The 60948-nt window shown below is 45.0% G+C and overlaps 1 protein-coding gene across 1 annotated transcript; it reads right to left on the reverse strand.

Moving 5' to 3' along the window:
- Positions 1-18022: 18022 nt before the first annotated feature.
- On the reverse strand, positions 18023-51247 carry ALDH2 (aldehyde dehydrogenase 2 family member). The gene is made up of 13 exons (XM_007528953.3): positions 51047-51247; positions 37287-37391; positions 35135-35275; positions 32955-33034; positions 31455-31566; positions 30428-30556; positions 29884-29997; positions 27018-27120; positions 26751-26935; positions 24283-24447; positions 22157-22314; positions 21603-21717; positions 18023-18475 (listed from the first exon to the last, which is right to left on the reverse strand). The coding sequence occupies exons 1-13, from the start codon at positions 51170-51172 to the stop codon at positions 18443-18445; spliced, it is 1566 nt and encodes a 521-aa protein (XP_007529015.1). The 5' UTR covers positions 51173-51247; the 3' UTR covers positions 18023-18442.
- Between the last annotated feature and the right edge of the window lie 9701 nt (positions 51248-60948).

Below are 60948 nucleotides of genomic sequence, written 5' to 3' on the forward strand. Positions count from 1 at the left end.
AATAAATAAAGAAAAGCGCGGGGGGGGGGGGGGCGAGGCAAAAGTGAAGAAGAAACAAGTCAAAAATAAGTTTGAAGGGCCAGCACAGAAGTTCACCTGGATAGTGCACCTGCTTTTCTACCACCACACTGGGATATTTGGTGCTGAAGTATCTTTCCCTCTCTGTCTCTGCTTCTGTCTACAAAAGCTGATCTGGAGTTAGTCCTAGCAAGGACAAGACAAAATAAATGAGTAGCTTTGACCTGTCTGACTTAAGCACATGGATAGATGGCATTGCCAGTCTCTGAATGATTTGTTCGAAGGGGAGATGGAGAGACCATATTTCTGTCTAGACTACTTTGATGTTCTTATACAGTATGTCAAAAGATAAGTAAATAACTGGATATTGTGATGGAACCTCATTTGTCAACCAAAATTATTGTTCTCTTTGCTGGCTGTGCACCTGCAGTACATTCCTCATCCCCTTTGAAGTAGGTTTGGCCTTGTACCTATGATCTCCGCAATGGAAAGTGAACACTAGAGAGATACCCAGTCTCAGACTTGGCCTAGTAAGTCTGTCAACCATTGTTCCTCTGTGCTTTTGCTTATCCTGCCAGTTGGAAGATGAGGACATGTTTTATAGAAGAAAGGCCTCAAGATGGAATATTTCTGGATGGAGGGGAACTCTACTCCATTGACCTAAATTCTACATAGGACTGTCAGGTGATAAAAAATAAACTTCTAGGTAGCCGGGCGGTAGCGCAAAAGATTAAGCGCACATGGCAGAAAGCACACAGACTGGCATCAGGATCCCGGCTCGAGCCCCCAGCTCGCCACCTGCAGGGGGTCGCTTCACAGGCAGTGAAGCAGGTCTGCAGGTATCTATCTTTCTCTTCCCCTCTCTGTCTTCCCCTCCTCTCTCCATTTCTCTCTGTCCTACCCAACAACAACAGCAATAACAACAATAACAGCAACAACGACGATAAACAAGGGCAACAAAAGGGGAAAAAAAAGTTTCTTAAAAAAATAAAATGAAAAAATAAATAAACTTCTGCTTTTACGTGTTTGAGTCTTTTTGCTATAGCAACTTTGCCTATGCTTCCCAATATAAGAAAAAGCAGTGCTCCATTCCTCAACTTAAGGAGAAAAAAATTGATTGACTTGAATTGACAGTATTCATAACAGTTTGGAAATATCAGTGCCTTGGGTTCATTGATTCAGTAAGAATTTATCAAATGCCTCTCTGTGCCCGGTACTATGATTCATAATAGAGATAAATAAGAGGCAAGGCACCTTACCCTCAGGTGCTTTCAGTCTGACAGCTCACCTTTGGTGAGGAATATGTAGTAGAACGTATGTTTCATATACTGAGGTCTTAGACTTGATCCCCAGCATAAATAAAGAAATAAATAGCTGCTATCTGCACATGCATTTCCTCTACCTAGCAACTTACTTTCCCCTCAGCATACACATTCTACAATACCATTTTATCAGGAATCTGATGGCTAACCCTTGTACCCAACCGAAATCAGATATTTCTGATGCCTCAACTTACTCCCCTTTACCACAGGTTTTATTTGTATATTCATTAGGATTTTATACTTTTGAGTTCTTCTCTCCCATTACGATGTATATTTGACCCTTGAGCAGCAGGGGTGGGTGTATGTAAGTTAAGAGTTGACCTTCCATATCCACAGTTCAAAATCTAAGCTAAGATCTACTGTTTTATCCACTAGATAAAACTAAACCAAAACAAACCTTTGGATTCTGACTACAGAACTGAAATTACCAGAGGGGAAGGCGGGGTGTGGGGAGGGCGCTATGGAGAAGGGTAGAGATCATTATTAGTTTTTTGGTGGTGGGCGTGATGTAATATGTATCTGAAGAGCCATGAACCTATACTCCTGAAAGCTATACAGCATTGTAAACCAACATTACCTCAACAAAAGATGTATTTTGTATTCTGGAACTGAGGAAGAGACATAACAAATTAAGAGAGTTCTTGACCAGCTGGGAGATGGCTCACCAAGTAAAATGCACATTTGACCATGCACAAGGACCCAGGTTCAAATCTTGGCACCACATAAGAGCATCATATACAATGAAGTGGTACTGTGGTCTTCTCTCTCCTCTCTTTTCCTCTCTCTCTCAAATAAGAGTAATGAATTGGCCTAGGCGCAGTGGAGTCACACATGCATGAAGCCCAGGCTCTGACAAAAGAAAATGAAAGTGAGGGGTCTGGGTGGTGGTGCATCCAGTTAAGCACACATAGTACTAAGTGCTAGGACCCATGCAAGGATCCAGATTCTAGCCCGCATCTCCCCACCTGCAGGAGAAATGATTCACAAGCATTGAAACAGGTCTGCAGGTGTCTGTCTCTCTCCCTCTCTGTCTCCTCCTCCCCTCTCAATACCTCTGTCCCATTCAATGAGATGGAAAAAATGGCCCCCAGGAGCAGTGGATTTATAGTGTTATAACCCTGGAGGCAAAAAAAAAAAAGGGGAAAAAATGAAGGTGTATTGCATCAAAACAAAGGACTTGGGGGAAACGGAGAGGAAGGGGTTCTGGTGCATAATGAAATTTTACTCATTAAAAAAAAAAGAAATTTTACTCATAATGTCAGTGATTGCACTGTAAAGCATTAACCCCTCAATTAAAAAAAAAAAAAAAGCGCAAGGACTGGCATAAGGATCCCAGTTCGAGCCCCTAGCTCCCCACCTGCAGGGAAGTCACTTCACAGATAGTGAAGCAGGTCTGCAGGTGTCTATCTTTCTCTCCCCCTCTCTGTCTTCCCCTCCTCTCTCCATTTTTCTCTTGCCTTATCTAGCAATGACAATATCAGTAACAACAATAATAACTACAATAAAAAACAAGGGCAACAAAAGGAAATAAATATTTTTAAGAAATGGGAGGGTCATTAGACTACAAGAATTGTGCTAGCATAAAGCAGTGTGAGAGAACTGCTCAGCTGCAAGCAGTCTAAAAGGAAAGTTCTGGGCCATTGAAATAGCACAACTGGTTAGTGAGTTGCTTTGTCATGTACAAGACCCAGGTTTGAGCCCAGCCTCACACTGAAGGAAACTTCAGTGCTGTGATTTCTTTCACTCTGCCTCTGGCTCTACCTAAAAATTATAAAATAAAATCTTTTTTTTTTTTTTTTAACCAGAGCACTTCAGCTCTGACTTACGGTGGTGCAGGGGAGCCTCAGGCATGAGAGTCTGTTTGCATAACCATTATGCTATCTACCCTCCGCCCATAAAATAAAATCTAAAAGGAAAGTTCCGTTGAGAGTAAGAGATTAATCATTTTATCGTTTTTTAAATTTTTTTAAATATCCCTTTTTGTTGCCCTTATTGTTTTATTGTAGTTATTGTTGTTGTTAGTGATGTCATCATTGTTGGATAGGACAGAGAGAAATGGAGAGAGGAGGGGAAGACAGAAAGGGGGAAAGACAGACACCTACAGACCTGCTTCACTGCCTGTGAAGCAACTCCCCTGCAGATCGGGAGCCGGGGGCTCAAACCAGGATCCTTATGCCAGTCCATGTGCCTTGCACCACCTGCGCTTAACCCACTGCGCTACCGCCTGACTCCCCGTTTTTTTTTTTTAATTTAAAGATTTGATTTATTCATGAAGAAGATAGGTCAAGAGAGAGCTAGAACCCGCACATTTTAAACCTTTTCTCCCCAGAATGTTTGGACTTAGTGAAGGCTCTACTGCACACTGAGTCCTGCTACTGCACACTGAGTCCTTGCTACTGCCTCCCCCTTTACCGCACATGTAAGTCATTATCAAGTGCTGCTGATTCCACGTGCAAAAACGCATCTCATTCCTACTCCTTCTCCCAGAGTTCTGCTGCAGTTGTCCCAGTCGAGGCCACCATGACCTCTCACCTACAAATGCTTCTTATTTAAAATAATTTTTTTGAGGCCTGCAAGATTGTCCACTTGGGTAGTACATTGGCTTTGCCATGTGAACAACCCAGGTTCAAGTCTGGTCCTTACCACACTAAAGAAAAAAAAGTTGTTGTCCTGGAGAAGTAAAGCCGCAGTGACCATATATAATCATTTAAGCCATTATTCACTACCACTACACAAATGATTAGAAATGCAGCAGTCTGGAAAACTTGCCATTTGTTATGTCTTGAGTTCTGTGTGCGGGCAGATCCAGGCTGGCTTTCCTAGGTGCTCATGGTTTCTAACAAATTTAAATCAAGGGGTGGGCCAGGGCTGTAATCATCTCAAGGTCCAAATGGGAGAGATCTACTTCTTGGTTTCACTCACATGCCTGCTGGATTCAGCTGACGGCCTAGCAAGCTGATGCTGGACATACTAGTTCTTTGCCACCTGGACTCCCTGACATGGCAGTTTCCCACACGAGAGTGGTTTTCTTCAGAGCAAGTAATCAAGAAAGGTGAAGAAAGCCAAAGTAGATGTCATAGTCTCTAACCTAATCCCAGAAACGCTACTCCCTCAATTTGCTCTATTCTGTTTGTTTTTATTTTTTAAGACAGAGAGAGGGAAGGAGAGAGAAACAGAGAGAGGAAAGACGTCACAGTATCTGTTGTATCATTATGCTTTCACGTGATACCAGTGGCTCAAATCTGGATCCTTGCATGTGGCAAAGTGTGCACCCTACTTGGTGAGCTATCTCCCAGCCTAGTTCTATTAATTTTTCCTAGTGCTGGTCAAAACCAGAACCTTATACATTTAATACACAAGTGTTACATGAGCTCCATCTCTAGCCCAATATTAATTAGAAACAAATTGCGCCAGTCAGGCAGTAGCGCAGTGCAAGGACGGGCGTAAGGATCCGGGCTTGAGCCCCCAGCTCCCCACCTGCAGGGGTTCATTTCACAAGCGGTGAAGCAGGTCTGCAAGTGTCTATCTCTCTCTCCCCCTCTCTGTCTTCCTCTCCTCTCTCCATTTCTCTGTTCTATCCAACAACAATAATAACTACAACAATAAAACAACAAGGGCAACAAAAGGGAATAAATAAATAAAACAAACTGTATCTAGGCTGTGGCACATCTGGTAGAGTGCACACATCACCATGCACAAGGACCCAGGTTTAAGCTCCATGTCCCCACTTGTGGAGGAAACTTCAGGAATGGTGAAGTGGTGCTGCAGGTGTCTTTCTTTTTTTAAATTTATTCCCTTTTGTTGCCCTTGCTGTTTTATTGTTGTAGTCATTATTGATGTTGTTGTTGTTGGATAGGACAGAGAGAAATGGAGAGAGGAGGGGAAGACAGAGAGGGGGAGAGAAAGACAGACACCTGCAGACCTGCTTCACCGCCTGTGAAGGCTTCCCTGTAGGTGGGGAGCCCAGGGTTCGAACCAGGATTCTTGTGCTGGTGCTTGCGCTTCATGGCACGTGCACTTAACCCGCTGCGCTACCGCCCGACTCCCTTCCATGTTCTTACTACACAGCCTGTCGTCTCACAGCCACTCCTGTTCTTTTCAAATTGTTAGGGCGGAGGAGATAGTATAATGGTTATGCAAACAGACTAATTCCTGAGGCTTCAAGGTCCCAGGTTCAATCCCCCACACCACCATAACCCAGAGATGAGCAGTGCTCTGGAAAAAAATATATATATAAAGATTCACTTATTTACTTTGGATAGAGACAGCTGAGAGAAGGGGGAGGTAAAGATGGAGAGAGACCCCTGCAGCACTGTTTCAACACTTGTGAAGCTCCCTCTCTGTATGAGGGGATCAGGGCCTAGAACCCAGGTCCTTGCCCATAACATGCCTTCAGCCAGATGTACCACCACCCAGTGCCTGAATTCTGTTTTTTTTTTATATTTATTCTCTTTTGTTGCCCTTGTTTTATTGTTGTAGTTATTGTTGATGTCATTGTTGGATAGGACAAAGAGAAATGGAGAGAGGAGGGGAAGACAAAGGGGGAGAAAAAGATAGACACCTGCAGACCTGCTTCAGCACTTGTGAAGCAACTAACTTTTTTTCATATGCTTAAGAGTCTATTTAAAGTGTTAACAGGGTCAGGCAGTGGTGCACCGGGTTAAGCACAAGGATCCTGGTTCAAGCCCCTGACTCCCCATCTGCAGAGGGTGGGGGAGGTGTCATTTCAACAAGTAGTGAAGCAGGTCTGCAGGTGTCTATCTTTCTCATCCCTTCTCTGTCTTCCCCTCCCCTCTCAATTTCTCTCTGTCCTATCCAGTAAAACGGAAATTATAATAATAATGATTAAGTCTTAACAGAGGATGGACAGGCTCTGCATACCAGCTTGGCTAGATAATAGCGCCCAGTGATTCAGTCAAATACAATAATCTGGGGCAGAGCTGGTGTTCTGTAGGTGAGACTGAAGTCCATAATTAGTTAAAAAGGGACAGAGGTTATCCTAGATAACCTGAGCAGCTGACTCACTCAGCTCAAAGGTCTGAAGAACAGAACTGAGGCTTGCTGAGAAAGAGATTCCTCCTGTGGCCTGCAGCCTCGCCTAGTGACAACCCCCAGTCCTGACAGCCTGCCCTAAGCATTGCCAGGAAACCCTGCAATGGCAGAAGTTCCTTTACAGAAATGTACACACATCTTGTGTAGACACATTTTCTCTGCTTCAGCTCTACATGACCTTCCAATTCCAAGCCCACCATCCACCTCACACAGCTCACTAATGTTCAGTCCCATAGTCCTGGGGAACCCCAGTGGTCCCCCTTTGGCAGGCACCCGTCCTTCTTTTTACTGGACTGGGACAGGGAACAGGGCCTTCCCATGTGCTCCCTTCTGTAGGGACTGGAGAAGGAAGACAGTTTTGGAGAGGGGCTTACACTAGGTGGAACCCCCAAAACTCAAGAGTCTCCAAGGAGGCAGAATAGGACCAGGAAGTGTTATCTGCTGCCCCATGAAGAACCTGGTCCTTCAGATGGTCCCGGTGTTGTCAGAAGCTCTCTCCAGTATTGTATCTATGTATACCTAATTTCCTGCACTTAGTAACTGACCTGCTTATGTAAGAGCATTGCCAAGATAAATATTCAAATATAATAAAGTTTGAAGAGCTAAATGGGCATGGTGCCTGCAACTCATAAATAGTCCAGGAGAAAAAAAATGTTTATGGGAGGGATGGGGAGACAGCATAATGGTTCTGCGAAAAGACTTGTGTGCCTGAAGTGCTGAGGCCCCAAGTTCAATCCCCAGCACCACCATGAGCTACAGCTGAGAAATGCTGTGGTCTTTCTTTCTGTATCTCTCTCATTAAAAAATAAATAAAAATAAGGGAGTTGGGCAGTAGTGCGGTGGGTTAGGCGCACGTGGCACAAAGCACAAGGACTGGCAAGGATCCAGGTTCAATCCCCCAGCTCCCCACCTGCAGGGGAGTCACTTCACAGGTAGTGAAGCAGGTCTGCAGGTGTCTATCTTTCTCTCCCCCTCTCTGTCTTCCCTTCCACTCTCCATTTCTCTCTGTCCTATCTAACAATGACGACATCAATAATCACAGCAATAACTACAACAATGAAAAACAACAAGGGCAACAAAGGGAAAATAAATATATTTTTTAAAATAATAAATGGTGGTCCAGGAGGTAGTGCAGTGGCTAATGAACTAGGCTCTCAAGCATGAGGGCCTGAGTTCAATCTCCGGTAGCACATATACCAGAGTGATGTCTGGTTCTTTCTCTCTCTCTCTTCCTATCTTTCTCATAATAAATAAAATCTTTAAATAATAATAATGATAATAATAAATATGGGCTGTATGGTGGCACACATAGTTGAACATACATGTTATATTGCACAAGAACCTGGGTTCAAGCCACCAGTCCCCATCTGCAAGGGGAAAGCTTCACAAGTGAGGTGTCTGTCTCCCTCTCTATCTTCCCCCTCAATTTCTGGCTGTCCCTATTCAATAAACAAATAAATATAATATAAAATAGGGCCAGGTGGTGGCAAACCTGGATGAGTGCACGTTAATGATGTATAAGGACTCAAGTTTAAGCCCCTGGTCCCCACTTGCGGTGGGGAGGTGGGGGCTAAACAAGCAGAGAAGTAGTGTTGCAGGTCTCGGTTGGTCGGTCTCTCTCTCCCTCCCTTTCCCACCCTCTTTCCCTCCCTTCCTCTCTGTTTCCTCATCCCCTCTCAATTTCTATTAAAAAAATAAATATTTGGGGGAGTTGGGCAGTAGCACAGTGGGTTAAGCGCACATGGTGTGAAGACTTTCATGGGCCAGGTGATGGTGCACCTGGTTAAGCGCACATTACAATGCATGAGGACCCAGGTTGAGCCCTGATCACCACCTGCAAGGGGAAAGCTTCACAAGTGGTGAAGCAGTGCTGCAGATGTCTCTCTGTCTCTACCCTCTAGATCTTCCCCTTCCCTCTCTCAATTTCTGAGTGTCTCTATCAAATAAAGATTAAAAAAAAAAAACTTTCATGTCTGAAGCACCAAAGGGCCTAGGTTAAAGGGCCTCAGCACCACTATAAGCCAGAGCTGAGCAGTGCTCTGGGAAGAAAGGGAGGGAAAAAGGGAGGGAGGGAGGAAGGAAGGAAGGAAGGAAGGGGGCAGGCAGGTGGGTATTAAGAATCTATTCTTTTTTTTTTTTTTTCCTCCTCCAGGGTTATTGCTGGGCTCGGTGCCTGTACCATGAATCCACCGCTCCTGGAGGCCATTTTTCCCCCTTTTTGTTGCCCTAGTTGTTGCAGCCTCGTTGCGGTTATTATTGCCATTGTTGACGTTGCTTTGTTGTTGGATAGGACAGAGAAATGGAGAGAGGAGGGGAAGACAGAGAGAGAGGGGAGAGAAAGATAGACACCTGCAGACCTGCTTCACCGCCCGTGAAGCGACTCCCCTGCAGGTGGGGAGCTGGGGGCTCGAACCGGGATCCTTACGCCGGTCCCTGCGCTTTGCGCCACGTGTAAGAATCTATTCTTAACCCACCTGCAAGGGAGTTTCTTCACAGACGGTGAAGCAGGTCTGCAGGTGTCTATCTTTTTCTCCCCCTCTGTCTTCACCTTCTCTCTCCATTTCTCTCTGTCCTATCCAACAACGACGACATCTATAACAAAAACAATAATAACTACAACAACAATAAAAAACAAGGGCAACAAAAGGAGAAGTAAATGAATAAATATAGGGAGTCTGACGGTAGCGCAATGGGTTAAGCGCACATGGCGCGAAGCGCAAGGACTGGCATAAGGATCCCGGTTTGAGCCCCCGGCTCCCCACATGCAGGGGAATCTCTTCACAAGTGGTGAAGCAGGTCTGTAGGTGTCTGTCTTTATCTCCCCCTCTCTGTCTTCCCCTCCTCTCTCCATTTCTCTCTGTCCTATCTGACAATGACGACCTCAATAACAACAACAATAATAACTACAATGAGAAAAACATGGGCAACAAAAGGGAATAAATAAATAAACAAAAAATAAATAAATATTAAAAATTTTAAAAATAAAATTAAACATTTTCACCACTCCAAAAGGAAGCCCTGTCTCTAGGAAGTAGTCTTTCTCCTTACTCCTTTTCCATAACTCTTAGTGACCATTTATTAATCTGCTTTCTGTTCCTAATGGATTTTCCTATTCTGGATATTTCATACAAATAGTGTCGGCTTTTTCACTTTGTTCATGCTCTTGAGGTTCTATGCCGCAGCATATGTCAGTGTTTCATTTTTAATGGCTGAATAATATTCCATTGTATGGATAGACCACATTCTATCAATATTTATCCATTCATTTATTGATAGACATTTGAGTTCTTTCCATCTTCTTAGTTGTTGTTGTTGTTTGTGTGCCACCAGAGTTATCACTGGAGCTCTGTGACAGCACAACTCCACCATTCCAAACGGCCATTTTTTAAAAAATAGTTATTTTCCCTTTTGTTGTCATTTCATCATTGTGGTTATTATTGTTGCTGCTCTTGATGTCATTGTTGCTGGATAGGACAGAAAGAAATCAAGAGAGGAGGGGGAGACAGAAAGGGGGAGAGAAAGACACCTGCAGACCTGCTTCACTGCTTGTGAAGCAACCCCCCTGCATGTGGGGAGCCAGGGGCTTGAACAAGGATCCTCCCGCCGGTCCTTGTCCTTCATGCCATGTGTGCTTAACCTTCTGTGCTACTGCACGACCCCCCCCCCGCCATTTTTGACATTAGTATTAGTGGTTTAATAATGACTAACAAGATTGTAAGATAACAGGAGTACAATTCCACACAGTTCCCACCACCAGAGTTCCGTGTCCCATTCTGTCCACTGGAAGCTTTCCTATTCTTTATCCATCTGGAAGTATGGACCAAATTTCTTTATGAGGTGCAGAAGGTGGAAGCTGCTGTAATTGCTTCTCCGCTAAACATGGATGTAACAGGTAGATCATACTCCCAACCTATTTATATCTTTACCTAGTGGGGTAGGGCTCTGGAGAAGTAGGTTCCAGGACACAGTGGTGAGGTCATCTGCTCAGGGACATCAGGATGGCGTCATGGTAGGATCTGCAAGTTGATCCAATAGCTATTTTTTTTAATAGAGGGTAAGAGACAGAGTTAGGAAAGGAGGGAGAGACACCACTTGTGAGGCTTCACCCCTGCAGGTGAGGACCAGAGGCTTGAACCTGGATCCTTGAGCATGATAACTTGCACTCCACCGGGTGAGCCACCGCCTGACCTGAATTGTCTGCATCTTTTAATTAATGTAAGGACTGCTGTGAGCATTAGTTTGGGAGCTTTTGTTGGGGTCCCTATTTCCGGATATTTAGGCAATATGTCCCTCGGTCTTGATTCTCTCTGCGCATTTCCTACCTGCTATTTCTCCATGTGCTGTTATAATATGTGTAGCACCATCTTTGAAAGGCACGAGCAGGTGGGCTTCACCTGTTTGCTCTTAGAGGGTAGCTTTGTAGTTCTCTACAGTGACCACAAGGTGGTGCCTAACACGTGGGAAATGTCTCGCCAGCCTACTTATTCAAGCTACGCGAAAACTGTCCTTTATGCATTTCCTCCTGGGCACTTGGCACAGCTAAACACAGAAACAACAGCTCTACACTCAATACTCCTGTGACTGACCCACATCTAAATACCCAGAGAGATTAGGTTGTTTATAACTTGAGAAGTTTGTTTTTGCTTCATATAACTACTTAAGGTTTTAATTGATTTCTGTCACTAAAAGCACAGAGATTAATATGTGCTAGGATGTCAAAATTAACATAGACATTTCAGAGCTGGCATCTCTTTTGTTACTTTAAGGTTTTTAAAATTTTTTATTATTATTTATTGGATAGAGACAGTCAGAAATCGAATGGGTAGGGTAGATAGGGAGAGAGAAAGAGAGACACCTGTAGCCCTGCTTCACCACTTGCAAAGCTTTCCTTCTGCAGGTGGGGACCGGGGGCTCAAACCCGGGTCCTTGTGCACTGTAACATGTGCGCTCAACCAGGTGTGCCACCACCCTGTCCCCGGTTACTTTTAAGTTTAAAAAGCAATTTTTCTTTTAAAATGTAGTACATTTGTTTCACAAGCCTTGAAGTAAAAAACATGACATTTATTTTGTCCAGCTTACCACTAGTGGGTTTCTGGATGCCCTTGTTTGAAGTAAAAAAAAAAAAAAAAAAAAAAAAAGGTCTGCAATGACTCTGTAAGAAACTACTCTCCACTCTCCATGTCCCCCTACTTAGACAAGAGCCTAGCTTTTCCCTGAGGGGTCCATTTCTTCCTTATTCTCAGCACAGGTGGACTAAACCAGGCTCTGCTCCAGCCTACAGGATGGGCCGTCATGGCTCAGGTCTCAGGTCACCACCTTTCACCCCTCTGGCCAGTGATTGGTCAGCAGAGAGACAAGTCTCACATCAACAGGACCAGTCAGTGTGATCCTCAAGTCTTTGCCACAGGTAGCAAAAAGGGTCTCTCTCTCTCTCTCTCTCTCCCTCTCCCTCTCTCTCCAGTGCTGCAGTGTCTCTCTCTTTTTTAAAGTTTTTAAAAAATATTTATTCCCTTTTGTTGCCCTTATTGGTTTTATTGTTGTAGTTCTTAATGTTGTTGTTGTTAGATAAGGACAGAGAGAAATGGAGAGAGGAGGAAATGGAGAGTTCCCGGCTCCCCACCTGTAGAGGAGTCGCTTCACAAGCGGTGAAGCAGGTCTGCAGGTGACTATCTTTCTCTCCCCTTCTCTTCTTCCCCTCCTCCCTCCATTTCTCTCTCTCCTATCCAACAACAATAACATCAATAACAACAACAATGATAACTACAACAAGAAACAACAAGGGCAACAAAAGGGAAAATAAATATATACAAAAAAATTGTAGAATCACTTTAAAAGTCTTTGATTTCCCACCTCTGGATTTTTTTTCCTTGATAGGAAAATAAGCTTTTGTCTTTGCTTTAACTGGTTTTACCTCGTATATATGTAGTATGGGAAAAAATATGAGTAGAATAGTTGGAACCTTGTAACTCAGTAAGAGACACCAAACTAGCTAATATAAAAGTTAAAACTAGAGGCCCAGGAGTTGGTCAAAGGGAAGAGGGTTCATTATATATGGAGATGTGCCTTACTGTGCATGGGCCCTGGGTTCAATTCCCAGTACCACATGAGAGCACCATGGATAGCAGCAAGTACGGTGCTCCAGGATGGTGGAGCAGTGCTTTGGACACATTCATTCTCTCGCTCCCCTCCCCTTAACTGCCCTCCCCTCCCCTTCTCCCTCTCCCCCCCCCCTTCTCTCTCTTCCCCTCACCCATCTAAAAATATAGTAGAAATTGGACCAGGGAGGTGACTCAGCAGTATCTTGGATGTACAAGAATGCTTACTCCCCAGAACCACATAACAAAAGTAAACATGTTCATCTGAATGAAAAACAAAAACAAAAACCAGTCACCTGGAGCAGTGAGATCAAGCATGAGCAGGCCATGGCTCCCACAAAAGTGCACTTAATACATAGTGACTCAAGTCCAGACAGTATAGTCTCCCAAGTGGAGTGGTCTAGTTAGCTTATCATGATTTATTGCTTTATTTTTTTACGTCACTTTATTGCTGTGACTTTCTTCTTGTCTCCATAACTAGACCATAAGCAGTGGGAGTGGATTGTGACGGCTTGCTGCCTGACATAGCACCTAGCCTATGATCCCGTGAGTGCTACTAAAGCCTTACTAAAACAACAAGAGATGATTGAAGGAGAAAACAGGTTTTTAAAATCAAAGCAAATTGCCAGGGTGATTTGTTACAGCACTGCTGCAAAGGGTTAGTGATAACAACTCTCCCCTCTTTGATCTCCACCAGGTTTGCTTGAGTGATTTCCAGAGCTATCAAAGAACTAGGAGCCAAAGGTTATGAACCTGCTCAGTCTCAGTCACTGGAGAGAGCCTTGAGGGGCTGTAATCCTGTTTTCCATGGAAAATTTGCCCGGAGTGGTGTTACTGAGGTGATTTTAGGTGTAAAAGGGCAAATTTTATCTTAATGTATATGGCATTCAGAAATTATCCCAGACATACAAATATGGCCAAAATAAATGAATATTCTTTCACTGGAATGCCATAATGCTTTAAGAGGCCTAGCTCAATGATTTTCTCATTGTCTAGGTCAATAATCATCACTATTGGCAAGAAACTGTGGCCTATTTTTATACAGACCTTGAGCCAAGATTTCTTTTCCTGATTTTTCAAAGATTATTAAAAAGCAAGCATTTGTGACAAAGCTGTTTAGGTAACCTATAGTGACTAATAAATGAATGTCTTGGTCTTTTTACAGAAAAAGCTTATAAGCTGCCCTAGGAAATTATAATGTTTGAATTTGCAGCTTACTGAAAACTCAAATGCTGTATGTGACCATTAAGTTAACATTTATGTTCAGTAGAACTGCAAATGATTGCTGTTGGCAAAACAAAATGCTCATAGTTACTGTCTTACTTTTTTTTTGTCTCCAGAATTTTTTCTGGGGCTTTGAGGCTTGGTTTGGTGCTGACACTACAAATCCACTGCTCATGGTGGCCATTTTTTTCCCATTTTATTGAATAGAACAGAGAGAAATTGAGGTGGGGTGAGGATAGAAAGAAAGATAGACACCTGCAGACCTGCTTTGCCACTTGTGAAGCATACCTCCCCCAGCAGGTGGGGAACTGGGGGCTCAAACCTAGATCCTTGTACTGGACCACTTAACCGGGTGCACCACTGCCTGGTCCCTGCTAGTGTCTTATTTTGTAAGATGCCTATCGGTTTTGTATCTAGCTTAGTAACCTTGCTCCATTATTAAAATGCTCAAGTCAGGGAGTCGGGTGGTAGTGCAGCGGGTTAAGCGCACGTGGTGCCAAGCGCAAGGACCAGCGTAAGGATCATGGCTCCCCGCCTGCAGGGGGAGTCACTTCGCAGGCGGTGAAGCAGGTCTGCAGGTGTCTATCTTTCTCTCCCCCACTCTGTCTTCCCCTCCTCTCTCCATTTCTCTGTCCTAACACCGATGACATCAATAACAACAATAATAACTACAACCATAAAAAACAACAAGGGCAACAAAAGGGAAAATAAATATTTTCTTTAAATGTTCAAGTCAGTTAGTTCCTCAAAGGGATTTTGTAGCCTGCTTCATCATCTTAATTTCCTTAGTAATTAATGAATAGAATCTGACCTAGCTCTAGTTTATGAGGGTGCTGAGAATTGAACCTGGAACCTTGGAGCCTCAGACATGAAAGTCTTTGGCATGACCATTGTGTATCTCCCTAGCCCTATGTTCATTTTATATTTATACACTGGAGTCACATGCTTAACTTTTGGAATTTAGTCTTTAACATGCTACTGTGTAAACATTAAGCAAATAACAGTGCTCCTCCCACTTACAGAGTTTGGATTATAAACAGAAATCTAGGGCTTCTATATCATTATGTCTCTCTGGCATCTGTATTATGTTATAGGTCACCCCTTGGGAGGCTGTCTCTGCTCACTGGATCCTGAACTTTTAGTCTTTTCTTGCCTCTCCAGTGCCAGCACTCAGTAACTTCCCAATAAATGTCTATGGTGGGTGGATGTTAGGTGTGGAGGCCACAGCCTTTATTTCCAGAAGGTCCTTTTTAGATGTCCTCTGCTCACTCACAGAACACCCTCTTCCTGTTTTATAAACTACTACTGCAGTTAAGACCCCCCTCCTTTTTTTTTTTTTTTACCAGAGCACTGCTCAGCTCTGGTTTATGGGGGATTGAACCTGGGACTTCAAAGCCTCAGGCATTATGCTATCTACTTCTACACTCCTCCCCCTCCCTTTTGAGATCACTGACGCTTCACCACGAAAGACTGATTTTTTCAGTTAGAGACAGAGGGAAAGACACCATAGCACTGAAGCTTCCTCCAATTTTGTGAGGGGCCAGGCTCAAATCTGGGTCATGTACATGGCGAAGTAGGCACTGTCAAGTCAGCTGTCTTAGCAGCCTGTAATTCACACTCTAAGCTCCAGTCTTACCTCATGTTTGAGAATCCAATGCTTTATCCACTGTGCCACTTCCTGGACCACTTAAAAAATTTTTTTATATTTATTTCCTTTTGTTGCCTTATTGTTGTAGTTACTAATGTCGTCGTCGTTGGATAGGACAGAGAGAAATGGAGAGAGGAGAGGAAGACAGAGAAGGGGAGAGAAAGACAGACACCTGCAGACCTGCTTCACCACCTGTGAAGCAACTCCCCTACAGGTGGGGAGCTGGGGGCTTGAACCAGGATCCTTACGCCAGTCCTTGCGCTTTGCGCCACCTGTGCTTAACCCGCTGCGCTACCACCCGACTCCTTCACTTTTTAAAATTTTAATGAGAGACATAATGAGAGCACATCAATATGGCATATGGTATTGGGGGACAAACTGGGGCACTCACGTGCACAAACTCAAAGTTCAACAGTTGAGCTAGCTGCCTTTTCTTCAGTATCCTAATTTACTAGTAATGCTAGTACCCAGTTTACCAGGTCCCCTGAGAAAGGAAAGCAGTGTTCTGGGAAGGACATTCAAGGCGTCTGGTAGGGTTCAGAGAATAGCTCCATGGGTAGAGCATGTCTTACTTTATATGAGGTCCTGGGTTCAAATGCCACTGCTCCATGAGAGCACCAGAAACAGCAACAATAGAAGTTCTGGGTAGTGGGGCAGTACATTCATGCCTATTCTTTCTCTGTGCCTCTTTCTTCCTCTCCCCTCTCTAAGAATGGTAATAAAAAGATTGGGCCAGGGAGTCCATTCAGTTGTATTGTGCATGTGAAGCCCTGAGCTCATTCCCCAGTGCCACATTAAAGAAAGGCTCCAGTAACTGAAAGTACAAATCATTTGAAATGAATAGAGTAACATCGGGTTTCCAAATCAGTCTCGAGGGGGGAGCTGGGTGGTAGCTCACCTCACATATTACCATGTACAAGTAATATGTACATGGTAATACCAAATTCCAGCCTCCAGTCCCCATCTATGTGTGTGGGGGTGGGGTGGGTGGAGGAAAAGATTTATGAATGGTAGACAGTTCTGTGTCTCCCTATCCCACTATGTCTCTCTTCCCCCACATCTCTCTATCAAAAGAAAAAAAAAAAACTCAGAGTTAACCATTAACCATGGATGAGTCTTTCTTGGTTCACACCCCCCATTCTGAGGGTAAGAGCAGGGGGTCTTTTAGTGTCACACACACTAATATTTGTTCAATAAATACCTGAAACAAAAGCAATGTGACATTTAGCCCCCACACCTATGGACATCTAATCTTTGACAAAGGGGCTCAGACTATTAAATAGGGAAAGCAGAGTCTCTTCAACAAATGGTGTTGGAAACAATGGATTGAAACATGCAGAAGAATGAAACTAAATCACTGTATTTCACCAAATACAAAAGTAAATTCCAAGTGGATCAAGGACTTGGATGTTAGACCACAAACTATCAGATCCTTAGAAGAAAATGTTGGGAGAACTCTTTTCCACATAAATTTTAAAGACATCTTCAATGAAACAAATCCAATTACAAAGGAGACTAAGGCAAGTATAAACCTATGGGACTACATCAAATTAAAAAGCTTCTTCACAGCAAAAGAAACCACTACCCAAACCAAGAGACCCCTCACAGAATGGGAGATCTTTACATGCCATACATCAGACAAGAGTTTACTAACCAACATATATAAAGAGCTTGCCAAACTCAACAACAAGACAACAAATAACCCCATCCAAAAATGGGGGGAGGACTTGGACAGAATATTCACCACAGAAGAGATCCAAAAGGCCGAGAAACACATGAAAAAAATGCTCCAAGTCTCTGACTGTCAGAGAAATGCAAATAAAGACAACAAGATACCACTTCACTCGTGTGAGAATGTCATACATCAGAAAAGGTAACAGCAGCAAATGCTGGAGAGGGTGTGGGGTCAAAGGAACCCTCCTACACTGCTGGTGGGAATGTCAATTGGTCCAGCCTCTGTGGAGAACAGTCTGGAGAACTCTCAGAAGGCTAGAAATGGACCTACCCTATGACCCTGCAATTCCTCTCCTGGGGATATATCCTAAGGAACCCAACATATCCATCCAAAAAGATCAGTGTACACATATGTTCTTGGCAGCACAATTTGTAATAGCCAAAACCTGGAAGCAACCCAGGTGTCCAACAACAGATGAGTGGCTGAGCAAGTTGTGGTCTATATACACAATGGAATACTACTCAGCTGTTAAAAATGGTGACTTCACCGTTTTCATCTTGGATGAAACCTTGAAAAAAACCTTGTTGGACCTTGAAAAGATCATGTTGAGTGAAATAAGTCAGAAACAGAAGGATGAATATGGGATGATCTCACTCTCAGGCAGAAGTTGAAAAACAAGATCAGAAAAGAAAACACAAGTAGAACCTGAAATGGAATTGGCATATCGCACCAAAGTAAAAGACTCTGGGGTGGGTGGGTGGTGAGAATACAGGTCCAAGAAGGATTCAGAGGACCTAGTGGGGGTTGTATGTTATATGGGAATCTGGGGAATGTTATGCATGTACAATATACAAACTATTGTACTTACTGTTGAATGTAAAACATTAATTCCCCAATTAAAAAAACAACAACAATGTGACATTCAAACAGAGGCTTCTTGGCAGCATTTTCTTGGTTTACTGCGATGGAGAAAGAACTACCCAAACAGCAAAGGGCAGAATTATTTTTATTGAGTTTTAGCCTCAAATACAAAGTAAGACATTAGCTGTTGCCTCAGTGTTAGTACAATTTTAAACAATGGCTTTTTCTTCTCCGGTAAAGGCAACTTACAGAAGTGTATCAGATGGATGAGACATTTTAACCAGTATTTGAAAAAAAAAAAAAGAAAAAAACACCTCTGAAAACTACTAGTACAGCTGCAATGTGAACGGCTTTACTTATACTCTTCACCCACACCCACCCTATGAATTCAGAATCTGGTACTTTCTTGATCCATTATTTTGTGAGAGATTTTCTCTTCTGAGAATTGAAGTATGCAGGGGCCACTTCTCTTGTTTTTGCTATGAATCTCACTAAACTTTGTCACTGGTTGAACTTTGTCACTATTCAGAGTGGCAGGCCTGGTTCTTTACGAGTTCTTCTGAGGAACTTTGACCGTGACCTGAAAGAAAGAAGCAGAGATACAGAACTGTTACTCCAGTCTGTGGGTGGGAGCTGCTGTCAGCCCAGCAACCCCTAAGGATGAGCAGAAGGGCTTTCCTCACTCAGAACATCTCAAGAGCCAGCTAGTCAGCCCTCGGATCTGACAGGACCACACTCCGCCTCTCTGAGCCCAGTCATCCTGTCATGGGGTGGGAGGTGTATGTGACTGGTATCCAATGGGCAGCAGTCAGGGGTGCTGATCAGCATCCCACTCTGTGCCAGATGGCCTCACCACCAAGAACAATGCAGACCAGACAAGTGCAGAGCCCCAGACTGACACCCATATTTTCCTCCAAAATAAACACAGCAAGGAAAAAGTCATGTGCTAAAGTTTGCAGATGCCTCAGCAGGAAACTCCCAGGTTGAGATGGATTGGGAGTTGGCTCCCAGCTTTTCCCACCTTCAGCAAGAACCGTATCTGTGTATGTGCCTCTTTGCCAGCCTATAAAATGGGTTAATAACTGCATCTTCCTCCCAGGGGCGGGGGGATAGTACATAAGGAAGTCTGACAAGAGACTGGTGCAAAGTGAGCACACAACAGGAGTGAGGTTGAAAGAAGAGATGTTCAACAGTCTATCCCTCTTCTCTTCTCTGGAAAAGCTTTTTTTTTTTCTTTTCTACTAGTATCACGACTTCATTTCCTAAAGCTCTGAGTAGGAGGTCTTTATCCTGAGCACCAAGCACAATGCCTGGCAGTGGGCGCTGCCCCGGGCCCTTCTGCTATCAGCCCTTGCATTTCAGGGTTCTCCCATCATCGAGTCCCACCTCTTCCCATTCTCCCAGCACCTTGCCTCCACAGCCTCCTGAGTATATTGGAAATTTTCCTGTTTACATGAACAGGAAAAGATTTGTTTTATTTAAGTGAGGTTTCCTGGAACATAAGTTATGCCTTAGTCTGCACTCAGATTTAGCACTGTAGTATCAAATAAAGCAGTGGTTCAGAAGGTGGTGCAGCAGATAAAGCATTAAGACTGTCAAGCATGAGGTCCTGAGTTTGATCCCCGCAGCACATGTACCAGAGTGATGTCTGGTTCTTTCTCTCTCTCCTCCTATCTTCCTCATGAATAAATAAATAAAAATCTTTAAAAAACTAAACTAAAATAAAATAAAGCACTGAGAGAGCCTTTTCCCACTGTGCTGCCCCTTCAACATCCTTTCTCCTTGTCCCAGCCTCTCTCCTTGTCTCTCCCTCTCTCCTACCAGCCTCTTTTCCTTGCCTGAACCTGATTCCTTCCCTCCATCTAGCTCCCCCTGGCTGCTTTACTTTTTTTTTTTTAATTCCCAATTCTGCAAAGCTTAGTTTGTCCTATTTCTTTTCTTAATACTTATTTACTTATTCCCTTTTGTTGCCTTTGTTGTTTTCTTTTTTTTAAACATGTTTTTGTCGTTTTTTTAAAAATATTTATTATTTATTTATTCCCTTTTGTTGCCCTTGTTGTCTTATTGTTGTAGTTATTATTGTTGTTGTCGTTGTTGTTGGATAGGACAGAGAGAAATGGAGAGAGGAGGGGAAGACAGAGAGGAGGAGAGAAAGATAGACACCTGCAGACCTGCTTCACCACCTGTGAAGCGACTCCCCTGCAGGTGGGGAGCCGGGGTTCGAACCGGGATCCTTATGCCGGTCCTTGTGCTTTGCGCCACCTGCGCTTAACCCGCTGCGCTACAGCCCGACTCCCTGTTGTTTTCTTGTTGTAGTTGTTGTTATTGTTGATGTTGTTCGTTGTTGGATAGGACAGAGAAAAATGGAGAGAGGAAGAGAAGACAGAAAGGGGGAGAGAAAGACAGACACCTGCAGACCTGCTTCACCGCCTGTGAAGCGACTCCCCTGCAGCTGGGGAGCCGGGACTCGAACTGGGATCCTTCCGTCGGTCCTTGCGCTTTGCACCATGTGCGCTTAACCCACTGTGCTACCGTCCGACTCCCCTATTTCTTTTTTCCTTAAATGTATCACTTGTTAGTATGTTGCTTGTTACTACACTGTTCCTGGGTCAATTACCTTTCTTTTTTTTGTTTTGTTCTGTTTTTTGGGAGAATTGGGGGAGATATGAAGGGAGAGGATGGGAGAGGTAGAGACCCCACAGTATTGCATATACTTGGGCTTGATGCTCGAGAAGATACAAGGCCTACCTATCTCCCAGTATACTATCTTGTTAGCATTTATAAGTAAAGCTATCTAAGTGTCTATATATTTTTAACTGGGTTTATATGGCATATTACTTTGTGTCCTGCCTTTTTACTTTAAGAGATTAGTATTTTCCCTATAAAATATTCTTTAAAAGATTTTTAATTTCATTTAACTTGATAAGACAGAGATAAATTGAAAGAGAAGGGAAACAGAGGAGAAAGAAATAGAGAGATACCTGCAGCCCTACTTTACCACTGGTGAAGGTTTCCCCTTACAGGTAGGGACTTGGAGCTTGAACCTGGGTTCTTGCACGTAGTAGCACATGTACTTAAGCAGGTGTGCCACCACCAGGCCTGTCTATAAAATCTACAGAATAATTTAATGGTTACATAGTATTCATAATTTGTTGGGCATTTATGTTATATCTGATTTTTTTCCATTAGAGATAATGTTGTGGTGAATATGCATGCAAATAGCTTCCTTTGTATTTCTGATTAGCCATTCAAGCTACATTCCTATACTACTGAAATTGCAAATTTGAAGGATTTTATGGCCTTGGATACCAAATTCACTGTAGCCTGATTTTTACTAGAAGCTTTTCCTTGCCACTTCAGCAGCTAGGGCCTTGTGCATGTACAATTTCATCCCTCCAGAGCAGACATTTTTATTTCAGAGAGAGAGGAAAGAGAGAGAGGAAAGAATGAGAGACACACCACAGCTCTGGAGCTTCCCCCAATACCATGGCACTGCCATGTGGTACCTGGTCTACACCTACACTGCACACATGACAAGGTATACCCTCCACCCTGAGTGCTATCTCTCCCACTTCCTTCCTCTCAGGTTTTATAGAACCTGGCATTAAGCCAAGTGGTGGTCAGGTCTCTAATCTTTACCCCCTTTTGTAGCCTCTGTGGTAGAAACACAGACCCTGGCAGAATGCAGATCTGAGGGCCATACTCACAGTTTTTACTTCTGTATAGGCTTGCAGACCATACTCTCCAAGCTCCCGGCAGTTCCCAGACATCTTGTAGCCACCAAATGGTGACTGGGCCCCAAAAACATCATAGCAGTTGACCCTGTAATTTGAAACAAGACTTCAGAAGCAACTCTTGGGGGGATATGTTTCACTTCCCTCGGGTCTCCTATACTGCTGCTCTAGAATTATATTGAGAGTGGGGAGATTGCATAATGGTTAAGCAAAACAGCTTTCATGTTTGAGACTCTGAGGTCCCAGGTTCAATCCATAAGCCAGAGCTGAGTAGTGCCCTGTTTAAAAAAAAAAAAAAAGGCAATTACTTCCTCCCACTGTCACCTGCCAATCTGCTCTGTCTCTATGGAATTATCAATTCTGGACACTTTATACAATATGTGACCTTGGAATCTGGCTTCTCTTATTTAGTGTCATATCATCATGGTTCACCAGGGTGGTGGCATGTGTCAGTACAGTCATGTGTCTGTCCACTAGTGACTGAAGTTTGGGGGAATTCTTGTGAGGGGCTGCTGGGAGGTTCTTACCACACAGTTCCAGCCTGGAGGGCCTGGGACAGATAATTGGCCTTGTCCAAATCCTTTGTGAAGACAGCGGCAGCTAGCCCATACTTGGAGTTGTTGGCTCTCTCAACAACTTCCTCTATGGTTTTGAACTTCAGTATCTGCATCACTGGCCCAAAGATCTGAAGTAAGAGAACAGAATGGAAGTTCTGACAAGACGTGGAACCACCTGCTAACCAGCCTTCACAATGTGGAGCAGAGGAATCCAGATGTGGGAACATACTCCCACACAGACCCTCATGGTCCAGAGACACTACTGCTCCCAAGTTCACTGAAACACAATGGAAAGGAAGCTAATGGGGGCTTTCTAAAAACATCTTGCTTTACACACTGTACCTTAAACCTAGACAGTCCTGCAAGGCATGGGTTACTGGCAAGTTCCATGTAAATACAGTATTAGAATCAAAGCCAGTTATTCAGCTATGTACATACCAGATGTTGAAGAACCACTGGTGAACAAAATCAGGCTTTTGTTCGCAAGAGGGCCCAGCTTTCTCTTGTGCTTTCCTACTCTATTGCCAGAATGAACCATTTGTTCAGAGGGCCTTGGTCCATTTTAGTGGCAAATGAGATTTTAGAAGCCCAGATATGGGAGCAGTAGTGCTTATGACTATTATTGTGACTGCTCTCGGCCCTCAGGAGAGGCACAGGGAGCACCACAACTATCAGGGTCCTCAGAAAAATCAAGTGATTAGAAGGAAACTATTGTGTATGGCTATAGTACCCCAGCTTGTGATCTCAGAAGCTAAGCACAGCTGGGCCCGCTCAGTAGTTGGATAGGAGATATAAGATGTCATCAGAGAAAGATAAGGAGTAGTGGAAGCCCAGAGCTACCTGGTCTGCCTGTGCGGAGAGAAGATGTGTCAAGGAAGGCCCTGGGAGTCGGGCTGTAGCGCAGCGGGTTAAGCGCAGGTGGCGCAAAGCACAAGGATCGGCATAAGGATCCCGGTTCGAGCCCTGGCTCCCCACCTGCAGGGGAGTCGCTTCACAGGCGGTGAAGCAGGTCTGCAGGTGTCTATCTTTCTCTCCTCCTCTCTGTCTTCCCCTCCTCTCTCCATTTCTCTCTGTCCTATCCAACAACGACAACAACAATAATAACTACAACAATAAAACAACAAGGGCAACAAAAGGGAATAAATAAATAAAATTAAATTAAAAAAAAAAAAAGGAAGGCCCTACAAAATTGACAGTTACACTATGCCAGGAGAGAAAGTGGCCAAAGTGAAAGAGTGAGGAGCCTACAGGAGGGAACCAGAGCTCCCTCAAAAGCACACCAGCCACTCTCACACGGTCCCTACAGGAACTAGGACTTCTTGAAGAAGTGGCTCAGTTCAGAATTGGAGAATGTGAAGGCAGAGCTGAGAGAAGACAGCAGGAGCTCATCATAGCAGGGCAATGGCTGTGAGATGGGCATCATGCACCTTCAACTCTGTGAAACAGAGGTTACCTCCCTCTGCCCTGCCAGAAAGTCAACATATGCGATTTCAAAGGGAAGTGGCAGAGTGTACATAATGGCAAAAGAGGCAGCATTCTGATGGACTTTCTCACTCTGCCTTTGTATTTTAATATTATTTCATAGTGAATTGTGTATGAAAGGGGTAGCTTCATAGTACTTTCCTTGCAGAGTGCTGACAGGCTCGGGGCAGAGAACAAGCCCAGGACACTCCCTAGTGTCTGTAGAGACACGGTATAGCTTACGTATTTGTGGAATGAATGAGATATGCTGTGATGCTTCACACTGAATGCTGACGGCAGACCATCAGGGGGCTTTCACCAGGAAGGGAAGCCAGCCCTTTGGCCCAGACCAGTGCCCTGCTAACAGGGAGACCACAGAAAACAATGGGCAAAGCCACTCCTCGACTCCAGGCTCACAGGGATCAGAGCACAGTGGACCCTGAAGTCCCTGAAGTCTATGTCAGAGGAAAGTTCTCCCAGACAGAGGCTGGAAAGGAAGGTGCTGAAATGTATGTTGTAAATAACTGGTCCTAGGCGTAGAGCCAGGATTTGGCCCACAACCAAATGTTAGGTCATGATGTTAAAAACATTGGATGGAACAGCCCACTTCTCCCAAGAGCATTCCCCGTGCTGACCTCCTCCTTTGCAATGGTCATGCCATCTTTCACGTCTCCAAAAACAGTGGGCTGGATGAAGTAGCCTCGGTCTGCAGCAGCTCCTCCCCCACACAACAGTTTTGCCCCCTCCTCCTTCCCAGATTTGATATAGCCAAGGACCTTGTTAAACTGAGTCTCATCCACCTATAGGAAAAGGAGCCAAGAGTTACTATGAGATGCTAGAACCAGACTTATTATTATTAGTGATTTAATATTGATTTACAAAATTACAAGATAACAGGGATACAACTCCACCCATTCCCACCACCAGAGTTTTATATCCCCATTCCCTCCACTGGAAGCTATGACAGTTCTCCTATGGTTGCAGATATGGGTTAATTATTATTTCTACAACTATATTTTCCCACTATTTTTTATGGTCCCATCTTCTCTTCCTTTCCAAGTCACACATACACCTACTACTACATCCAAACGTCTCTCCCATTTTCCTGTTCTCTCTCTTTGGATCCTGATGGAGTTGGAGTTCAGAGCCCTCTGCTCATCGGCCCAGACCTTTCTGAACTTCACAAATGCACGGACCAGCTCTGGTGAAATAGCTCACAAATGATCCACACTCAAATCCAGCCCCCGCTGTACTGAAGGAAGCGTCCAAGCTATGGTTTCTTTCACTCTCTGCCTCTCTGTTCTATCTAAAAAAAGAGAAAAGAGTGAACCCTATGGTAAACTATGAACCATAGTAATAATACCAGTATTGGTTCATCATTGATTAAGATGCTAATAATGGAAATCTAATGGTGAGGTGGGGAGGTTCAAGGGTATAATGGGAACTCTGTACTTTCTGCTCATTTTTTTTTTTTCTATAAACCCAAACTGTTCTCCTTCCAAGTTTAACCAGGCCCTGCTCAGCTTCCAAGTTCAGGTGAGACAGGGTGTGTTCAGTGAGGTATGGCCATAGACTCAGCCTAAATCATCCTAAAAATAATCTGTCAATGAAAAAAAAGCTGCCTCTCAGTACTTAAGCTTGGGGTGTAGACACTCTCAGGATGATGAGACCCACATGGGCCTGGAAGTGGACTCAGGGGCCTGTGGGTGTTGTAACAGTATCCCCGACCCTTGGACCCATCTCCTCTGAGAGAGGGCGGCTGAAGGAGGCCAGTGCAGGGCTTGTGCAGAGTCAGCCCAGGACAGGCCAGATTTAAGGGCAGTGCTGAGAAAGGAATCGAGGGAATGGTGGTGAGAGGCTCTACTGTTCCTATGAGCATCAGTGACTATGGGCACCCTCCTCTGACCGAGCTGTGCTATACTGACCACTATGGATGTTGCACACTTTACAAATTGCAGGTCTGGGGTAGTCGCACCTTGAGCAAGTCTGCCAGCACCATTTTCCCAATAGCTCAAATGATGGCTAGTACTTCTAACAATAAAGTGGGGTTTTTTGTTTGTTTTCTTAAATATTTTACTTTTACTTATGGGGGGGGCACTCCAGAGAGAGAGAGAGAGGCACTCCAGAACATCACTTCAGTACATTCAGGCATGCAAGTTCAGCGTTCTACCAATTGAGCTATTTTCCAAGGTAAAAAAACTTTCCTTGGAGCACTATTAGGTATGTACATTTTTTGAGACATAATATTGCACACTTAAGACTACAGCATAATGTAATCATAGTTTTTCCTTTTTTTGTACACTAGGGATTTGTACTTGTATGATTCTGCAACTCTCAGTAGACCCCTTTTCTTCTTCTTCTTTTTTTTAATTTAAGATAGAAAAGGGAAGACAGTGAAAGAAATGATACCATAGCACCTATTGTGTGTGGTGCTCCAGTGTGGTTCTACGGGCTTTAAGCCAGGTCTTTGCGTATGGCAAAGTATGCACTTTACTAGGTGAGCTATCTCCTGACCCCTAAATATAACTCTTCCATGCACAGGGAAGCCAGCATGTTTATGACTTGCTTTACTACAGTGTTCACTTTACTGCAGTGATCTGGAAATGAACCTGCAATATGCAATATCTTTGCATTGGACATGTATAGTTTTATTGACTAAAATGCTAAAATAAAATTTTTTAATCAAATAGGTCAGGAGAGTATAGAGTATAAAGTCTCTCCACCTGCAATGGCCCTCCGCCTCTACTCCCCAGAGATAACTATGTTAACAAGTGTGCCCTTTAGCAGGTGGGGTTTTATAGCTGGCCAAGGCCCAGGAAGCACACATTCCCTTTTGTCCAGACACTCCTAATATTTATTATGTATGTGTCATTGACAAAATGTTGATTTCCACTGCATAGTCGCCCTGAGAGTTAGGAAGGGCAGGTGTTACGGATGAGAGGATGGGGGTTCAGAGATGGTGTTCGACCTCCCAGGGACAAGCAGTTAGAATGTGGCAGAGTTTCAACTTAAATTCCAGTCTGCCTGACTCACGTCTGAGGCCCTTTATTGCTTCTCCATGCGGGCTCTGGACACACAGACTCACCTACAGCTGCAGGCTTACCTGTGGCCCCTGTTCAGTCTGGCTGTCAAAGGGGTTCCCAACCACCCGAGACTTGGCCCGGGCAACACTCCGCTCTACAAACTCGTTGTAAACATCCTCCTGCACAAAGGTGCGGGAGCCAGCACAGCAGCACTGGCCCTGGTTGAAGAACAAGGCGAAGTGGGCCTGCTCCACAGCCCAGTCCACTGAGGAGGCAGAAAGGCAGCCATGAGACATGCACACGTCTGGCCAGGGGCAGCCTCCCCAAGGCCACTCTCAAGCACTTACTGTCAGCATCCGACATGATGATGTTGGGGCTCTTCCCTCCCAGCTCCAGAGTAACTCTCTTAAGGTTACTGCTCCCTGCAGCAACCTGGATTAGGCTGCCAACCTGCAGGGAAGCACAAACAGAAGCTTTCAGTGTCTATGGTAGGGGAAGCCAGTGGAACTAAATGCTGTTGCATATACAGAGCAGAGGAGCCCACAACTGCAAGGAGTAGCCAGATTAGAAGAGACTTGGAGAGAGCTGGCAAGGCAGCCTAATGGTTCTGTAAAAGACTCATGCCTGAGGCTCAAGGGTCCCAGGTTCAATCCCCAGCATCATCATAAGCCAGAACTGAGCAGTGCTCTAGTCTCTCTCATTCTCTCTTCACCTCTCTTTCATTAAAAATTAATTAATTAGTTAATTAAAGAGACTTGGAGAAATTTACCAGGTCTGTCCACCATTCATCCACTGTGTTATATCCCCCTGAATGGCCAGAATGACAATGACAACAACCACACCAGCAGTCACCACTGTGTGGTTTCTACATATTGAGCACCGGACACTGTGCTAAATGTTTTATGCATATTAAATACAGTTTTCACAATGATCTGAGGTAGGGGTGACTCAGCCTTCAACTGGAGGCTCTGAAGTCAAGTGTTTTGGCCAGAGTCATACAGATGGTAAATGCAGAGTTGAAATTCATATTCAGGCACATGAGACTAGCACAGATCAGATCTGCTATTCTGTCTAATGCCCATGTTTTTAGTGTCTCTGCCCACAACACACAGCACAAAGATGGGGTACCGCTCACCTTGCTATCCTACAGCCTGATATAAAGCTGTCCCTGAACTTTTTTTTTTTGGTCTCCAGGGTTATTGCTGGGGCTCGGTGCCTGCACTGAGAATCCACTGCTCCTAGAGGCCATTTTTTTTCCTTTTGTTGCCCTTGTTGTTTATCATTGTTGTTATTGCTGTCATTGTTGTTGGATAGGAAAGAGAAAAATCAAGAGAGGAGGACAAAGAGAGAGGGGGAGAAAAAGATAAGACACCTTCAGACTTGTTTCACTGCCTGTGAAGCAACTCCCCTGCAGGTGGGAAGCTGGGGTCTTGAACTAGTATTCTTAGGCTAGTCCTTGTGCTTGTGCTATGTGCCCTTAACAGCTGCGCTACCGCCCGGCCCCCTGAACATGTTTTTTTAAAACTAATTTCTTCTTCTTTTCTTCTTATTATTTTTCTTTACTAGAACACTGCTCAGTTCTGCCTTATGGTGGTGCTAGAGACTGATCCTGCAACTTCAGAGCCTCAGGCATGAAAGTCTTTGAATAACTATTATGCTATCTCCCCAGCCTGTAATTTATTTATTAATATGAAAAGAGAAGAAAGAACCAGAGTATCATTCTGGCATATGTCATGCCAGGAGTTGAACTTAGGACTTTATATTGAGAGTCTAATACTCTGGCTATTGTAGCACCTCCCAGTATTTATTTTTTGAATGAACACATGTATTTCAGTGAAGAAACCACCTCTGTGAGACTCATTGCCTCTAAAGGCATCATTTGGCAGTGACTGAGCAAAGGAAGGAACTGGACCAAGTCACCCTGGCCACCCTTCTGCTATCATTGCATGTAAACTGGATGTTTGAAGGCATCTTCACTCGAGTAGACACATAATGTCCTTCCCTTTAACCAGGGTACCTTCTCTGAATACATGTCATGATGCTTTCAAGAGTTCAAGGGTGGGGGAAAGTGGCCTCTTCAAAAGAAATCTGTCTCTGCTTTTAAGGATATATACATTCCCTTTTGTTGCCCTTGTTTTATCATTGTGGTTATTATTGTTGTTGTTATTGCTGTCGTTGTTGGATAGGATAGAGAGAAATTGAGAGAAGAGGAGAGACAGAGAGAGGGAGAGAAAGATAGACACCTGCAGACCTGCTTCACTGCTTGTGAAGCGACCCCCCTGCAGGTGGGGAGCCGGGGGCTCAAACTGGTATCCTTATGCCAGTCCTTGCGCTTGGCACCATGTGCACTTAACCCACTATGCTACTACCCGATCCCCTTAAGGATAGATTGATGGAGCACCAGGCACCTCACTCACTCACTCACTCACTCACTCACTCACTCACTCACTCACTCACTCACTTTCTTCTACCAGGCTAGACATTTGCTGAACTCATCATGAACTTTCACTCACTCCTCCCAACCTTGTGAATGAAGTTAGGATCTCCATTTTACAAGTGGAGGAACAGAGGCTTCAAAAGACTAAGGCTCAGTCACCAGGAATCTTGTTTTCATAGCATTAATGAAAGGGAAGCAAATCTAGAAAACACCAGAGGAATCCAGGCATGGTTTCGATTATCCAAAAGAGAAGAGGGAAAAAAGAATGACATTTGGAAGCAATGATAGGTGTAGGAATGAATTAGAAAGGAATTAGAAAGGAAGTGAAGGGGGAGTTGGGCAGTAGTGCAGCGGGTTAAGCGCACATGGCGCAAAGTGCAAGGACCGGCTGAAGAATCCCGGTTCCAGCCCCCGGCTCCCCACCTGCAGGGGAGTCGCTTCACAAGTGGTAAAGCAGGTCTGCAGGTGTCTATCTTTCTCTCCTACTCTCTGTCTTCCCCATCTCTCTCCATTTCTCTCTGTCCTATCAAACAACGACAACAGCAATAACAACAACAAAAATAACTACAACAACAAGAGCAACAAAAGGGAAAATAAATAAATATTTTTTAAAAAAGGAAGTGAAGGGAGGGTCATTGAAAAAATGGGGGGAATAGATAGATATAGATATATAGTTATAGAATCAGCCATAAATATAATATCCTAGAGGCTAATCTCCATGACATCATCCTTGCAGTCCAATATGCCTCAAACTTCAGGTTTCAGATACTCCTCACCTCAGTGGAGCCTGTGAAGGCCACTTTGTCCACATCCATGTGAGAGGCGATGGCAGCACCAGCTGTGGGGCCAAATCCAGGGATGATATTGACCACGCCTGGGGGAAAGCCAGCCTGCAGGCAAGCAGAGAGAGGCATGAGGAGTCAATCTTGTGCCCCAAGGGGCTGGGCAGGGGAAAACAGCTTCTCAGAAGAGCTAAGGCAGTCTTCCAGGAAGCAGGTGAGCAGAAGCCAGTTTAAGGGATGCTATTCAGTAGCTCCAAACAGTACAATGTTTGTACAACTTTCCTGGAGTTCCTGCCCCTCCCCTGTGGCATTTACTTAGGATGACTTTCATTCTTCAAAGGAAGGATTACAAAAAATCCCATAGAGAAAGATGGGAATGAGGGCCACTTTGGCTGAAGTATGGTGGTGCAGAGGCTTAGGGGAGGGGGGCTTAGTCCCTGTTCTAGAAACCCACACATATATGTGCCCCTTCCCCAATTCTTTTAGAGCAAGTCTATACAAGGTTCATTTGAGGTCAAGTCAGAAATAAGCCACACACCTCCTTAATCAAGTTGGCCACATAGAGGGCAGTAAGTGGAGTCTGCTCGGCCATCTTCATCACTACCACGTTTCCAGTTGCCAATGCTGGGCCCAGTTTCCATGCTTGCATCAGCAGCGGGAAGTTCCACTGCAACAAAGAACAGCCACTCCCAAAATCCGAGCCAAGAGCCACACCAGACAGTAGAAAGCAGCTCCCCAGAGAGAAGCAGCAACACTGAGTTCTCTGAACCCCTGTCTCCTCCACCTCAACTCCACTGTAGGTTTAAGACTGATGGAAGAGGCAGGTGGTTGATAAGAGTGTTGACTCACAGGGGCCGGGCAGTAGCACAGCGGGTTAAGCGCACATGGTGCAAAGCGAAAGGACTGGTGTAAAGAACCCGGTCCGAGCCCCCATCTCCCCACCGGCAGGTGGGGGCGCTTCACGAGTAGTGACGCAGGTCTGCAGGTGTCTTATCTTTCTCTCCCCCCATCTTCCTCTCCTCTCTCGATTTCTGTCTGTCCTATCTAACAACAATGACATCAATAACAATAATAATAACCACAACAACAATAAAACAACAAGGGAAACAAAAGGGAAAAAAATAGCCTCCAGGAGCAGTGGATTCGTAGTGCAGGCACTGAGCCCCAGCAATAATCCTGGAGGCAAAAAAAAAAAAAGAAGAAGAAGAAAAGAAAACTGACTCACATTCAGTAGTGCTTTTTATGTAACAGATTCCATGTTCAACCATCACCTTCAATCCTCCCTTTTGCCCTAAGAGAGCTACTAAAGTCACTTTCACTTTTCAGAGAAAAGGAAGCGGGCATAGAGGGTTAAGTGACCTACCTAAAATCATAGTGTACAAGTAGCAGGACTGGGACTTGAACCCACATTGGCTATGTCAATGCTCATAATGTCAACCACTAACCGGGCAGCCTTTGAACATCACCCCAGAGATCCCAACCTTTGCAATAAGACTGTCCCTATATTGTGCATCTCACTGCTGATAAACCTTCATCCACTGAGTGGAGTGTGAGACTGCACTCACCGGAATTATCTGCCCACACACCCCCACAGGCTCATGGCGGGTGTAACTGAAGAAGTCTCCATCGATGGGAATGGTTTTCCCATGGTATTTATCAGCCCAGCCAGCATAATACCTTTAAAAAAGAAATCCAAGTTTAATACATGACTGTCAGTAACCCCAAAAAGAGAAGACTACAGCTGGCCCAACTGAGCCTTTCAGATAATTACCCTTGCTTGAGACTTATTCTCAGAAAGACTGAAGCTTCAGAACCACCTGAGTTACTTGAAGCAAAACAGTAATCCACACACACCAAATTCTGTGTGTTCACTTCCCACCTAATCTGGCTCTGGGGTTTGATGTCTAGTAACTAGTCTTTTTTGCAGACATATTTACTAAAATATGAAGGTTCTACCAGCTCAACACTACAGATTGGCCTTTGAGAACCACAGATAGAATCTGATGGAAAATAGAAACCTACTCAATGTCTTGACACATACAAAGCATTGTAGTAAGACTAAGTGAGCAGTCCCCAATACAAAGAGTATGGACTGAGGAGACAGTGCAGGATGTGCATCTGAAAGGTCTCAGCTTCAGGCTTCATTCTTCAGCACCACCAACAGCCAGAACTGAGTACTGCTCTGAAAGAGAGAAAAAAGTAAAGAGAGAGAAAGAAGAAAAGAAATGAGAAAAAGAAGGATGGAAAGAAAGGAAAAAAACTCATCAATACACAAATGACAAAGAAATAGAACAGGTTAGTGTTAGTGGAAAAAGAATAGCCATGAGTGTATGGTACACAATAATTTTCAAGAAAGTAGGAAGGAAAAAAAAGAAAGACGTGGAACGATGAAGTGAGTAGGCTAAAAGGAAGGTTTCTGAAATGTGCCTGACTGCTGACCATGGAGGTGGTTCAGCAGGTAGAGAACTGCAGGACTTGCAAGGCTGGCAAAATACCTAGATTTGATCCCCAGCATTGAATATGTCGGACAGAGCAGTGCTCTCATCTCTGTTTCTGTCTTTTCCCCCCTTTCTCATGAAAGAAAAAAATCTTTTTTAAAAATGCATGTGATGAAATGATGTGCCTGTCCAGGTCTGCTCAGTTAGCTTGAGACCGAAGCTGCTCTGGGTTTAAGCAGATTTGTGACCCTGATGAGAAAAATAGCCAGTCTGTCTGTTCTCTTCCTCCCACATTTGGATCACATGTGTTTTGATGCCTAGAAGAGTAATTTAACTAGCACAAGGCATACTCCTATACTCAGGAAGGAGAGGGGCTCAGCAGGGGCTCATCAGGCTGTTCCCTAGGGTAACTTCAGTGTCCTCAATCTTGGCACCACTGTCATTTGGAGATGGAAAATCCTTTTGCTGGGGGGTGAGGCTGTGCTATACACTGTAGGTAGGTAAATAGATGAATAAATCCTCTAACTCCCGTGATCCTCTTACATTTTTCTATTTGTACCCTTTCAGCAACATTCCCTCTCCTTCCTCACACCCAAAACAAAGGAGAACTGGAAGCCTGAGCCACACCGGAGACATTTGACGACCATGTCCAAATCCACCAGGTAGGAGATGACATAAGGTTTGCCATTGTCCAGAGTTTCCAAGGCCTGAGAACAGAGAACAAAATCAACACAAGCATGCTGGTACAGGGATGAATCAAAGAAAATGAACAGACTCAGCAAGGATTGGGGAGGGCTGGTGGCCACTTTGTGCTACTGAATGTCTTGGCATTTCTGGGTCATTCTGGGTCATCTCCCTAAAGTAAGGGAGAATAAGGAAGGATGGGGGCGGGGTAGAAGGAATGATGTAACAACTCCTCATCTGATCATTTCACAAACACAGTAAGTATTTGAACTCCTGCCCTATACCATACCCAGAAAAATACTGAGATAAACAGAGCTAGAAAATGACATCAGCCATCAACCACGAGCGTTAAGAGCACTAGAAAGGAGTCTTGACTATCCTCAGTATGAGAAACTCTAACCTAGCTTGCTAAAACCTGAAAGGTTATAGAAAGAATCTAGACAAAGGGGGGCAATTGGTGGCATGCCTAGTTGAGCACACATTACAGTGCACAAGGATCCAGGTTCAAGCCCCTGGCCCCCACCTACAGAGTGGAAGTTTCATAAGTGGTAAAGCAGTGCTGAAGGTCTACCCCACCTCTCTCACCTTCTCTCTTTTTCATTTTTAATTTTTTGCCTCCAGGCTTATCGTTGGGGCCTCATGCCTACATTATGAATCCACTACTCCTGAAGGCCATTTTTCCCATTTTATTGGATAGTATAGAGAGAAGTTGAGAGGGGAGGGGAATATAGAGATGGAGAGAGAAAGATAGACACCTGCAGGCCTACGTCACCACTTGTGAAGCTACTCCCCTGCAGGTGGGGAACCTGGGGCTTGAACTGGGACCCTTGCGTGGGTCCTTGTGCTTCGTACTATGTGTGCTTAACCCAATGTGCCAACGCCTGCCCCCCACCCCCAGTGTCCCTCTCTATGCCTCTTTCCTTCTCAATTTCTCTCTATCAAATTTAAATAAATAGCAAAAGACAAAAAAAAATCTAGGAAAATGTGAAGGTGAATGGAGACAGAAGACAGAGCAGTTGGGCTGGGTTGTGGTGCATCTGGGTTGAACACATGTATCACAATGCTCAAGGACCCAGGTTCAAGCCCCCAGTCCTCACCTGCAGGGGGAAAACTTTACGAGTGGTGAGGCAGGGCTGCAGGTGTCTCTCTGTCTCTCTCCCTCTCTAGCACCCCCCCTCCCTCTTGATTTCTGGCTGTCTCTATCAAAGAAATAATAATAAAAAAAAAGATAGCAGTTTAGGTAGGGATCCTCAAAGCAAAGGTGTGGAATGGTGAGAAGGCGGTGAGGTCAGCTAATCTGTTTGTGAAGATCAAGGTGTTACATGAGTTGGGAGATGGAGCCAGACTTGGAAAGGCCTTATAGACCATAATGAGGGCACCGGATTTTTTATTTTTTTAGTCTTTTAAAAAATATATTTATTTATTCCCTTTTGTTGCCCTTGTTGTAGTTATTGATGTCGTCGTTGTTGGATAGGACAGAGAGAACTGGAGAGAGGAGGGGAAGACAGAGGGGGGAGAGAAAGATAGACACCTGCAGACCTGCTTCACCACTTGTGAAGCTACTCCCCTGCAGGTGGGGAGCCAGGAGCTCAAACCGGGATCCTTGTGCCGGTCCCTGAATTTTGTACCATGTGCGTGCGCTTAACCTGCTGCACTACTGCCCAACTCCTGGGCACCGGGTTTTATCCTAAGGATGTGAGAGGCCATGAAAAGCTTAAGAGTAGAGTGGTGTGTAATAATTTCCCTTCTAGAAGGTACACTCTGGTTGCTAAGTGCAGAATGGATTGAGGAAGGGAAGGGCAGGCATTGCTTCCTGTTTTCTTCTGCCTCTGGAAGCCAAGGAGCAAGGCCACCATGCAGAGGTACTGAAGGAGAGGTGTGATTCCCTCAGTCTCCTCCTTTCTCGTCCAAACCTACTGCACATAAGAGGTCACTAAGCACTCCTCTGGCTGGTCAGGGGCATACTCCAAAGGCGCCCAGTCTATCACTCCGATCAGTTACTTATCAACACCACAGCCTCTCTCCCTCTCTCTCAATCGCTCACTCTCTCGCTCTTGCTTTCACTGTCCATAGCATGTTCTGAGCCTGTGTGCCTTGTGTTTGAGGGGGTGCTGAGAACTCACTGCAAGGTAGGTCCGGTCCCGCTCAATAAGGTCAGCCAGGCGGTTCAGCAGCCGGCCCCTCTCAGATGCATCCATGCGCCGCCACGGTGAGCCCAACCGGAATGCAGCCTGGGCGGCCTTCACTGCCTTGTCCACATCTTCCTGGAAAACACACCAAGGTAGCTTGGGCCTTCTTGGCAATAATCATCTCCCAGAAGCACCTTCCCAATGCCTAGTGTACCCACAGGGGCTTTGCTCAGTGCCTCTGCAGAAGTCTGTCCCCAGACAGTCCTCCCCAGTCCCAAAGGACAATACTCCCCCCATTTCAGGAATGGGTGGCAGGACTTCTCGCCTTCAAGGAGCCACATGGGGATGGGGGTTCCGATGGTTTCTAATTCTGTAATCCCAATTCAAGTCCCACAAAGAATTGGAGGGAAAGGCATTCGGATATGCTTAGAATTGGACTATGTCCCTTTTAAGCAATTCCAATGATACTAACTGTCCCTTCTAAGAAGACTGCCATGCTCCCACAAAGACAGGTTTAACCAGCCTCCCTTTCCTTGATAAAGCGGTGCTGTTAGTCAACACAGCAAGTACTTTTCTTTCTTTAAAAAAATTTTTTTAATGCAGTGAGGTTTGGGAGCCGCTATAGTAGATAAGGCATTAGAATCAAGTATGAGGTCCTGAGTTCAATCCCTGGCAACACATGTACCAGAGTGATGTCTGGTTCTTTCTCTCTCTCCTCCTCTTTCTCTCATTAATAAATAAATAAAGTCTTTAAAAAAAATGTAATGCATACCAGGGCCTCACACCTGCAAGATTCCATTGCATCCAGTAGTTTGTTTTTTTCCTTTTAAAATTCAGATAGAGAAAGAGAGCAGTACAGAAGCAGAGAGAGAGAGGAGAGACACCATGGCAACACTTCACCATTGGTGATGAACCTAGGTCCTCAGGCATGACAAGATGTGTGTGTCCTATTGAGTGAGTACAAGCATATTTCATTTAGGAAGATATGCATTTCATTTAGGAGGCAGGAGCATGGTCTGCATAATGTTAGACACATATGTCACCTGACTCATAAAGCACAGGGCAGGAGGCATTCTTGAAGTATTAATATCTTTTCTTTAAAGAACTGAGATACTTCGCTAATTTTTTAGTTTAAAAGCCATTAGTATTATTTTTAATTTTTTTATATTTATTTATTTATTTTCCCTTTTGTTGCCCTAGTTGTTTAACATTGTTATGGTTATTATTGTTGTTATTGATGTTGTTGCTATTGGATAGGACAGAGAGAAATGGAGAGAGGAGGGGAAGACAGAGAAGGGGAGAGAAAGACAGACACCAGCAGACCTGCTTCACCACCTGTGAAGCGACTCCCCTGCAGGTGGGGAGCCGGGGCCTGCTGCGCCACCACCTGACTCCCCATTAGTACTATTTTTAAAGTACCATGAGAACACACATATTAATCCAACAAAATATGCTGCCAACACCAGAGCTACAACTCAGGAGGCTCAATTTCTACTCGACAGGATTTCCTTCTAGCTGTGTATCTCCCTACTCTGAGCTTCAACCTTCAGGTCTGGAAACAAGAGCCTAAATTAGATATTCTCAACTTCAACTGAAAGTCCACAGTGGCACAAATTTAAACTAATGAACCCAGGTAGAATCTAACACCAGTGTCTGCAATATTGGTCCTTTCACTCAAAAATTTTAATTGGCATGTTTCAGAAGTGAGTTCAAGGGCTAAGAGACAGCTCACCAGTAGGGTGCATGCCAGACCATGTGAAAAGTCCTGAGTTTTGAACCCCAGTATCAGTGGAAGCACAGTGGCACCTGGGAAAGCTCCACAAACGCTGGACAGTGCTATGGTGTTATTCCTGTTATTCTCTTTGTCTCTTCTTTTCTGTCTCTATCTAAAGTGAAAGGAATGAAAAATACTGGCCTGGGAAAATAGTAACAGTGTGATTATGCCTGACCAAGGCATCAGTAAAGTGAAGTAGGAAGGAAGGAAGGAAGGAAGGAAGGAAGGAAGGAAGGAAGGAAGGAAGGAAGGAAGGAAGGATAAAGTTTCAGCCATACAGAAACATATATAATAAAAATAACAAATGATGAAGCCATCCCTGCCACCCCAACCCCCTCCGCCCCTGCCCCGAGGTCCATCACTAGCTCTCACCTTATCCCCTTCAGCCACCTGACAGATGACATCCCCGGTGGATGGGTTGATAGTGGGGAATGTTTTCTTGCTGACAGCATCATGCCACTCATTGTTTATGAAGATCTATGAGAAGAAAGAGAGTTCTCAGGACCAGCTGTGCACCCCACTCCTGACCAACAAAGCAAGACGAAGAAGTCGTCAAGAACAGATGTGAGTAACTTCGCATGCAGCTTAGAGGTTTTGGAGACCAGCAGACTCAGGACTCAGTATTGACCCTGCCCAGTGACCTTGGGTAAGTCATTTGGCCTTTCCATGCCTCAGTTTCTTTCATCTGAAAAATGATGAGGAATGTTTCTGATTTATCAGTTAGCTATACAATTGTTATACAATGTGCCAAACTTGGTGGTTAAAAAGCTTTACTATTCTTTCCCATGGTTGAGATGGGCTGAGGCTCAGAGTGGGGACAGCTGAAGCTAGCTAGATAAGCAAGGTTTCAAGGCCCTGGGGCTGGTCTGGCCCAGTGGTCAAAAGCAGAATTTCAAGACTCCAGAGGATTCTTTTTCTTCTACTTGTGCAGCAAGAGGACTGACATTTCACATCTCCATGGCTTTGTTTCTGTATCTGTGAAGTGGGGATCACTATAGTAACCCCTCAGCAAGCAGCATGTGAGGGTTCCAAGTGTTTGCGCCCAGCCTTGAGAGGAGTACTTGTGCAAGGCTGTGACCGTGACGGCGGGGATCCAGCGATAAGGAAAGAGCTGCTTTCCCAGGCCCAGTTTGGTCTGTCAGTATACACCCTCTCCCACCCTCACGACAGAGCCACGGCTGAGTGCCTATTGTAAAAGGCCCTTGAGGTGGTGGAGGAACATGGGCAAGTGTTAGCTGGAGTCTTTCAAAATCTGCTTGTGTGGTTTCACGGGTGGCAATCGATCATTCATCTTGAAGGAAGCACACCTTAGTTTCTTCCTGGAGAATGGTGAAAGCAGTTTCTACTGGGGGCAGAGTTGTGGCAAAGAAACCAGGCTTTAAACCAGGTGGACCCAAATTCAAGCTGGACTTATCCCTGTGCATTTCTCCCCTCTTTCACTTCTGGCTTCTTCCTCCTCCCCACCGCCCCCTTCTCCTCCTGCTAGGGGAGAAGGAGGATTGGAGACTAAGAGGGAGGAGGGCATGCACATGCCCTGAGACCATCTGTTGTGTGGAGTGCCAGCTCAGCTCAGATGTCAGCCTCACACCTAGCTGCTTCACCCAGGAGCCTTGGTGGCGGAGGTCACACAGCGAGCAGAGGAGACAGGCCACAGTGTGTGGGGTGAGGATGGCTGTTGGAAACTGTTCCCTCTAGCCCGTCCCCGAGCTGACCAGGACCACCCAGCCACCTGCATGTCACCGAAGCAGCTGGCATTTACTAGATGTTTCTAGTGAGGTGACCCCTATACTAAGGCCTTTACATATCCGATTGTGTCCATGAAACCTCACAGCAACCTAAGAGGTAAGCTCCATCTCCTTGTATGCACAGAGGGGGATACTGAAGCACAGAGAGGCCAAGTCACAGCTGTGAAGGTTGAGTCTGGATTTGAATCCAGATCACCGGAACTGCAAGGTCTGTGCTCTTTGCTCAGTTGTTCCTCCAACTCCAGTGTCTCATCAGAGTTCTGTTTTCAAGGAGCTCAGGTCTCTGACTTTCAGGCCTCCTCTGTGTGGTCTACTTACTGCTCCTCTGCAGGCTTAACTTCAAGTCTGTGTTCTCAGTGCTAGAGAAAGCACCAGTCCCTACGTCAGACAAGCCTGGGTTCCAATCTTGAGTCTACCCACTCCTAAACTGTGACTTTGGGCCAACCCCTTCATTTCCAGACACTTGATCTCTGAGGGATGATGTGAGGACTAAATGCAACAAGTGTGTAAAGTTCCCAAGTCAGGACCTAGCACACAATGGGCCTTACAAACACTGCTATTCCACTTCATAGGTCTCTACTTCCTGCAGCTAAAGGCTTTGGGCATAAACTCCAGGTAGATCGTTTAACTCTTTCTGTGTTGATCCCTACACAGCAACATACTTAGTTCTCCAGGGCTGGCAGGTGACTCACCCAATAGAGTGCACATATGCAAGGAGCTGAGTTCAAGCCCTAGCCACTACATGGGATGGCCTGCAGGGGGGGAACTCCATGGCGGATAGAGTTGTACTGTGGCATCTATCCTTCTCTCTGTCTTACACCACTCTACCTTTTTTCTTTTTTTTCTAACTAGAGCGTTGTTCAGCTCTGGGTTATGGTGGTGCAGGGGACTGAACCTGGGACTCAGATCCTCATATAATAAAGTCTTTTTGCATAACTATTTTCCAAGCCCCCTTACTCTCTATCTTTAATACACACACACACACACACACACAATTACTTTGCTGGAAGTTTTGTCATTTTGCAAAGATCAGGAAGCATGCAGTAGAGACATGGGTCAGTCTGGTTAAACTTCCGCTGGCCTCAGCCCTTCCTCCCTGGCAGGGGTAGGCTGTCCCTCTGATCTTAGATCAGAATCCCAGAAAGCCCACCAAGGTCCAATCTGGGCAACTGTTTGCCTTCTAGTGCCTTGAATTTGCTGGGTCACTCCCCACTGTTGAATTTTCAACAATCTGTTCCTCTTTTCAACTGATAAATTAAGCCTATGTTTACAGGAGCCTAACCTCTTTTCTGTTTAAAAGTCCCATTTCCTTCTCGATGCATGTTTCCACGGTCCTTTCACCCTCACTGAGGGAGTGGGAGCTGGAGTAGGAACTGTTCTCACAGTGAGCATTGGCCCAAGTTATATGAAACCAACTTCTTTAACACAAGGGAAGACTCTAGGCCAAAAGCTTTATAAACTCTTGGCCTGAAACTCAAGGCCTGATTTACACAACATAATTAACTCAGTCACCCTGCTGGGTGAGGTGGGAGTAAGGGAAAGACTGGGGGGTCCTCCCACTTCACACTTGCTCTTTGTAGTTTCAAGAAGCAGAAAGACATCAAGAGTTGATTGCTTCATCCTTTTTTTTTTTTTTTTTTTGCCTCAGGGTTATCACTGGGGCTCAGCTCCACTGTTCCTGGAGGCCATTTTTCCCATTTTTGTTGCCCTTCTTTGTCAACCCTTGTTGTCATTGCTGTTGTTGGATATGACAGAGAGAAATCGAGAGAGGAGGGGAGACAGAGGGGGAAAGAAAGACACACCTGCAGACCTGCTTCACCGCCTGTGAAGAGATCCCCCTGCAGGTGGGGAAGGGGGTGCCTGGAACCGGGATCCTTGCGCTTTGTACCATGTGCACTTAACTCACTGTGCTACTGCCCAACCCCCCATCTTGCACTTTTGGTTAAATGCATAGAGCATTCACAAATATTGTTTCAACATTTCGTTTTGTTTTGTTTTTGCCTCCAGGGTTATCACTGGGGGTCAGTACCTACTTTATGAATCCACTGCTCCTAGAGGCTATTTTTTCTATTTTGTTGTCCTTGTTGTTATTGTTATTGTTGCTGTTGTTGCTGGATAGAACAGAGAGAAATCAAAAGAGGAGGGGAAGACAGAGAGGGGTAGAGAAAGACACAGGCAGACCTGCTTCACTACTTGTGAAGTGCCCCCCGCCCTCGCAGGTGGGGAGTGGGGAGGGGGGTTGAACTGGGATCTTTATGCCAGTCCTTGGGCTTCACTGCAAAGTGCACTTAACCCACAGTGCTACTGGCCGCCCCCCTCAGATTGTTTTAATGAACATTACTCTGTTTCAAAAAAGCTGGATTCCCTCATCCATGCAGCAGATAAATTTTGACTAGGTACCATGCCCAGCACTGAGTAAACAGTCAAGTCCTGGCTCCTTGAGGTGAAGTCCTGGGGCAACAAGCAAACCAACAATGTGACAAGCTGTCACAAACAGGCCTTGTCAGACAGCACAGGAGGGGGGTAGAATGAGGCACTAGGCTGCAGAGTGAGGGCGAGAAGGCAGAAGGGGCTCTGGACAGTCTGCGCCCCTGTGCAGGGAAGTCCCATGGTGCTGGGGAACCTGGTCTTTTCTATTTCACAATCTGCTTTTCTCAGTAGCAGTTTATCTTGGATGCTATTCCACAGGCAGCCCCGCCTCATTATTTTAGCAACCCTGACAACCACAGCTTATTTAACCATTTCCTACAAGCACACTTTTAGCAGCAGTTTGCACTACTCCCAACAGTGCTGTCGCAGCAAACATACTCCCACATGGATCTCTGCACTCAGGACAGACAACATATAAACATTAGAACTGCTGCACCCAGGGAGGGCAGTACTGCAGCAGGTGAAGCGCAGGGGGCACAAAGCACAAGGACCAGCGTAAGGATCCCGGTTCGAGCCCTGGCTCCCCACCTGCAGGGGAGTCGCTTCACAAGCGATGAAGCAGGTCTGCAGGTGTCTATCTTTCTCTCCCCCCTCTGTCTTCCCCTCCTCTCTCCATTTCTCTCTGTCCTATCTAACAACGACAACATTAATAACTACAACAATAAAAAAAGAACAAGGGCAACAAAAGGGAAAAATAAATAAATAAATAAATAAATAAAAAGAACTGCTGCACCCAGGGACCCACGACTGAGGAGAGCTTCGTCCCTATAATATGTTATGTTCCCAAAGTGTGAGTGAGCAGATACTGTGGTTTTCTCTCTGGTGGTGACTCCTACTGGCATTTTCTTTTTCAGTGGAAGTTAGAGCACTTCTGTTCAATCAAGTACAGATGTCCTTTGTATTACACGATCCCAAGGGGGGAAAGTTCAGAATAAACATGGAATGCCACACATATTCACACTTCTCTGTAGGGATCTAAAATCTCTGGTTAGTCTAGGGTAAAAGGCGATTGCAGTCCTACCCCCACCACCCTGCCCAGACTTGCCTTGAGACACTGTGGCATCTGACCCCACCACCCCCACTCTCCAGGCCCTTTGTAGACGCCAGGATTTTCAGCACTTCAGGATGGGAGGGCTGATTCTTTCTACTGTGGATGCTTTGCCAAACAGGCAGTTTCAGTCCTTCAGGATACCTATCGACTTAGCTTGGCAACCTCCATCTTGTTATAATTGCTTCCCTTGGCCAGCTTCAGCTTTCCCTGCATGCTGCCCCCCGCCCCCGAATAAAGTAAACTTCCAAAATCGTTGCAAAAAAGGTCCTTTTGAGTAGAAATAGTGACTCCCATTCCTTGCTATGAGAGTAAAGAATTGTTAACATAATTTCAAAAGTGACAACCATTCATACTTTCAATAAATATTTACTGAGCAGTGATTCCAATCTTGTGCTAGGATAGGTGCTGGTAATACTGACATAAACACAAAAATAACTCTTCCCTCTCTGATTTCAAATATTTTGTTGAATTGTCCACTAAACATTTATATCCTCATTTGACCTTAGGGCCAGGTCCTGACTGCACGGTTTGTGGCTAAGGACACATGGCTAATTTTAGACAGAGCTAATTTTGAACCCTAGTTTCCGAGTTCCTGCTTAATGTAAACCTAACCCCCTGAGTATTTTTCAGTCTCTGTAACATGTGACAACAGCCACAACCCCTGGCTCATTGAGTTTTTGATAAAATTAAAGGAAATATGCAAATGCAAGTTTTCAGCACAGGGTCTGATGGCTCAAAAGTGACCAGTGATTATGACTGTCAGGACAAGGGAGACATATGTCTGTCCACATCGCTGTCATCTTGTCTCAACTTGACCTCAACCCCATCAACAAAATAAAGCCCAGTCAGCCTATACCTCAGCTTGTTCCCACAGATTTCGGTAAGTGCAGGAGGTACTACTGAGCCTTGTCTATGTTCCCTTATAATAAACTGACATTAAAAGCAAAAGCAGCTAAGGTGGGGCCATGAGCCTCAGATTCTCTGGGTTACTAGAGTTATTAATTCTACAAAGGATCTTAAAACTTCTCCAGTGGGTTAAGCGCATGTGACAGGGGGTTAAGTGCACGTGGCACGAAGCCCAAGGACCGGAGTAAGGATCTTGGTTCAAGCCCCCAGCTCCCCACCTACAGGAGAGTCGCCCAACATGCAGTGAAGCAGGTCTGCAGGTGTCAATCTTTCTCTCCCCCTTTCTGTCTTCCCCTCCTCTCTCCATTTCTCTCTGTCCTATCCAACAATGACATGAGTAACAATAACAATAATAACTACAACAATACAACAAGGGCAGCAAAAGGAAATAAATAAATATTTTTTAAAAATTTAAAAAACAAAACTTCTAAACAAGCAGTAAAACTAGTGCACTTGGTGTGGGGATATTTCACTATACTCATTCAGCATGTGGCCACTTAGCCCAGCACAGGCTTGACTTTTCATTCTGTCAGGATCTCCACCCAGGAAACTGAGAATCTTTTGCCATTCTTTCTTTCTTCTTCTTCTTCTTCTTCTTCTTTTTTTTTTTTTCCTTTTAGAAAGTGTGAGAGAATGAGAATGAGAAGGTGAGACATTATCATGGTACCACTCTACAACTCGTGAAGTTTCCAGTTTCCCTCCTGCAAGTAGTCAAATAGTCTACACACACACACACACACACACACACACACACACACACACACACACACACACACACACACACACACACACACACAGGGCTTCACTGGGGCTTCATGTCTGTAGGATTCCATTGCTCCCTGTGAATTCTTTTGTTTCTTTTTTTTCAGGTAGAGGTTGAAAGGCAGAGAGAGAGAGAGAGGAAGACAGGCATCACAACACTCCTAAAGTTTCCCCCTTGCACAATGCTCCCAAGAGGTGGATGGGGCCCAAACCCGGTCTTCAAGCACAGTAAAATGTGCACTCTGCCTGGTGAGCACTGCTCAAATCTAGCGCATGGTGGTGCTGGGGATTGAACCTGGGTTCTAGGAGCCTCAGTCAGGAACAGTAGTCTTTTTTACATAACCATTATAACCATTATACTATCTCCCCAGACCAAGGCTACTTATTTTTAAAGAAATAAAGTGTTTTGGGGGGGCGGGCAGTAGCGCAGCGGGTTAAGCGCACATGGCGCGAAGCGCAGGGACCGGCGTGAGGATCCCAGTTCAAGCCCCAGGCTCCCAACCTGCAGGTGAATCACCCCACAAGCAGTGAAGCACGTCTGCAGGTGTCTCTCTTTCTCTCCCCCCCTCTCCATTTCTCTCTGTCCTACCCAACAACGAACGACATCAGTAACAATAATGACCACAACAAGGGCAACAAATGGGGGGAAAAGTGGCCTCCAGGAGCAGTGGATTCATGATGCAGGCACTGAGCCCCAGCGACAACCCTGGAGGCAAAAAAAAAAAGGAAATAAAACATTTCAGGGGCCAGGTAGTGGCACATTTGGTTAAGTGTAAGGACATGGGTTCAAGCTCTTGCTCCCCACCTGCAAGGGGGATGCTTCACAAACAGTGAACCAAATCTACAAGTGTCTTCCTCTCTCTCTTTCTTTATTCCCCTCCCTTCCTCTCTATCTCCCTCTCCTTTTGTCAATTTCTCTCTGTCCTATCGAATAAAAGAAAAAGACAAAGGAAAAATTACTGCTGGGAGCAGTGGATTCAGAGTGCTGGCACCAGCCCCTGTGATATCTCTGATGGCAATAAAAATAGATAGATAGATAGATAGATAGATAGATAGATAGATAGATAGGAAGGAAGGAAGGACATTTCTACAAAGCCAAAGTTCCCAGGCTGGGCAGTGACGTACCTAGTACCTGGTAAAGCACACATGTTACCATGCACAAGGTCATGGGTTAATGCCCCTGATCCCCACCTATGAGGGGAAGCTTCAGAAGTAATGAAGCAGTGCTACAAGTATCTTTCTCTGTCTCCCACTTTTCCCCCCTTTCCCTTTCAATTTCTCTCTTTATCAAATAAATAAATAGTAAAAATTAAAGCCAAAGATCCTTTCAGTCCCTGCCTACAAACAGATTCCTTGGGAGTCGGGCTGTAGCGCAGCGGGTTAAGCGCAGGTGGTGCAAAGCACAAGGACCGGCATAAGGATCCCGGTTCGAACCCAGTTCCCCACCTGCAGGGGAGTCGCTTCACAGGCAGTGAAGCAGGTCTGCAGGTGTCTGTCTTTCTCTCCTCCTCTCTGTCTTCCCCTCCTCTCTCCATTTCTCTCTGTCCTATCCAACAACGACAACAACAATAATAACTACAACAATAAAACAACAAGGGCAACAAAAGGGAATAAATAAATAAATAAAATATTTAAAAAAAAAACAGATTCCTTAGGCAATTTTCTCCAGTTAACACCAACTAGCCTTGAGTACATTCCAAGTTTTGTTTTGTTTTTTGCTCCCAGTGTTATTGCTGGGGCTCAGTGCCAGCACTGAAAATCTACTGCTGCCCCCCCCATTTTATTGGCTAGGACAGGGAGAAATTGAGAGAGGAGGTTGACATAAAGAGACACCTGCAGACCTGTTTCACCATTTACGAAGCGCCCCCGCCAATCCCTGTATGTGCTAGTAGTGTGCGCGCTTAACTGGGTGCACCACTGCCCAGCCCCCAGTACATTTCTGTACATGTCCACAAAAGCATGTCTGTCAACTTCCAATGAAATGTATGTTAGGGTAGTTTTAGTTAGCTGAACATAGCTGGCAGAGTGCTGGCTCTGTCACCCCTTTGAAATGTTGCTTGTAAGGGGCCAGGAGATGGCTTGTCCAGTAGAACGCATGCTTTACCATGTTGGAGGACCTCAGCCATCACATGGGTGCACCATGCCAAGAGGAAGTTTCACAAATAGTGAAGCAGTGCTGTAGTATCTCTCTTCCTTTTTTTTATCCTTTTTTCATCAGGGAAGGAAAGGGAAGGGGAAAAGGAAAGGGAAGAGCTAGGTAGTGCCAAATCCAGTTGAGCATGCATGTTACCACATATAAGGACCCAGGTTCAAGTCCCCTGTCACCATATGTGGGGGAGTGTGGAGGGGGGATTATTATATCTCCAAGGTCATTCACAAGCACTGAAGCAGGTCTGTAGATGTTTTCCCCTCCATTTCCCGGCCTCTCTCAATTTCTTCCTGCCTTAGCAAGTAAAAAAAAAAAAAAAAAAGGAAAAAGGGTGTGAGGGGGAGGAGTGGCCATCTGGTAGTAGTATAAGCAGCAAGCCCCAGTGATAACCCTGGTGGCAATTTAAAAAAAAAAAATTAAGGAGGGAAAGAGGAAGGAGAGAGAGGGAAAGAAAGGAAGGAAGACAAAGATTGTTTTTAGGATCTGTTATTTATACAGATAGATTAATTTGTAACTATTTCATGCACAAAATTATTCCTTCAGCTTTGTACTAATATAAACTTTGTGGCAGTGAACATTTGTGCTTGTCTACATGTATTTCCAGTGAGTTCCTGCCTCACAGGCTTCTGCGAAGTTTGCTTCTGTACTGAGGAGATAGCACAACTGCCATCCAATTTTTTTCTGTAGGGAAATCCTTTTTTTTTTTTTATTGCCACCAGGGTTATTGCTGGGGCTCCATACTGGCACTGTAAATCCACTGCTCCTTTTTCTTTCTATCTGATTTGGCAGTACAGAGAGAAATTGAGGAGAGGGGAAGTAGAGAGGGAGAGAGAAAGATAAGACACTGGGGGCAGGCAGTGGCACACCCAGTTAAGCCTACATAGTACTAAATGCAAGGACCCACACAAGGGGTCAGGGTTCAAGCCTCCAGCTCTCCACCAGCAAGGCCACTTCACTAGTGGTGAAGCAGGTCTGCAGGTCATCTATCTTCCTCTCTCCCTCTCTGTCTTTACTTCAACTCAATCTCTCTCTGTCCTGTCTAATAAAATGGGGAAAAATGGCCTCCAGGAGCAGTGGATTCATACCCCAGTGATAACCCTGGAGGGAAGCGGTTGGGGAGGAGTGGGACCTGCAGCTCTGCTTCTCTGCTTGTGAATCATTCCACCCTGCAGGAGGGAAGTGAGGGCTCAAACCCAGGGTCCTTGCACATGGTGATAATGTGCACCTAACAGGATGCGCCACTGCCTGGCCCCTAAGGAGAGCTTTTTTAATTCACTTTTTGCCAGTTCTCTTTGGTTTCTGAGCACTGTGGTCAAGAAGCTAATAATAGAGACACAAATTTAATTTACCCCAAATTCCCATTCAGCTTTACCACTGCCTAACGCAGTCCTTCAGGAAGTTAACACCCACATGAAATGGGGTTTCCTCATCATTCTCTTATTAGCTCAGTTATCTTAGTTCTTACTTAAGGCTGCTGAATATGAAGGCATTGATGGCCATGAGTCAGGCAGTGGCTTAGGGTAGTATGGCATAACCCCGCTTCATCTGAGGGCAGCCCTAGGAGGTAGATGGGATTTTTTTAATGGCATTTTACAGTTGTCCACTCCACCTTCCAGTACACAAAATTCCCACTGGCAGAGATTCTTGTCTGTTTTGTTCGCTGGGATTGGGATTGTTTAGGAAATGATTGTTGAAAGAATGAACCTGCCCAAGTGAATATTAGTGGATGGCAGTACATTCTTGGGCCCAGAGTGCAAAATGGTGCCCAACAATAATCCTGTTATCACCATCACTGACCAACAGGAACTCGTGATGTTGAAGATGAAAGTGTGAGCCATGGGGAAAAATGAATGAAAAACAGTTTCCTTGGTGGAGCTACATTGCTGAAATCTACCAAGGGTGAGAATATCTGTGAGGATCCTGGCCATCTTCAGCTCCCATGCTGGTCAGTGGGGAAGAACTCTGAAACTGACTAACCAACCAAGAAGTTTATGCCCCTTTAGGACCCAACCCAGAACAACTAGAGGCAAGAGGACCCCAAGAAGTGGTCCATTATACCATGAAACCTTTTTGGAGGGTTGAAGTAGGACTGAGATCTGTGGGCAGCCCACTGGCCTCCACCAGGTCAGACCCAACAGGCTTGAAGAGCAACATTCCCCAAAAAACACAACCTCCCTCAAGAGCCCTTAGGCGAGAAACTCAACCCACAGAAGCAACTTCAAAGTCTAGCCAGATGGCTCCATTTGGGGAAGCAGACTCCAGAACAGTTCATAGAACTTCAAGGAGCTAATAACTGCCAGGGCAATGTCCTGGTACATGATCTAGTTTGTACTTCGGTTCAGAGATTCAATTTTTTTTTTTTGTCTCCAGGATTATTGCTGGGGCTCAGTGCCTGCACTACGAATACATTGTTCCTAGAGGCTATTTTTTCCCTTTGTTGTTTATCATTGTTGTTGCTGCTGTCATTGTTGCTGGATAGGACAGAGAGAAATGGAGAGAGGAGGAGAAGACAGAGAGGGGGAGAGAAACACCTGCAGACCAGAGAGAAATGGAGAGAGGAGGGGAAGACAGAGAGGGGGAGAGAAACACCTGCAGACCTGCTTCACCGCCCGTGAAGCGACTCCCCTGCAGGTGGGGAGCCAGGGCTCGAACTGGGTCCTTATGCTGGATCACGTGCGCTTCACCGGCAGCACTACCACCCGACTCCCACCCTTCCTTCTTTCTACAAGGTGACTACACTCATTTCGGATCTGCCTCTTCTCGGAATTCTCTTGCTATCTAATTATCTCTTCCCATCCTCCTACACTTGTTCCATTAACCCTACTCTTTCTCCCATCCAACCCGGATGCTTAAGCCGGTCCCTGAGCTTTGCGTGATGTGTGCTTAACCGCTGCACTTAACCCGCTGCGCTACCGCCCAGCCCCCAACAGATTAAAAATTTTAGGATAGATTTTATCACTTTGTTAACAAGGTTTGCAACAACCCAGCAATGAAAACAGTCCCAAGAACTTTAATAATGACCATTTATTTCCAGCTTGGTCAAAAGCTTTACAACCCTTGGGAAGAATAAATAAGAGCTGAATTTATTGATTTAGATAGTCCAGATACATTGTTCAGTGAGACAGAACTTCAGAACAGTAAGTGCTAAAAATGTATTTATATAAATGGAAGAAAAATCAGCTCGAGTGAGCGCAAACATGCACACACAAGCAAAGAAAGTGTCTGCAAAATCGATCACATGCCTTTTGTTCACTGTCTCCTGGAGGGGCGCTTGCTGGAAGTGTTGTAAGCATAAGTTCTTCCTCAGCAGAGCATGAGTTCCCCTGTACTTGTGGTTTGTGTGATGCAATGCATTTTATTGCACCTTTCCTTTTACTCCATAGTAAATGTTCATTTGTAATATTCATTCTTTAAGATCATGCTAATACAGGGGCGAAAAAGATCAAAGGTTCAATCCCAGGCACCACTACCAATAGCCAGAGCTGACTGGAGTTCTCATAATAATAATAACGATGATAATAATAGTAATAATAAAAAGTAGAAGCAAAAAGTTGCACTGATAGTACCAAAGAATGGGCTGGCCAGGGGGCTGGGCAGTGGTGCACCTGGTTTAATGCCCATGTTACAATGCACAAGGACCCAGGTTCAAGCCCCCAGTCCTCACCTGCTGGGAGAATGCTTCACAAGTGGTAAAGCAGGGCTGCAGGTGTGTCTCTCTGTCTCTCTCTCTCTACCTCCCCCCTGCCTCTCCTGTTCTCTCAATCTCTATTCAATAATAACAAATAAATACAATATTTTTTCTTTTTTAAAAAATATTTATTTTATTTATTTATTCCCTTTTGTTGCCCTTGTTGTTTTATTGTTGTAGTTATTATTGTTGTTGTCGTTGTTGGATAGGACAGAGAGAAATGGAGAGAGGAGGGGAAGACAGAGAGGAGGAGAGAAAGATAGACACCTGCAGACCTGCTTCACCGCCTGTGAAGCGACTCCCCTGCAGGTGGGGAGCCGGGTTCGAACCGGGATCCTTATGCCGGTCCTTGTGCTTTGCGCCACCTGCGCTTAACCCGCTGCGCTACAGCCCAACTCCCTAAATACAATTTAAAAAAAAAAAAAAAAAGAATGGTCTGGCCAGCGGTTTGCTCTCAGGAATCTTGATGTGAGCCCCAACAAACACTTACTGTGTTTATCTCTGAATTGGAAAAAAAACACAATCCCTCCACCTGCTATCAGCTGTCCACCTTTCCTTAGATTAAACAGCAAACCAGGGACGTGCTTAGGTGCAAGGGGTGTGTAGAGACCAGGAGCTGCTGTCCCCTCTGCGCCACCCTGTGCTCACCCTCTGACCCCCTTTCCACCTCACAGAAGAAGCAACCCAAATCCAGACAAGGGCAGCAATCAGACTTGTTGCACAAACAAAGGTAACTTTCATAAACATTTCTCTCTCAGCGGAGCCCAGCACTTGACACAAACGGAAAGATCCAAAGAGAATATTCCAAAGTCCTGGTTGAGCAAGACTGGAAAAAGCCCCTTTTTGGTTTAGCCAAAATTTGCCAGTCCCTTGAAAGGCGCGGGCGCATTCCAAGGTGGCCAGTCCCTTCTCCTCCCAGGCTAATGCACCTCTTCCCTCTCCCCTCTCCACACACACTTTCTGGCTTCAGCCCTGGAAGCAACTGGGAGAGCTTGGTCTCGCCTTCTGCAAACTGGGGGGCCTTCATCGAGCTGGAGCCCTTCTGTGTTTTCCCTTCTGGACTTCTCGGGCCGAGCATACTTCAAAGGCCGAAAGAGGAGCTCAAGGAAAAGAAAGAAATCCCCAAAGAGGGACTCGCATGGACACGTCCTCTGGGAGGCTGGTGGGAGCCCCTGTGACCACAGGGCCCGAAAGCCCACGCCGCGCAGGGGATGGAGCCGAACCCCCAGAGACAGTGCTGGAAAGGGACGAGGGCCAGGCCAAGGCTGCATCAGGCAGCGGGGGCAGGAAGGGAAAGGAGAGGCGTGCTCCGAGACCCAGTGCGGAGAGCGCCCAAGGGGTAAACCGAGGCCCGGAGGGGCTCAGCTCCGCAACCAGCGAAGACAAAGCGCGCCGGCTCACCTGGTTGTAGAAGACCTCAGGCTGCTGGTTGGGGGCCGGCACGGCCTGCGTGGCGGCGGCGGACAGCAGACGGCGGCCCAGACGGAGTCGAAGGCCAGTGGCCACGAGAGCGGCAGCGCGCAACATGCTGCAGCGGGAGCTTGTGGCCGAGTGCGGGCTGCTGGGGTCACCGAGCGACCTCTCCCCGCCCCGCGCGGCCGCCAATGGGCAGGCGCGGGGCGGGGCGCGGGGGTTGTGCTCGCCTTCCCCGCCTGCTCAGTCCCCGCGCCCCCGCAGCTTGGAGGCGGCAGAGGGCTGGGCTGGGGGCCTGCCCTCCACCCCCACCTGCTCTGTGCCCCTCCGCCCGCCCCGGGGTGTGCAACTGGCGGATCTCGGGAACTCAGCGCGTGTTCGTTGAGTGCCTAAATGTGTGCTGAACCCCTGAGGTACAGGAGCCACCCAGACCCTGACCTCCGGGGCTGGGTGAGATACCACCCCTCAGCCAAACACTAGATCATTTCAGATAGTGATAAAAGACACGTGGGGCAGAGAGACCGGCCTTGAAATCGCTCTGTCGGTGAGAGTACCATGTGAGCCCATAATGGCAACGCTCTAGTAAAGGTCTAGGAGGGTATTCGGGAGGTGGAAAGTGCGCGTCTAGGATGGGACCGCCCTGGCGAGCGAGGGAACTACAGAGAACGCAGCCAGTGAGCCAGGAGCACGATGTAGGGAGCCCTGGAGCGAGGAGGGAAGGAGGCTGGGAAGATCGTGGGTCTTAGAGGCAACAGTGAGGCGTTTGGATTTGTATCTTAAACTTACTGCTTTCTCATTCTGTGTCGCATGAACTGCCAGAAGATTGGGGTGGAAGTAAGGATCTTGTTTTTGTTGTTGTTTGGTTGGTTTTTAACAGGAACTCCGCTCACCTCTGGCTCCTGGGAATGTTTCCGCAGCAGAACTTTGTGCTTGCAAGTCCTGTGCAGTACTGCTGCACATTCTTCTCTGTCCTTTTCAGAACTTTATTCCAACAGACATCCTGGCCTTGGGCACTGGGGATGCAGGGGTGAGAAGGTGATGTCAAGCAAAGGGGGACTAGCTCTGGGTCAAATGGTGCCTTCCCAGCGGGTAATATCAACAAAAGCCCAAGGAGGAGGTGGAGAAACCTGGCAGGAGGAGCTGAAAGGTATACAAAAATAAGTGTTTTGGGGCAGGGGTAGATAGCATAATGGTTATGCAAACAGACTCTCTTGCCTGAGGCTCCAAAGTCCCAGGTTCAATCCTCTGCACCACCATAAGCCAGAGCTGAGCAGTGCTCTGGTGTAAAGAAAAGAAAAAAATAAATAAATAAGTGTTTTAACAGTCACAAGATAAAGACAGGGATATCTAGGCGGCAACTATCTAGGGCAGCTGTTTAAAGTGCAAGCTCCTGATTTTTATGAAACTTTTAAAAATTTTATTTATTTATTTATTTTCCCTTTTGTTGCCCTTGTTGTCTTTTTTTAAAATTTCTTTATTGGGAAATTAATGTTTTACATTCAACAGTAAATACAATAGTTTGTACATGCATAACATTCCCCAGTTTCCCATATAACAATACAACCCCCACTAGGTCCTCTATCATCCTTCATGGACCTGTATTCTCCCCACCCACCCACCCCAGAGTCTTTTACTTTGGTGTCATATGCCAATTCCATTTCAGGTTCTACTTGTGTTTTCTTTTCTGATCTTGTTTTTCAACTTCTGCCTGAGAGTGAGATCATCCCATATTCATCCTTCTGTTTCTGACTTATTTCACTCAACATGAATTTTTCAAGGTCCATCCAAGATCGGATGAAAACGGTGAAGTCACCATTTTTAACAGCTGAGTAGTATTCCATTGTGTATATAGACCACAACTTGCTCAGCCACTCATCTGTTGTTGGACACCTGGGTTGCTTCCAGGTTTTGGCTATTACAAATTGTGCTGCCAAGAACATATGTGTACACTGATCTTTTTGGATGGATATGTTGGGTTCCTTAGGATCTATCCCCAGGAGAGGAATTGCAGGATCATAGGGTAGGTCCATTTCTAGCCTTCTGAGAGTTCTCCAGACTGTTCTCCACAGAGGTTGGACCAATTGACATTCCCACCAGCAGTGTAGGAGGGTTCCTTTGACCCCACACCCTCTCCAGCATTTGCTGCTGTTCCCTTTTCTGATGTATGACATTCTCACAGGAGTGAAGTGGTATCTCGTTGTTGTCTTTATTTGCATTTCTCTGACAGTCAGTCTTGGAGCATTTTTTCATGTGTTTCTTGGCCTTTTGGATCTCTTCTGTGTTGAATATTCTGTCCATGTCCTCCCCCCATTTTTGGATGGGGTTATTTGTTGTCTTGTTGTTGAGTTTGGCAAGCTCTTTATATATGTTGGTTATTAAACTCTTATCTGATGTATGGCATGTAAAGATTTCCCATTCTGTGAGGGGTCTCTTGGTTTGGGCAGTGGTTTCTTTTGCTGTGAAGAAGCTTTTTAATTTGATGTAGGCCCATAGGTTTATACTTGCTTTAGTCTTCTTTGTAATTGGATTTGTTTCATTGAAGATGTCTTTAAAATTTATGCAGAAAAGAGTTCTGCCAATATTTTCCTCTAAGTATATGATAGTTTGTGGTCTAACATCCAAGTCCTTGATCCACTTGGAATTTACTTTTGTATTTGGTGAAATACAGTGATTCAGTTTCATTCTTCTGCATGTTTCAATCCATTGTTTCCAACACCATTTGTTGAAGAGACTCTGCTTTCCCCATTTAATAGTCTGATCCCCTTTGTCAAAGATTAGATGTCCACAGGTGTGGGGCCTCACTTCTGGGCTCTCAATTCTATTCCACTGGTCAGTGTGTCTATTCATGTTCCAGTACCAAGCAGTTTTGATGATAATGGCCCTATAATACAGTTTGAAATCTGGGAGTGTGATGCCTCCGGTTCTGTTCTTTTTTTCTCAAGATTGTTTTGGCAATTCTAGGTCTTTTCTGGTTCCAGATAAACATTTGTAGCATTTGTTCTATTCTCCTAAAAAATGTGCTTGGGATCTTGATGGGGATAGCATTAAATTTGTCTTGTTGTCTTTTTATTGTTGTTGTAGTTATTATTGTTGTTGTTGATGATGTTGTCGTTGTTAGATAGGACAGAGAGAAATAGAGAGAGGAGGGGAAGACAGAGAGGGGGAGAGAAAGATAGACACCTGCAGACCTGCTTCACCGCCTGTGAAGGGACCCCCCCAACAGGTGGGGAGCCGAGGACTCGAACAGGGATCCTTACACCGGTCCTTGCACTTTGCGCCACGTGCGCTTAACCCTCTGCACTACCGCCCGACTCCCAATTTTTTTAAATGTTTCTTTTCCCTTTTTTTTAAATATTTATTTATTTATTCCGTTTTGTTGCCCTTGTTTTATTGTTGCAGTTACTGTTGTTATTGATGTCATCGTTGTTGGATAGGACAGAGAGAAATGGAGAGAGGAGGGGAAGACAGAGAGGGGAAGAGAAAGATAGACACTTCCAGACCTGCTTCAATGATTGCGAAGCGATTCCCTGCAGGTGGGGAGCTGGGGGCTGGAACCGGGATCCTTACTCCGGTCCTTGTGCTTTGTGCCACATGCGCTTAATCTGCTGCCCTACCGCCCGATTCCCTTATTTTCCCTTTTGTTGCCCTTGTTTTTTATTGTTGTTGTAGTTATTATTGATGTCATCATTGTTGGATAGGACAGAGAGAAATGGAGAAGGGGAAGATAGAGAGGGGGAGAGAAAGATAGACACCTGCAGACCTGCTTCACAGCTTGTGAAGAGACTCCCCTACAGGTGGGGAGCCAGGGGCTCGAACCCGGATCCTTAAGCCGGTCCTTGTGCTTGGCGCCACATACGCATAACCCGTTGCGCTACCACCCGACTCCTGGGAGCTCCTGATTTTAGATGTATCAGGCAAAGATGTTGGTTCAAGGTCTTGAGATCAACAGAGTGTGTGGGCTTTGGTTCCTAACAAAATGATATAAACTAATGTGTCAGAAGGATATCATAGAATTGCTATAATAAATAGAATAGCAACAAAAACACATAAATGTCCCTACTCTTACTGAGCCTCACCAGATGTTCCTTCTCAGGCAGGAACTAAGGAACCCATGCTCTGTGTGACCCTAAAGCCAACACCAGATTTCCAAAGTGGCATGAAACTTTGCATACCTCTAGACAACTGGAGGAGAAAAGACATAAAGGATGTTACATGGGAGGTTTCTATGGGCTGAGCCTGCACCATTGGCTAGAATTCAGTCATGTGGCTATTCCTCCATACAGAGGAATATGGGAAATGGGTTGAACTTTGTTGCCCTTGGGGAAAGAGGAAATAGGTTTAGTGGTTAAATAGCAGAGATTAACTGAAAAGCAAATCACCTCTGATAAGACAAGTACCCAGGTACTACTTGCCTGTCCCACTTAAAAATATGGAGGGAGATGGTTTTGTAATAGCACACAAGGAAAGTGTCCCCATTCTCTTCAGCACCTGCGAAGAGTTTTTCCCAGTGTTACAGAGACTGATGGGCAACATTATTGTTTGTTTAAGGCATGAAACATAATAGCTAAACTTAAATACAGTGACATGGTTACCACAATACACTTAGTTGGCATCTGTCATCTCATATACGGGAGTCGGGCGTTGGCGCAGCAGGTTAAGCACAGGTGACTCAAAGCGCAAGGACTGGCATAAGGATCCAGGTTCGAGCCCCTGGCTCCCCACCTGCAGGGGAGTCGCTTCAGAGGTGGTGAAGCAGGTCTGCAGGTGTCTGTCATTCTCTCCCCCTCTCTGTCTTCCCCTCCTCTCTCCATCTCTCTGTCCTATTCAACAATGATGACATCAATAACAACAATAATAACTACAACAAGAAAACAACAAGGTCAACAAAAGGGAATAAATAAATAAATATTAAAAATAAATAAACACCTCAGTTTTTCCCCTTGTGATGAGGATTATTAGGCTCTGCTCTCTTAACAACTTTCCACTTTCATATAGCGTTAGCTACAGTCATCGATGTATATCGTGTGCCTAGTGCTTATCTGTTTTCTTTTCCTTTTTTTTTTTCTTTTCCTCCAGGGTTATGGCTGGGTCTTCATGCCTGCACTACAAATCTACTGCTCCTGGAAGCCATTTTTTCATTTTATTGGATAGGACAGAGAGAAATTAAGAGGGAAGGGGGAGATAGAAAGGAAAAGATATGGGGCCTGGTGGTGGCACACCTGGTTGAGTGCACATGTTACAGTGCACAAGGATCCATGTTCAAGCACCTGGTCCCCACCTGCAGGGGGAAAGCTTCATGAGTGGTGAAGCAAGGCTGCAGGTATCTCTCTGTCTCTCTCCCTGTCTGTCACCACCTTCCCTCTCAATTTCTGGCTGTCTCTATCCAATATATAAATAAAAGATTAAAAGAAAGAAAGAAAGGAAGGAAAAGAAAAGAGAAAGACACCTGCAAACCTGCTTCACTTTGGAAGTGTCACCCCCCCCCCGCCCCAGCACACACACACACACACACACACACACACACACACACACACACACACACACACACACAGGTGGGGAGCTGGAGGCTCAAACCCAGATCCTTGTGCTGGCCCCTGCTCTTAGTACTGTATGTGCTTAACCAAGTGCACCACCACCTGGCCCCCCTCTTATCTGTTTTCTAACTGGAAGTTTGTACCTTTGAGCTACTTTCTTCCAATTCTCTCTCCTATCCACTGCCTCTGGTAATTGTAGGTCTGATGTCTCTGTGTTTTTTTATTGTTAGATTCCACATATAAATGAGGTCAAACAGTATTTATCTTTCTTTGGTGAGTTGTTGCTGCTGCTGCTGCTGCTGTTGTTGTTGGCTAGGACAAAGAAAATTGAGAGGGGAGGGGAAGATAGATCGGAAGAGAGAAACATGGACGCCTACAAATATGCTTCACTGCTTGTGAAGTGACCCCCCACCTACGGTGGGGAACCGGGGGCTCAAACCAGGATCCTTGCGCCAGTTCCAGCACTTGGCACTATGTGTTTAACAGGGTGTGTTACCGCCTGGCCCCCTTGACTCGTTTTTTAATCCATCTGTTGATAAATACTTTGGATGTGTTCATGTCTTGGTTAATAGTGCTGCAGTGAGCATGGGAATTCAGATACCTTTTTGAGCTAATATTCCAAGAACAGGGACTGCTTGACAATATGACAGTTCTTACTTTTAATTTTTTGAGCTCCCTCCATACTGTTTTCATGTTAGTTGTACCACTTTATAGTCCCACCAATAGTGCAGTGCGTAAGTTTACCTTTTCCTCTAAATCCACACCAGCATTTATTCTCTATTTTCTTTTTGACGATATTCATTCTAACAAGCATGAAGTAGGTGACAAACTACCTGGCACTTTGTGGGTTATGTGTACCAATTTTATGTAGCAAATTGCCAGTAGATTTTTTCCCATTACAAACAATGCTGCAGTGTATAGCCTTAGTTTACCTGAGAAATTCATAGAAATGAAACTAAGTCAAATATTGACAATATAGATATTGCTATATTGTTATCACCAGTACGTCACCATTCTGACTGACTTTTTTCAAATAGAAAGGGTGTGACAGAAAGGGAAGGGGCTGGGTGATGACGCACCTGGTTGAGAGCACATGTAACAGTGTGCAAGGACCCAGGTTCAAGCCTTCAGTCCCCACCTGCAGGGGGAAAGTTTTGTGAGTGGTGAAGCAGTGCTGCAGGTGTCTCTCTGTCTCTCTCTCTCTCTCTCTCTCCTTCTCTGTCACCCCATTCCCTCTCAATTTCAGGCTGTCTCTAAAGAGAGAGGAAGGGAGAAACAGTACTGCACAGAAGCTTCCCCCAATCCACTGGGGGCTGGGCTTGAACCTGGGTCTCACATATGACAAAGCAGGCACATTCACAGGTGAACTACCTTGGTGATCCTTGATTAACGCATACCCAGCTCCCTGGCATGAGTTTTCTCACACCCTCACCAATGTAGTTGGCCACATTTCTTTTTGTTTTGCTGATAAGATAGGTAAAAAACATGATTTTCTCTCATATTCACTTGCATTTCTCATTTTAGAAGTGAGCTTGAACATATTTGCTGTATGAAGTCATATGCTCTTCCTCTGCTCCTGACTAAATGTTTATGTCCCTTGCTCATTTTTTTATTGGATTGCTTGTTGATTTCTTTTTTTGAAAAGTCCATTTGTAAGTGCTTAATATAGATCAAGGAAATTAACATTTGGCCTATCATATGTCGTGCAAATAAATACTTTCTGCCAATCATAATTAATCTTTTTAGCTCTTGCCTTTGACAGATTTCTTCTTGCCAATTTTTTTATACCTTCTGGATTTTATGTCATGCCTAGAAAGCCATTTATAATATGAAATTATTTTTTGAATTTCTATGACTTCAGGCAATGGAGATAGCATAATGATATAATGATTATGTGAAAGAACTTCCATACATGAGGCTCCAAACTTCCAGGTTCAATCCCAGAATCACCATAAACCAGGGCTGAGCAGTGCTCTGTTCTCTCTGTTTCTCTCTCTGTTATTAAAATAAAAACAAAATATTGGGAGTCGGGCGGTAGCACAGCGGGTTAAGTGCAGGTGGCACAAAGCACAAGGACTGGCATAAGGATGCCGGTTCGAGCCCCCGGCTCCCCACTTGCAGGAGAGTCACTTCACCGGCAGTGAAGCAGGTCTGCAGGTGTCTGTCTTTCTCTCCCCCTCTGTCTTCCCCTCCTCTCTCCATTTCTCTCTGTCCTATCTAACAACAACAAAGATGACAATAATAACTACAACAATAAAACAATAAGGGCAACAAAAGGAAATAAATAAATTAATTAATAAATATTTTAACAACAAGACAACAAATAACCCCATCCAAAAATGGGGGGAGGACATGGACAGAATATTCAACACAGAAGAGATCCAAAAGGCCAAGAAACACATGAAAAAATGCTCCAAGACTGATTGTCAGAGAAATGCAAATAAAGACAACAACGAGATACCACTTCACTCCTGTGAGAATGTCATACATCAGAAAAGGGAACAGCAGCAAATGCTGGAGAGGGTGTGGGGTCAAAGGAACCCTCCTACACTGCTGGTGGGAATGTCAATTGGTCCAACCTCTGTGGAGAACAGTCTGGAGAACTCTCAGAAGGCTAGAAATGGACCTACCCTATGATCCTGCAATTCCTCTCCTGGGGATAGATCCTAAGGAACCCAACATATCCATCCAAAAAGATCAGTGTACACATATGTTCTTGGCAGCACAGTTTGTAATAGCCAAAACCTGGAAGCAACCCAGGTGTCCAACAACAGATGAGTGGCTGAGCAAGTTGTGGTCTATATACACAATGGAATACTACTCAGCTGTTAAAAATGGTGACTTCACCGTTTTCATCCGATCTTGGATGGACCTTGAAAAATTCATGTTGAGTGAAATAAGTCAGAAACAGAAGGATGAATATGGGATGATCTCACTCTCAGGCAGAAGTTGAAAAACAAGATCAGAAAAGAAAACACAAGTAGAACCTGAAATGGAATTGGCATATGACACCAAAGTAAAAGACTCTGGGGTGGGTGGGTGGGGAGAATACAGGTCCATGAAGGATGATAGAGGACCTAGTGGGGGTTGTATTGTTATATGGGAAACTGGGGAATGTTATGCATGTACAAACTATTGTATTTACTGTTGAATGTAAAACATTAATTCCCCAATAAAGAAATAAATTATTTAAAAAAAAAAAAAGAAAAGAAAAATTCATGTTAAGTGAAATAAGTCAGAAACAGAAGGATGAATATGGGATGATCTCACTCTCAGGCAGAAGTTGAAAAACAAGATCAGAAAAGAAAACACAAGTAGAACCTGAAATGGAATTGGCTTATCGCACCAAAGTAAAAGACTCTGGGGTGGGTGGGTGGGGAGAATACAGGTCCAAGAAGGATTCAGAGGACCTAGTGGGGGTTGTATTGTTATATGGGAATCTGGGGAATGTTATGCATGTACAAACTATTGTACTTACTGTTGAATGTAAAACATTAATTCCCCAATAAAAAAAGAAATTAATATAAAAAATAAATATTTTAATATATATTTTTTAATTTTCTTTTTTAATTTTTTAATATTGTATTTATTTATTCCTTTTTATTGCCTTTGTTGTTTTATTGTTGTAGTTATTATTGTTGTTGTTATTGATGTCATCATTATTAGATAGGACAAGAGAGAAATGGAGAGAGGAGGGAAAGACAGAGAGGGGAGAGAAAGATACACACCTGCAGATCTGCTTTACCACTTGTGAAGTGACTCCTCTGCAGGTGGGGAGCAGGGGGCTCGAACCAGGATCCTTATGCCTGTCCTTGCACTTGATGCCACATGCACTTAACCCACTGTGCTACCGCCCGACTCCCTACATTTTTTATTCAGATGTAATTGATGCTCAACATTGTATGGGTTTAAGATTAACACCTTAACACTAGCTTACTTCACCACAGTATTACTTTTTTTTTGCCTCCAGGGTTACCCCTGGGGCACAAATCCACTGCTCCTGGAAGCCATCTTTTTTCCATTGTTGCTGTTGGATAGGAAAGAGAGAAATTGAGAGAGGATGGGAAGACAGAAAGAGGAGAAAAAGGCAGATGCCTCCAGACCTGCTTCACCACTTGTGAAGTGACTCCTCTGCAGATGCGGAGCGGGGGGCTCAAACCGGGGTCCTTGAGCAGGTCCTTGCGCTTCGCACTGTGTGCACTTAACCCAGTGCACCACCACCCAGCTCCCATATATAATTACCTTTTTTTTTTTTGCCTGCAGGGTTATCGCTGGGAATCGGTGCCAGCACTATGAATCCACTGCTGCTGAAGGCCATTTTTCCATTTTTGTTGCCTTTGTTGTGGTTGTTATTGT

This window comes from Erinaceus europaeus, chromosome 6, assembly GCF_950295315.1.
Source record: "Erinaceus europaeus chromosome 6, mEriEur2.1, whole genome shotgun sequence".
Lineage (NCBI taxonomy): Eukaryota > Metazoa > Chordata > Mammalia > Eulipotyphla > Erinaceidae > Erinaceus > Erinaceus europaeus.

Excerpts from the sequence above, each read along its gene's own strand:
- ALDH2 (XM_007528953.3), bottom strand. The coding sequence starts at position 51,172 with ATGTTGCGCGCTGCCGCTCTCGTGGCCACTGGCCTTCGACTCCGTCTG. Across the intron at positions 27,121-29,883 it reads CCTTCACAGGCTCCACTGAG|GTTGGCAGCCTAATCCAGGT; the intron begins GTGAGGAGTATC and ends GCTTCCCTGCAG. Across the intron at positions 21,718-22,156 it reads CTCCAGGCTGGAACTGTGTG|GGTCAACTGCTATGATGTTT; the intron begins GTAAGAACCTCC and ends TTCAAATTACAG.